At 44.9% G+C, this 71174-nt stretch overlaps 4 protein-coding genes across 6 annotated transcripts; all 4 read right to left on the bottom strand.

Annotated features, from left to right (window-relative positions):
- Nucleotides 1-14943: 14943 nt before the first annotated feature.
- Nucleotides 14944-21358, bottom strand: LOC127295161 (receptor kinase-like protein Xa21). The gene is made up of 2 exons (XM_051325063.2): nucleotides 15743-21358; nucleotides 14944-15623 (listed from the first exon to the last, which is right to left on the bottom strand). The coding sequence occupies exons 1-2, from the start codon at nucleotides 18492-18494 to the stop codon at nucleotides 15229-15231; spliced, it is 3147 nt and encodes a 1048-aa protein (XP_051181023.1). The 5' UTR covers nucleotides 18495-21358; the 3' UTR covers nucleotides 14944-15228.
- Nucleotides 21359-34165: 12807 nt separating this feature from the next.
- LOC127295160 (uncharacterized) lies at nucleotides 34166-41871 on the bottom strand. Of its 3 annotated transcripts, none has more exons than XM_051325060.2 (11): nucleotides 41664-41871; nucleotides 41022-41199; nucleotides 40618-40739; nucleotides 40119-40227; nucleotides 39989-40028; nucleotides 39051-39140; nucleotides 38850-38949; nucleotides 38622-38761; nucleotides 35564-35666; nucleotides 34838-35376; nucleotides 34166-34723 (listed from the first exon to the last, which is right to left on the bottom strand). In XM_051325060.2, exons 2-11 carry the CDS (start codon nucleotides 41161-41163, stop codon nucleotides 34435-34437), a joined length of 1674 nt encoding a protein of 557 aa, XP_051181020.1. In that variant the 5' UTR covers nucleotides 41164-41199; nucleotides 41664-41871; the 3' UTR covers nucleotides 34166-34434. The 3 variants fall into 3 exon arrangements, with proteins under 3 accessions (XP_051181020.1, XP_051181019.1, XP_071675109.1); XM_051325059.2 differs by having other exon boundaries at nucleotides 41022-41203; XM_071819008.1 differs by having other exon boundaries at nucleotides 41022-41209; nucleotides 41663-41871.
- Nucleotides 41872-44092: 2221 nt separating this feature from the next.
- LOC127295157 (uncharacterized) lies at nucleotides 44093-48144 on the bottom strand. Its single transcript, XM_051325057.2, has 6 exons — nucleotides 47835-48144; nucleotides 46744-47280; nucleotides 45826-45965; nucleotides 45578-45698; nucleotides 44783-44923; nucleotides 44093-44478 (listed from the first exon to the last, which is right to left on the bottom strand). The coding sequence occupies exons 1-6, from the start codon at nucleotides 48030-48032 to the stop codon at nucleotides 44392-44394; spliced, it is 1224 nt and encodes a 407-aa protein (XP_051181017.1). The 5' UTR covers nucleotides 48033-48144; the 3' UTR covers nucleotides 44093-44391.
- A 235-nt stretch (nucleotides 48145-48379) lies between these two features.
- Nucleotides 48380-52686, bottom strand: LOC127295159 (prefoldin subunit 2). The gene is made up of 2 exons (XM_051325058.1): nucleotides 52499-52686; nucleotides 48380-49082 (listed from the first exon to the last, which is right to left on the bottom strand). Exon 2 carries the CDS (start codon nucleotides 49031-49033, stop codon nucleotides 48590-48592), a length of 444 nt encoding a protein of 147 aa, XP_051181018.1. The 5' UTR covers nucleotides 49034-49082; nucleotides 52499-52686; the 3' UTR covers nucleotides 48380-48589.
- Nucleotides 52687-71174: the final 18488 nt, after the last annotated feature.

Consider the following 71174-nt stretch of genomic DNA (forward strand, 5'->3'; position numbering starts at 1 on the left):
GGTAATTGGCTGCTGTTCCATGCTTGTGTCTCACTTATGCTCTTCCTTGTGTCTGTGTGACACATTGGCATGTGCTGGTGTATGCTTGTCCTTGCTCAAGCCACTGCTATTGCTTGCAATGATCCATTGGATCATCTGCAAAGCATGGTGCATGGTTTACTTGTTGATATCATTTATCTGTGTTGCCTTCTTTGATTGAGTGGATAAATTATGTGAACTGCTTTGTAGTAATGATCATATAAGTGGATTTAATAGAGCTAAAGGGATGCCAATCATTAATTAGGGACTCTAGCTCCCTTTGATCCCTTCTGGGTAATGATATGCTATTTGGCTTGATGATTTTGTGGTTGAGGTGGCCTCAACAGCAATTCCTTGCTGTTTTTGTAGCTCCCACCTCAGGTGGCTTGCTGTGTATGGACAAATGCTCTCTGGCTGATCATGTTTGATTGCCAGAAGCTTTTTGATGTTGACAATACTTGCAGAAACATATTTCTCTGCATGTCTGATGGTTTTAAATGGGCTAGAGTAATCTGGGTGTATATAGGTTAAAGTCTGGGATGGTTTTCTTCCTATTTCCATTTGGAAATATGCTACCTCTTGTCTGGTTGGCATAACCATGGTCTTAGGCTGTGATTGATCCCTGGTCTTTGCCATTTCCACCAGGTTACTCTTGGTCTATGACTAAGTGATGATCAATACTGGTGTATTCCCCCTTTTGTGTGTCTGTGTATACATGGCTGTGCAAATGATGAACAAAACCATCTGGTTTGTTCATGATCATGATATACCTCACTCCAGCTCCTAGAAAGTGGTGTTGGTGTAGATGTTTTGCTTCTGGATGATCTTTGTGCTTGCCCTGCTCCTCCTAGTGGCTTATGCTTGATCTACTTCATGGTGTGCTGCTCAACAGAAAGCAGTTCTTTTATGGAACTGTTTTTTGGATGATTTTGCTGGCTAAGATTTCTTTCTGTTCTTGTGTTCTTACCCTGTGGAGCTCCTGTCGATGAATAGCTAAGGTTTGGCTGTGAAAAGGTTTTATACTCCCATGTACCTTGCTTCCTTGGTCGACAGCACTACCAGGTCACTTTGGTGACTCTCCCCTGGCATGTGTGTGTTGTTGTGCATGCAATAGGCCTGGTGAGCTGCCTGTGTGTGTGTGGCTTGGAACTTGAGCTTGTGGTGGATCAGCTCGGCAGAGTTTTGGTATTAACCCCAAATTTCCATTTCTTCTCTAACCTGCCAAGTGGCATTGCCACTTGGCATAATCCATGTGTTTTGTCTTTGTTGTTTCTCTATGCAGGGTTTAAGAAGATGATCAAGAAGATCTTCATCACTTGTTGATCAAGATCCAATTCAAAGGCTACCCCTCGGTTCTGACTCAGTATCTTGAAAGGTCCGATGTATCTAGGGCTAAGCTTCCCCTTCACTCCAAATCTCTAGAGACCTTTCATCGGGCTTACCTTAAGATAAACCATGTCTCCAACTTTTGGTTCCCATGTCCTTCTCTTTCGGTCTGCATAACTCTTTTGTCGGCTTTGGGCTATCTTGAGTCTGTCCCTTATCACATCAATTATATGTTGCTTCTCCTTCACATAATCTGGATCAAACTCCTTGCTTGAACCTGCCTCGTACCAACAGATAGGTGACCTACACTTCCTTCCGTACAGAGCTTCAAACGGTGCCATCTTGATGCTGCTTTGGTAGCTGTTGTTGTAAGAAAACTCTGCTAACGGTAAGTGTTCCTCCCATGATCCTCCGAAATCTAGGGCACAAGCCCTAAGCATATCCTCGAGTGTCTGGTTTGTCCTTTCCGTTTGTCCTCCAGTATGAGGATGATAGGCGGTGCTATAGTCTAGTTTGGATCCTAAAGCTTCATGAAGTTGCTTCCAAAAGGCTGAAGTGAACACAGATCCTCGATCTGACACTATTTTCTTGGGAACTCCATGGTTGCTTACTATCTCCTTGATGTAAAGATCTATGAGTTTTTCTCCTTTGTCATATTGGTTTACGGCTAAGAAATGTGCACTCTTCGTCAACCGGTCCACGATTACCCATATCGTGTCCTTCTTTTTATGGGTCATGGGTAGTCCGGTGATGAAATCCATTCCTATCTCTTCCCACTTCCATCTGGGATTGGTAGAGGTTGTAAAGGTCCTGCTGGACTTTGGTGCTCTGCCTTCACCCTTTGACAAGTATGGCACTCCGCCACATATTGTGCAATTTCTCGCTTCATGTTGTTCCACCAGAATAACTCTTTTAGGTCCATGTACATCTTTGTACTTCCTGGATGGATTGAATACGGTGTTTGATGAGCTTATCTAAGTATAACTTCCTTGATCTCAGCGTTATCTGGAACGCAAATCATTTTCTGGAACCATAATGATCCAGACTCTCCTCGGTGGAATTCTGATGGTCTTCCTTCATCGATTCTTCTCATTTCCTCCATGATGAATGGATCATCAAGTTGACCCATGATAATCTCATTTCTTAAGTTCACACTTAATTCATCTGCCACTTGTAGTGCTGATAGTCCTTCATGTGCTTCCTTCTCCCAAAGTTGTATCTGTGCTTGGCTTATTTCTTTCTTCAACTCCGGTGCTATTTCTTGTTCTACTCCTCCAGTACTCTTTCTACTTAATGCATCCGCTACCACGTTAGCCTTTTCTGGAGTGTAATTGATGGTCAGGTCATAATCCTTGATTAACTCGAGCCATCTTTTCTGTCGCATATTCAGTTCCTTCTGAGTGAAGAAGTACTTGAGACTCTTGTGATATGTATAAAGCTCACACTTGGCTCCATAGAGAAAATGTCTCCAAGTTTTTAGTGCAAATACGACTGCTGCTAGCTCTAGGTCATGTGTTGGATAGTTCACTTCATGAGGTCTGAGTTGCCTTGATCCATACGATATCACTTTCCGATCCTGCATGAGTACGCAACCTAATCCATGCTTGGATGCGTCACAATACACGGTGTAATCCTTGCCAACTTCCGGAACTACTAACACCGGTGCTGCGGTGAGTTTCTCCTTCAGAGTCTGAAAACTCTTCTCACACTCATCAGACCACACGAATGGTGTGTTCTTCCTTAACAGCTTAGTCATTGGTCCTGCTATCTTTGAGAATCCTTCGATGAATCTTCTATAGCATCCTGCCATTCCTAAGAATCCTCGGATTTCCTTGACATTCTTTGGTGCTTCCCATTCTAAAACTGCTGCTACCTTGCTTGGGTTTACTGCTATCCCATCCTTGCTGATAACATGACCAAGGAATTCTACTTGATCTAGCCAAAATTCACACTTACTAAATTTGGCATAGAGCTGATGTTCTCTTAGTGTTTGCAACACTATCCTAAGATGCTCTGCATGTTCAGCTTTGTCCTTCGAGTATATCAAGATATCATCGATGAACACGATGACAAACTTGTCAAGACATGGCATGAAGATCTTATTCATGAGATTCATGAATATAGCTGGGGCATTGGTTAACCCAAAAGGTACTACTAAGTACTCATGATGTCCATACCTTGAAACAAAGGCAGTTTTAGGAACATCTTCCTTTTTGATCTTTATTTGATGGTAACCTGATCTCAGATCAATCTTGGAAAAGACTCCTGCTCCTCTAACTTGATCAAATAGATCTTGTATTCTGGGAAGTGGATACTTGTTCTTAATAGTAACATTGTTCAAATTCCTGTAGTCTCCGCACATCCTTCGGCCTCCATCCCTTTTGTCCACGAATATTACTGGTGATCCCCATGGTGAAATACTCTCCTGAATGAATCCTTTCTGTTCTAGGTCATCTAATTGTTCCTTGAGTTCTTTCAACTCCTTAGGCCCCATCTTGTATGGTGCCTTAGCAATCGGAGCTGTTCCCGGAATTAGGTCGATAGTAAACTCTATCTCCCTATCTGGTGGCATTCCAGGTAATTCCTTAGGAAAAACATCCTGGAATTCATTAACTACGGGTATGTCCTCAAGTTTTACTTCCTTCATGCTATTCAACTGTAAATCTACTTCTATCTGAGTATGTTTGTCTCCTTGGTAAATCATCCTGCCTCCATCTGGGCTTTTCAAAGACACTGTCTTGTTTGCACAATCTATCAAGGCTCCATTTGCCTCTAACTAGTTCATACCAAGAATGACATCTATGTCCTTCATAGGTAGAACGAACAAGTCTGCGTCAAACGCACATTTATTGATCATAATGACTTGTCCCTGTTTAATGTGGGTTACTACTATCGTTCCCCCCGCAGATAGTATGGTGATAGGTGTATCTAACTTAGTGCAGCTAATCCCATTTTTGATGATGAATTGCTGAGAAATGAATGATGTAGTTGCACCAGTATCAAAAAGTACTTTGCCAGGGTGAGTGAGTATCTAAAGCGTACCTATCACTGCTTGATCGGAGTTTACCTCCTCCTCCAGGCTGGTGCAGTTCAATTTTCCGAAGGGCTTCTTATTCTTCCAGTTCCCTCCAGAATTTCCACTTTGGTTTCCTCCTCCTGACTGTCCTCCTCCGTTGTTTCTCTTGGTACAATCCTTCAACATGTGCCCCTCCTGACGACACCCAAAACATATGATTCTGGGCTTACGACAATCTTTCGAGAAATGTCCTTTGAATCCACAACTGCGGCAAACGATCTGGTTTGCGGACTGAAATCCGTGGTTCCTTTTGTTGTTGTTGTTGTTGTTGTTGTTGTTGTTGTTGTACCTCGGATTGAAACTCAAGTTGGTGTTAGGCTTGTTGCTAATGAACTTCTTTGGCTCAAATCTGGCCTTCTTCCTTTTCTCTTCTTGCAGCTGTTTGAAATCATCTTCCAGAGTGATGGCTGCATCCACCAACTGTTGAAACTCAGTAGCTCTCAACATTCTGAGCTGTACCTTAAACTGAGGGTTCAATCTTCTCATGAACCTCTTCTTCTTCTTGTCCTCCGTGTTGACCTCTTCAACAGCATATCGGGACAATCCTGAAAACTCCCTAACATAAGTCAGGATAACCTTATCCTTCTGTTCGAGGATCTCGAACTCTCGATGCTTCAACTCAACTATACTTTCAGGGACATTGGATTCCCTGAACTTCCTCTTGAACTCCTCCCAGGTGAATACCTTCTCAGCTGGGTACACGGCTACGATGTTATCCCACCAAGATGCGGCGGGTCCACACAGTAAGTGTGTAGCATATCTGACCTTCTCCAGGTCATTGCATCCAACGGTGTTGAGCTTTCGCTCTGTATCCATCAGCCAATCATCCGCGTCCATTGGTTCAGGCGCGTAGGCGAATGAGATTGGCTTGGTATTCTGGAAATCCGACAGAGTAACCCCTTGGTTCTCTGGCCTCTCCACCCTATTCTGTTGCAGCAACTCTTGAAAGAATTTATTCTGCTGCTCCATAGTCAGACGTTGTCTTTCCTCCAACATTTGCATGTATTGGAGGAAGTTCTGCTGCGTCATGGGTGGTGGTGGTGGAAACTGATTCCTGGCGGCTTCATCCGCCTCCTCCTTCTGCTTTGCCTCGCGCTCGAGGCGTTGTGCTTCACTCTCGTCGCCTAACGTTCCCGACATCTTCCCCTAGTTCTGTAACACAAAGTGGTACTCATAGTTACTCCATGCGCAAGTTTTCTGAGCTCAACTTTGTGCACAGAACTAGTCACGCAATGGAAATCAAGAAGCAAATCCAAATCATACAAAACATATACCATGTATATACATACTTAAGTGGTTTATTACAATACTCAGTAGTGGTGGTGAGTATGCAAACTCACTTATTGAAGTATAATTACAACTTATACAAATATTACATACTACAATACATGTGGTACAACTGTATTGTAGTCTCGCCTCCCGTGGTGGTCTCTAGTCGTGGCTTCATTCCCGGTACATCCCAGGCTTCCATCCGGTCGAACGAGTAGTCCTCCTGATAGAGTCTGGGACATAAGGTCTCCCATTCGGCTGGTAGTCAGAATCAGAGGATGATCCTAGGGAGAAATCTGTTGTCATGAAATGATTATTTAATGCAGCATAATCCTCCCTTGGGGTGTACTCCCCTGTGGCTCCATCATAAGCATTCCCTCCATCTGTGTCCGACTCTATCATTATTGGATACTCCTCATAGTCACCCCTACTGTACTGATGGTTCTGATACTGGTTTATGGCGTCTTGATCCATCTCGGGATTACATCTTACTGGATCACTATCCGTCCCCATGAATGATCCCCAACGCCAACCTGTGGAGTTCTCAATAGGAGTCTCAGAACGTTGATGGTTTCCGGATTCCTCTCCACCCTCATATCCACCTTGGGAGCTACTTGGAAAGTACCTAGGTGTTATAGGTGTGGTTTGTGGTTCTGGATGGTCTATGCTAATAAAATCACCAGCTGAATAAACTGGTGAGTGAACCTCACCCTCCATCGGCTCCTTTCCCTTCGACTCCTCCTTGGGCTCAGTGAATTCATCCAACATTGTGTCAATTGCCCCCGACAGATGTCGGTTCAACTGAAAGAACAATGTCAGTAGGTTTCGGCAGTTATCCATGTACTTAGCGGCTTCTGCAGGCTTTCGCTTTGCAAACTTAAAGTGGTTCAACATAGGATCATCTTCCTCCTCCATATGTGGAATATGTGCAAATTCGGAACCAATAAGCTCCTTGGTCTTATGTTCCCGAATGTCTGTGATGGCTTTCATTATGGCTATATGATAGGTTGTTCTTATGGTCCTAGCCTCTCCTGCTGGCATCACTTCACTCATTCCTAGGGATTATGGTAGTTGTAGTCCTACCCTACACTTCGCTAATACTGTACCATCGTAGTACATGTATTTCATTACTCGGATTTGGGGATCGCACCCAAATTTGAGTAACATTGCACGGAGAATGTCAGCGAGTCCTCCGTCATAATCGTTCAGAGTTGATTCCTTCACTTTCACGTTACGTACGGAACGTGAACAGGCCATTTTAGGCTGTGGATAAGAAATAATATAATATTAGTAATGATGCATCATAATAGTGATAATAAAGAATTATCGCACTAAAATATATGATTGTTTTATTCTCAAGTGAATAGACACCATATTTTTAGAGAATTCTTTACTAATCCTATTTGACTCCTAACGTTCTGTCCCATTTACTAGGTTCCAACCTAAGGTCAAAGCTTTTGCTCTGATACCAACTGTGGTGACCCTGCATACCACTGCATGTTGTAGTATGCCAGTCGTTGATATAACATTCACGAAGTACCAATCCGCAAATATTACATCCCTCAGAGTAGTACAACAGAACATAGCAGGTCCATAACTCATTCATTTATTATTACAAACCATATGTACATATCATCACGGAGTTCCTCCAAGGTCCAGAGAGGAATACTCCTGGGTTCGAGGTGAACCCAACTTAACTTACAATATAATAGTCTCAGCAGGTCATACATCTTATTCTCCTCGAGCAGCTAAGTACTAAGTGTTCACACTGCTCGGTTACTACTTCTAGTAGGGTACTCTATGCTTGTTCTCCTTCGGAACCGTTCCCGGCTCCGTAGACTATAAGATAGTCTAAACCTTCTACACCTCCGGAGAGGTCTGGCTCTTCATAGCAGATTTCTTCTGCTCCTTCCTGGTTGTCGTTGTCCTCCTCAAGATGATTCAGGCAATCTAAGCAGGGGATTTAAGAGTGGTATGAGTACGAGCGTACTCAACAAGTTCATATTAGGAAAGAGGTGTTTAATGCACTAACTACGATACTAGACCAGAAAGTCTAATACCAATGCATGTTTTAATAACCATTTCTTCAAAAGGTTGCTTTTATTGAGAAGAACTATGTCCGTCAGCCTTCACCGGTTTACTACAACTTCATCGAGTTCCTTTCTGGCAGCGTTCACAGTTCCAAAACCCGGAACAGGGAGTGACATGTCACGATTCATTACACTCTTCAGAGGTGTGTTGCTTTACCCATAAGAGATCTTAACCTTGGTCCCAACCGGGCAGCTTTCCCGTCCACACTTCCTTTGGTGTGAGGCCCGGTATAAGATCTAGCCAATCATACTCCTCCACATAGATCTGGAGCTGGCGTGGCTCCCGCTCGTCCCCGACCCCCTCTCTGTGTCTAGGGTTACGGGATCCGCGGCGATCTCGCTGCTCGCTGGTGTTCCTGGCGCTATGGCGCCGCCGTAGTGGTGCTGGGTGCTGCGGCGCTGGTCGAGGCATGGCTTGGCCTGGCCTGGCGCTGTCGTGCGCCCGGCGTGTGCCGCCGTGGCCGCCATGGCCGCGACTGCTGTCTGCTCGCCCTGGTATGTGCTCCACTCTCTCTCTCTTGTTTGTTCTTCCTCCTCCTCCTCCACTGGATGCCTTGGCGTCCAGGTTGTTGTGCTGCTGCTGCTCCTGTGCCTATGTGCTCTGTGTCGTGCTATCTCTATTGCTGCCATGGTGTGCTAGCTGATGCTGCTCTATGTGCCATGACCTAGCTCTAGTGATGTGCTTGTACTGGTGCTCTCCTCTCTCTGGCGCATGCTTGTGTGTTTGCCATTATTGTTGTTGTAGCTCTCTGTTGCTGCCATGGATACTAGCTGTTGCTGCTCTACTTGCCCTGTCCTATGCCCTGCTGTTGCATGTTCTATGCCCTGGTTTGCTGTCTTTGTTCATTCATGTGGTTGTGCATGCTATTGTCTATCTAGATGCTCACATGTCCAGTCCTAGCCATTGATGTTGCTTAATTCTTGTGCTATGTCATTGCTCTGGATCTCCTGGCTCACTACTGTGAGTAGTTCTTGCGTTTAGCAAGTGCCAGTGCCCCTGGTGTGTTTGTTCATTGTGCTCTGATTCATGGAAATGCTCCATTGAGCATGGTTGTTGGCTAGACAGCTCCATCCCTTGATGGTGTGCTTCTGGATACAATTATATATAACTTATTTGATTATCTGTGATGCAATTGTTCAGGTTTTGTGGCTATTTAATTCATATGGTTAATGTGTTGGTGCTAGGCTTGGCTCTAGCATGCTCTGTCAAGCCCTGATGATCATATGATCATCAGTTGCTTGGTAGTTGGCTGTTATTCCATGCTTGTGTCTCACTGATGCTCTTCCTTGTGTCTGTGTGACACACTGGCATGTGCTGGTGTATGCTTGTGCTTTCTCAAGCCACTGCTATTGCTTGCAATGATCCATTGGATCATCTGCAAAGCCTGGTGCATGGTTTACTTGTTGATATCATTTATCTGTGTTGCCTTATTTGATTTAGTGGATAAATGATGTGAACTGCTTTGCAGTAATGATCATATAAGTGGATTTAATAGAGCTAAAGGGATGCCAATCATTAATTGGGGACCCTAGCTCCCTTTGAACCCTTCTGGGTAATGATATGCTATTTGGCTTGATGATTTTGTGGTTGAGGTGGCCTCAACAGCAATTCCTTGCTGTTTTGGTAGCTCCCACCTCAGGTGGCTTGCTGTGTATGGACAAATGCTCTCTGGCTGATCATGTTTGATTGCCAGAAGCTTTTTGATGTTGACAATACTTGCAGAAACATATTTCTCTGCATGTCTGATGGTTTTAAATGGGCTAGAGTAATCTGAGTGTATATAGGTTAAAGTCTGGGATGGTTTTCTTCCTATTTCCATTTGGAAATATGCTACCTCTTGTCTGGTTGGCATAACCATGGTCTTAGGCTGTGATTTGATCCCTGGTCTTTGCCATTTCCACCAGGTTACTCTTGGTCTATGACCAAGTGATGATCAATACTGGTGTATTCCCCCTTTTGTGTGTCTATGTATACATGGCTGTGCAAATGATGAACAAAACCATCTGGTTTGTTCATGATCATGATATACCTCACTCCAGCTCCTAGAAATTGGTGTTGGTGTAGATGTTTTGCTTCTGGATGATCTTTGTGCTTGCCCTGCTCCTCCTAGTGGCTTATGCTTGATCTACTTCATGGTGTGATGGTCAACAGAAAGCAGTTCTTTATGGAACTGTTTCTGGATGATTTTGCTGGCTAAGATTTCTTTCTGTTCTTGTGTTCTTACCCTGTGGATCTCCTATCGGTGAATAGCTAAGGTTTGGCTGTGAAAAGGTTTTATACTCCCCTGTACCTTGCTTCCTTGGTCGACAGCACTACCAGGTCACTTTGGTGACTCTCCCCTAGCTTGTGTGTGTTGTTGCGCATGCAATAGGCCTGGTGAGCTGCATGTGTATGTGGCTTGGAACTTGAGCTTGTGGTGGATCAGCTCGGTAGGGTTTTGGTATTATCCCCAAATTTCCATTTCTTCTCTAACCTTCCAAGTGGCATTGCCACTTGGCATAATCCATGTGTTTGTCTTTGTTGTTTCTATATGCAGGGTTTAAGAAGATGATCAAGAAGATCTTCATCACTTGTTGATCAAGAACTCTTGAATAATTAGCTAGCTTAGCCATATATCATTATTTGTAATTTTTGCTTTTCTTTTTCATTACTTCAACTTCTGTAATGTGTTGAAATAATTATTGTTCATGTGAATATTGTAAATGACAATGTATCTTGTGTGATAATCAATAAAGCTCAAGGTTTTCTCTAATGAGCTTAAATTATAATTTCTATTGTTCCAATATCTTATTTATTTAATTGTTGATTGAATTATCCATAATTTAATTATGATATTCTTGTTTAATGTTTGAATTTTGAAATTCAAACGCATAATGTTATAATTCAATCATGGAACTTAAATTGAGATGACATATGTTCCCCTCTCTTCTCGAAAACCCTAATTGAGTTAATTGAGGTCCAAGTTTATAGCACTCTCGAAACCCTAACCCTGTAAGGTGTCGAGAGAGAAACTTGTCCCCCTTCGATGCAGTTTTCTTTAAAAGCGCAAAATTTCCCTAGATTTTACGATGCAATGCACATCCCTTTCTAAATTCTACCCCTCGATCGTCTCTAAACCTGGGATATTACAGTCCCCCTCCCAAAGTGCGCTCCCTGATAGCGCCAATTGATTCCTGCAATTGAAGCTTTTGAACGTACACATCGATCCACTCGAAATACCTGCATTTCTTCAGGATCTGAAAACAACAACATGAACCCTAAATCCCAAATTCGAGGGAATAACAAGAAAGTCGAGAGAAAATAGAGCAATTGGAGCGAGATCTAACCTTATCCCCCTCTCTATATGGCAAGCTCTCGCATGCAAGGAACTCACTTCCACGGTTGCCGTTGTCGTCCGTCTTACAGATCGACCGCTTTAGAGGCTCCTGGCGTGGGTAGTCAGGGCATCTTGTCAAAGGCACGGGTCCATACTACGGCCATGAAGAACGGAAGGTCGAAGACAAACTAGACATCACCCGCCTGCCGGAGAAGGCTGCCGCTGGCGGAGAAGAAGAACAATGGGGCGCGGGGAAAGAAAGGGGAAGCAATGGCACGGGCACGGGCGCGGGGCTGGCTCGGGCTCCCATTTTGCAACGGTCACCTAGGTAAGCTATGGGTCCGGCGCGCTAACGTGGACAAGTTGTGGGTCCCATGATGATCTGGATAAGTGGAGACGTGTCCACTGCGGGGCACCAACATCGGCCCCACTTGCCAGCACCAACCAACAGTCAACTAAACGGGATTCCTCCCGTCCGAGCTCCTTGTGAGGGTTTTAGACAAGGGCTTGGGTAAAACTGAGGAAAAACTAAGCGGCTGGGGAAAACTGATCACAACTAAAGACCCGAGGGCACGAAAATAGAAATCCCTATTAACAAAAGATAGTTTGGTCAAGAGAAATTGATAGGTAGAAAAAGTGTTATTTTGTGATAAAGATAAAACAATGCACCACCTTTTTATTGATTTCCCTTTTGCTAGACCGGCAGAAGGGGTTGCTCGTATGGCTTTTAATCTAGCACTATAAAAAATATAATTAGTAATTAGTTAAATGAGATTAATAAGAAAGATAAAGTTAAAATCTGAGTGGGCATCTGTGATTTATTTTGGGCCATATGACATATTCGAAATGATTTTATTTTTAACAAACCAAGAGTTCCTTCAGTTTTATAGGTTGTTCCTTTGGCCACCTACCGGATCCGTATGTGATTCTATCTAGAGATGGTGGAGAAGCGACATGTCATAAATACTAGGGTGTTTGCACGGGATTTGTTCAACCTGTACGGCTGACGCCCTGCTTAAGGCTAGCAATGTGTCGGGTTTAGTCGGGTCAACTTAAACTAGACCCATGCCCATCATCCTTATCGGGCACACCTGTGACCCACGACCCTACCCATGGGTAAGGAATGAGATTCATGCCCAAACCCATCGGGATGAAGAGTGGTGTGTTCCCGTTCATGACTTTGTGACTGCAAGTAGTACTAATATGCACATGTTTGGTGTCTGGATACAAGAGCTTTGTGTGTAAACGATGTATACTATCTACATGTATAATGTATGTGTATCATAGCCCACGTACCATACAAAATAATTCAATTGTTTTAATTAGTAATATTAATCGGGTGACCCATCGGGCAACCCGTGGGTATAGAATGATACTCATGCCCGACCCACGACTAATCGGGTTGCCCATGGGTCGTTTCCATGGGCGAACATCGAGACTCATACCCTACCCATTCGGATCGGGTGCCCATGGACAGACGTACCCATGGGTCGAAATGCCGGCTTGAGCCCCTGCCTAACTGAATTACAAGCTAATGCATAGACCACAAAAAGCTGTGGAGGAGCTTCAACATGCAACTCCGCGGGTGGTGATGGATATTTTCCAAGTGGTCATGATGACCCAAATCGGTAATGGTGACTCGGCTCTCTTTTGGCTTGATGGGTTGATGCACGGCCAGCATATAGGGGAGTTCACGCCAAATCTCCTTGCTGCTGTCCCAAAGCGCAAGGTGAAATCGAGGACCGTCAAGGAGGGCTCGCCAAAGCATGGCTGAAGGACTGCAGGCCGAACCTCGCTGCAGAGGCACCGCAAAAGTTCTTTCTTGTGTGGGAGCGGTGAAAGAGCATTTCCCGCCCTAAATGGGTTTTGGGTGTTCGGTGTCGACACAAGAAAGGATGTGTATTAATGTTTCCAGAAATATTTATTGAATCACACAAGACGGTATTGGACGCTTCGAAGAAGGATAGTGGCGGTAGTCGTCCAGTAGTTTTTTATAGCTTGTAAGGTAGTAGTGATCTCAAAGGAGGGCAATGTGGGCCATCCTATTCCACTCCATCACTCCCCCACTTGTTTGGTGCGCAGTTTTTCTGAACAAAACTGGAGGCCGAAACTTCTGTAGGGCAGCTGAGTTCTTGCCTTTCTCCTTGCCTGCTTGGCTGGCCGAAAGTTGGTCGCTACTTCCAGCGACCGTTAGTACCCACCTACTTCTGGTACAAGTCTCGAAAATTTTAGACGCACAAGGGGTACCAGTATCCGTTTTGATGGTTTCGAACGTTGGGCTGGAAGTTGGCTACTAGTACCGACAATACCGCCCTACTTTTGCCCACTTCCTTTCGCAACATGACCGTTGGGGCTTGGTTATGCATAATGGCCAGATTTGAAAGAGCCCATATAAATAGGGTCTTCTTCCCCAAGAAGAGCTACCTCTTGACTCTCTCTCTCTTTTCACCATTGATACACTAAGCTTAATTTCCGTAGATCTCTCTACCTAGCACTAGAATCTATTGACTATCTATTGACTCTTGAGGATCCGGTGGAAAAAACATAAATCTACACTCTCACCAAAAGAATTTGTATTCCTCCCGTGTTTCTTTGTGGACCTTTGTGAAGTCGTCCCGAAGCTCGAGCTTTGGTTGTAAATCTTCGTGGGTGTTGTTGGGAGCCTCTTATTAAGTTGTGGATGCATGCCTCGGCCTTTGTGTAAAGGTTTCGGTTGCCAGTTTGAAGGCCACCGCTCAGTGGAACGTGAGCTTACCTTCGTGGTTTGCTCACCGGAGAATATGGTGAGACATTTGTGGCGTTGATTGGCCTTTGTGACGCCACACCCTTCCAACGTAGACGTATTTCTACTCAAAAGGAAGAAACTACATGAATCAACCAATGTGTCTCCATGTGCTTCACCTTCTGCTATCCTTTACCGTTCCTTTATTACTTGTATCATTATCTAGTTTACTTGCTCATATCTTGTCATATAGGATTGTCCACCTAGTTGCATATCTAGAAAACTTATGTTTTTGTCAAGTCTAAATTTAAAAAGAACTAAAAATGTGATTAGAACATATTCACCACCCCTCTAGACGCCCATATGATCCTTTCAAGGGGGCTTTCGAGATACACCATGACCCAACAAGGAAAGATGATTTGATATGGAGGTGGGAGAAGGATGGGAGCTTCTCTTCACGCTCGACGTACAAGACGGCCTTCTTCGCCACAAACACTAAGGCGGACGACATGGACCAGGTATGAAGATCCCGTGCCCCACATAGTTGCCTATTTTTGCCTGGCTGACATCCAGAAACAGATGTTGGACATCTAATCAACTGCAAAAGAGGGGGCTTGCACACCCAGCGGTTTGTCCTTTCTACGACTAGCAACTTGAGACCTTGCAGCACCTCATGCTATGGTGTGTCGTGGCCCGCAAGGTTTGGCCATGAACATTGTCGCACTATGGAAAGCCAGTGGGCCCCCCCCCCCCCCCCCCCCACCGAGGCGGACACACCGCTGATCCACTAGTGGGTGAGCCATATGGCGCCGAGGAAGGAGAGGCACGATCTTTGGACCGTGATCACTCTCGTGTTTTGGTGCCTTTGGAAGCACCGAAACAATGTGGTGTTCAATGCGGAAAGGCCAGACGCACGGACAGTCACCCAGATGATCCGATCCAAATTTGAGGTATGGAAGAGGGCGAACCTCTTCCGTGGGGAAGTATTCACTTTCCAACCTTTGATTCTCTTTGGTTGCTCGAAGGAGAATAGGCTTAGGGCCGAGAGCTTTCGCCTCATGTTGACAACAATCTAAGCCGCTAGCCAGCGTTGAATACTTGTCACTTGGCGCCCCTTCTATGATATGTGATGCACCTTCCAGGGTCTATTCTATATAAAAAAATAGCCTGAAATTTGTGCTACAGCTCAGAAAATCAATCAAAGTTTGTACACGGAATAGTTGCAAAATACTGATGCATTACAAACAAAGATGCGGTGACATGCAAAGTACAATTGTGAGCATACATCGAGCCATGGTCAAAAATGAACTGCTGGAAATGACACCATAGGAATCAGATCAGAAAGAAGTTCAAGGATATCTGTGAGCAACAAATCATCCAATACATAAATCATTCCAGCATGACATCACTCTATGGATATTTTCCATCTTTCACATGCTGGATGCTCTCGAGAGACTCTTTCATTGCATGCAGTTCCTTGATGATATCTCCGGTGGGTGTCCTACTTGATGGCAATTCCTTAGAGCAAGACATTCCAAGTCTAAGTAGTGAAGCAAGCCAATCAATCTTTCTTCTATAGAGAGAATCATTTGCCATCTGAAGTCCATTGTCAAGCTCCAGCGAAAGCTGTGTGTCCACAATGTCTATCACTCTGTCATCTAGACCCAGCTCAACATATTCCCGGAGGGTTAATCCTTGTCTGAATCCAGTATCAGTGGGCTTTTTCCCAGTTACTGTTTCCAAAACTAGAATTCCATAACTGTAAATATCTCCATTTGTTGATACCACATTGCCAGCACCATACTCTGTTGCAGTAAACATTTGTTAATCGTATTAATACTTCTTAGAACACACAAAAGTCTATATTTACAAAGATAGAATAAAATAAGGAAAATCGTAGAACAATAAAGGATATTATGCTCACCTGGGGCAGCATAACCAATTGTCCCTCTAAGTCCCATTGAGCTCGTCGATTGCTGAAGAGATGTGCTTCCCTCGTCAAAAATCCTTGCAAGTCCAAAGTCTCCAACATGGGCTACCATATCAACACCCAAGAGCACATTGCTTGACTTAACATCACAATGCACAATGGGTGCGGGGCCTTGCCAATGAAGATAGTCCAACGCGCAAGCCACATCCAGTAATATGGTCACTCTTCCAAGGAGATCCAAGTGCCTCTGTTCAGGTTGGTCATCTTTGTCAGGATGTAGCCAACCTTCTAGGCTACCATTCGGCATAAAGTCATACACTATTGCTTTGAAATCATTCCCTCTAGTATCAATGCTTGAACAAACTGTAATAATCTTGACAAGATTCCGATGCCGCATATTTCGCAGGGCTTCGCATTCGGCAGTAAAACTCTTGAGCGCCATGGGAGTTTGTAGTTTCAGTACCTTCACAGCAACAAGACTTGCACTTTCACCTGGTTGATCTAATTCTCCTTTGTATACTGATCCAAATGATCCAGAGCCCAACAAGTTGCTTGTTGAGAAACCATCTGTGGCCTTTACCAACTCTGAGTAAGAGATCAATGGGTGGCCTTTCACGGATGTTGTTATAGGGATATTTATTTTACTTCTCTTGCGCCAATTAACAAGCTTGTAGAGTAATGCAAGAACAAGCAGTGTTGCAATAAGAGGAATAATCACGGGTACCACCGGAAATTTGTGCTTCCTCTTTCCTGATTGCAAAGAACAACGAGGCAAATGTAGGCCAGGTATGCCACCGCAAACCAATTCATTGCCTTGGATTGATACTGCTGTAGCATTTGTGAAAACTCCAATGTTTGGCACTTCCCCAACAAAGCTATTGAATGAAAGGTTGAGATAAGAGAGAGTAGTAAGATCCCCTAAGAACTTTGGTATCTGGCCCGATAAATTGTTGCTTGAGACATCAAGAGTTTCTAGACCTTTCAGACGACTCAAGGCTGATGGGATGCTGCCATTTAGGATGTTATTTTGGAGAAAGAGATACCGGAGAAGTTGGCATTCACCAAGGGCGGCAGGTATCTCACCTGAGAATTTGTTTGACTGTCCACGGAATGCTACAAGATTTTTCAGATTTCCTATTTGTTGTGTTATGGATCCCTCCAACATATTATGGGATAGATCTAAATTTTTTGAGAGAGTGGGGATGTCGTATAATCCGCTGGGAATCGTACCTATAAGGTTATTATTACCAAGTCCTAGTTCCAACAGCTTTGTTAGATTCCCAAGCGAGCTTGGTAACCTACCGCTGAATTTATTCATCCCGAGGTTCAAATATATCAGCTCGGTAAGATTTCCTATGACCGATGGAATTGACCCACTAATTTTATTTTCAGATGCACTGAGCCTGCCCAAGCTTTTTAGATGACTCAAGGAAGAAGGAAGAGGTCCAGTGAAAGAGTTTTTAGAAAGGAAGAGATTTTGCAAGCTATTGAGATTACCTATGTCTTTAGGGATGCTTCCTGATATTTTGTTTCCTTCAAAGACGAGAACCTTTAAGGAAGTAGAAAGATTGGAAACTGAATCAGGGAGAACACCCTCAAACATATTGAGACCCAATCCCAAACTTTTTAATTGGGAGCAATTCGTTAATGCAGTCATGAATTCCCAATCTTTGGGCTCTTTAGCTTGAAGCAAATTTCCCGAGAGCTGCAGCCAAGTGAGATTTTTTAATCTTCCAACCTCTGGAGGCACACCACCACTGAAAAGGTTATCCAAGAGCTGAAGTACTGACATGTCAGAAGCATTAGCTATCGAAGGTGGAATGTGGCCATGAAACTGGTTAGAGTCCATGAATATCCTCTGCATATGGGGAAGATTACTGAATGCATTTGGAGGTATTGTACCGCTTAGCATATTTTTCTGGACAGAAAACACTCTTAAAGAGGAATTGTTCCAAATAGAAATGGGGATCACTCCACTTAAATTATTGAAGCTTAAGTTGAGCCAACTTAATCTGGATAAGAACCCCAAAGACGACGGGATAGTTCCTGACAGAGTGTTGCCATCAAGAGCAAGACCCGAGAGGCTGGAGAGATTTCCCAAACTAGGTGGTATCTCACCAGATAATCTGTTCTGGCTCAAAGCCAGGTTTTCAATCACATGAAAATCTGCCAGCGATTGAGGGATCTGTCCTGACAAACGATTTTCTGAGATGGCTAAAATCTTGAGATTTCTTAAAGACCCTATGTTGACAGGAATCTCACCTTGGAGTTGGTTAAAGCTAAGGAAAAGAATTGTGAGATTCGTGCACTCTACCAGAGCAACAGGAATGCTTCCTTGGAGATGATTTGTGCTCAAGTTCAGCACCTGAAGCCTGAGAAGACGACCGATCTCCGGAGGTATCTTCCCAGCAAGCTGGTTATTGCCAAGGTTCAGCTCCTTGAGAAAAGATAAGTTTCCCATAAACGGCGAGATGCGCCCAGACAGATTGGCAGAGCCCAAGCGCAGAGCGACGACTCTCTCAGGGTGCCGCCGGCCACCGCAGATGACTCCTGGCCAGCGGCAGTAGTGGCTGGACGTGTTCCATGAGGCCAGCAAGTCCTCAGATGTGCTTGCCGACAGCATGGACTTGACGGAGAGGAGCGCGAACTCATCCGACGCTATCTCGTTGCTGCTCCGTGGGGTTACCAGAGCATGTGAACAGAAGAAGAAAAAGAAGTAGCAGAGAAATGCTAGTGCTTTCTCCATTGGGGAATGGCTGCAAGAATGTGCATGTATCTATATATGCTGAATACTTGTCATTTTCTTGCAAGGAGTTCAGTAAGTTGGGAATGTGTAAACAGGGAAATGTTATGGCATTAGGATATGTATTAGAGACTTAATAGTTGATATGGTCAGAGATCTGGATAAAATTAATTTGACCGGCTTAAAATTATATTCATAAAAAACTTTTTTGCAAGATTAGCTTCCAAGACTACGAAAAAAAAAACTTTACATTCTTTGGACAATGTTGAACAAATAGATCTGGACAAATAAAGCCTGGATGTATGTATGTATTTTAGCGAGTCCTCCTCTCTCCAACTACTTTATGTTAGATAAGCAGGGTCTTGATTATTCTACTAGTGGGACATGTCACACTCAGCAAATCGGTTGTTGTCTCTCATCTTGTCGGCCTTTGGCAGAGACTACCAACCACTTCTAATATGCAAGAGTTAATATTAGTTATGACTTCAAAATAGTGTAAGGTTATACTAATTCAAGAAAAGTAATACGATAATATTCTACAAAAGTACAAAACCAGGAAAACTGAGTTCAGTAACACTATGTAGACCTGGCCACAATTCTTCAAAAACAATACAGGAACCAAAAAAACTCGAATAAAACTAAATGATTATGAAATGAGTTTTTCTGTTGAAAAGCAAGTTTTGTCAGCATTTCAAATTTAAGAAAGTACAGTGTTTCTGGACGATTTCAAGATGAATCCTAATTTAATGGATTCTTGATTATAATAGATATGATATGGAACCAAGTTCTCATTTGTCCGGACTTAGGATATTAAGTATATGCAGAATCTTGCTTGGTCCAGACCTAATATTCCGGCACCTGTGAGTCATGACAAAGTCAGTAACCATCACCCCATCAGTCTCTACTCCCTAGTCATCTTGCCGGCCTTCACAGGATTATGTTCACCGAATAGCCCCAGTTATTTATGCTTTACATGTATGGCAAGGCAGATACTTCAATCCAATATATGCGCAGTAGATACAGTCAACCACTGACAAAAGATGTCATATTCGGTTGCGCGATCAGTATGGTTTTGATTACTCGAAAACTTTATGACTTCTTATTTCTGATGAGGTCACTGTCATGCAAGGTTGCGACTAATTCTGTACCTTCACATTCCCACGAATGGAAATTGATCGTATGTCAGCTTATAAGATAATCATACTATCAATCACAAGGAACCACTTGGACAACTCGGTGCTACGCAGCCTGCTAAAAGGTTTTCACAAGTGAACCGAGCAACCCAACCTTGATTTTAATACTAAGGACGGGAAGAATTTTACACGATCTGGATTCAAACACCTAGCCCCCAAATGCCAGATGGCACTCAGATAAGAGTATCTCCACCGGCGCGCCCCATTGCGCCCCGATAGTGTTTTAGGGGCCGGCGTGATTTTTGGGCTAGCACCGGTGCACCTCAAAAGGCGCCGTCTAGTTTTAGAGCCCAATAGAAGCGCCGGCAACCCCGTGCCGGCCCCTTCGTAGAGGGCGCAGATCGTACGCGTCGGCGCCTCGTGGCACGTCAGAAACCGCGTGTGGGCTCCGCCTGGCAGCCACACCGCTTTCCCCACCTCCCACCCACGCCCGAGCCGACTCCCACCCCTCTAGATCGCCACCATCATCGTCGTCGTCGCCCTCTGCTTGCAATAGACACCGCCGCATGTCCAGGAACTGCCGTCCATCGACACGGCCGCCACCCCTTGACCAGCGGCCGCTGTTTCGCCCCATCTCCAGCTTCGAAGATGGACGCTTATTTTGCAACATGCCAGGAACAGCTCGCAAGGATGTTGAGCGTGCTTTTGGGGGTGCTTCAACAACGTTTCGCCGTTGTCAGGTACCCTTCTCTCACTTGGTCTGAGTCTCAGATGTGGAAGGTGATGAACGCATGTGTGATCTTGCACAACATGAACATTGAGAGCGAGCGCGATGAACCTGTGCATGATGATCAAACCATTTGATTATCAAAAGCCTCTTGCTGAGGTAGAGCATGTTCCTCAAGAATTTGGCGTTTTCCTTCACATGCATCATGAAATCCGAGATACATGTGTTCATGCTCAACTTCAAGCAGATCTAGGTGCGCATTTATGGGTGAGGAGAGGAGCCGCCAACAATGCATGATTTAATTTCTATTTATTTGATTTTATGAATTATTAAATTTTCATTTGTTTGATGGTATGAATAATTTAATTTCTATTTGTGTGATTGTATGAATATTTAAATATAGTATGAATAAAATGTGATTGATATGTTATTTCAAAATACTGTAAAAAGAAAAAATATTTTGAGGTTGTCGTATGGAGGTGCCGGTGGAGATGCTCTAACATGATCGACATGGCTGCAAGAGGTACTAACGGTATAATTTGCATTTTATAACTGAACAGGGTATACATCATTCACAAGAAGAAAATTGAAACCCCAAATTTTCGGAACGAGATCCTCTGACGTTCTACGAATAACTGCAGAGGGACGTTGTTGCATTTGATCCGTCTCTTCCCCAAAGCCCAATTTGACTAAGCGAAGACCGCAATAAGCCTGGTCTAGCTCTGAATAGATCATCCCTCCAAAAAAAAAGCACTGAATAGATCAACCTCAAAAAAAAAAAAACTCTGAATAGATCTCCTGCCCGAATTCACCTTGAGTCCTCGTCGCAGTGAGGGCATCTCTAACGCGCCGACGTATATCGGATTTGTCGCGAGCGTTTGTTTGCGTCGTCCCGTGAACATATTTTAACCGCGCGTCTGTTTGCGTCTGGGCTCCCAGCGGGCCAACCTATTTTTTTGATTTGCAACATATTTAAAAAGCATAATCTACTACATAGAAACTATATAAAGTAGTTGTACAAACCTAGACTACTTGCTGCCCGACGGACCGGCCCCGTCGTTGCGTCCCTCCCTCGTCTGTCGTGCAGCCGCTAGGGCTCGGTGCGCCGCCACGTCCTCTAGCAGGCACAGCCGCAGCCTCTCGCTCGCGGTGTCCTCGGTCTTCTTGAGTGTCTCGAAGGAGTCGACTAACGTCGTCTGCTCTGCCGCCTTCTCCTCCGGGGTAGGCGCATCAGGGTCATCAGAAGACCATGAGATGTCGGAGTCGTCATCCTCTGCGGCTGCGGCGGCCGCCACCCTGCGGTGTTCCATCTCGGCATCGAACATGCCGAGCTCCGCGGACATGGTTGCCTACCTCTGTGCACGAAGTAATGGCGACGCCACGGGTGTCGCGGCCATCGCCTGCCTCCGGCCTATATAAACAGAGGCGCGCACATCTCATCTGCTCGCACACTAAACCCTAGCCACCGCACAACCTCCACCGTAACACCGCTGCCGCTCAACCTAAACCTTTGCCACCATGAGCAGCGCCAGCCGCGGCTAGGCTGCCGCGTCTCCACCTCCACCAGCCTCGAGGTCCGACGAGCAGTTTGACGACGACGACAACACCGACGACCTCCTCGACCCGGTCAGGGACGCCAAGTCCTGGCTGATGCGGAGAAGGAAGCAGAGGAGGAGCGGGCGGCCCACACGGCGTTCGACTCCGAGATGGAACGCCGCAGGGTGGCCGCCGCCGCAGCCGCAGAGGACGATGACTCCGACATCTCATGGTCTTCTGATGACCCTGATGCGCCTACCTCGGAGGAGAAGGCGGCAGAGCAGGGAGCGTTAGTCGACTCCTTCGAGACACTCAAGAAGGCCGAGGACGCCGCGAACGAGAGGCAGCAACTGTGCATGCTAGAGGACACGGCGACGCACCGAGCCCTAGCGGCTGCACGACAGGCGAGGGAGGGACGCAACGACGGGATCGGTCCGTCGGGCAGCAAGTAGTCTAGGTTTGTACAACTACTTTGTATAGTTAATCAAAAAAATGGTCGTCCCGCTGGAAGCACACCCAGACGCAAACAAACACGCGGTTAAAATATGTCTTTGAGACGACGCAAACAGACGCTCGCGGCCGTCCGATATACATCGTGTATGTTGGATGTCCTCACTGGGACGGCGACTCAAGGTGAATTCGGGCACGATATCTATTCAGAGCTAGACCACGCTTAATTCGGTCTTCGCTTAGTTAAATTGGGCTTTGGGCTTGCCCCGTCGTTCTGTTTCAAGGGATTCGATAGACGCCGTCTGATGGGGAAGGGACGGATCAAATGGAACAACGTCCCTCTGCAGTTATTCGTAGAACGTCAGAGGATCTCGTTCCAAATTTTCTAGGGGCGCAGTATGTTTTACAGCAGTGGTCTCCAGAGCACACAAGGGTGCACCATTAGATTCACAAATCGTGGAATCATAGTGGAGAGAAGTTAAAGGTGAGATAGCAAGGTAGACTGCGGTACTGCGGTAGAAGACAATGACCAAGAATTCAAGTGATTACCATGGATCCAATCTTCTTAAATCTTGCTCTTCTTTACCAAGAACCCGCAGATCCAGCGGCTAAACTACTCCTTCCCCCAGGCCCCCCATGAACACGGCGGAAGGAGCGTACACTACTGCCTCCCCTGCGCTCCTCCGCTCCCGCGGCCGCACGGCCACCGGCACGCCTTCTTGAGTTTCATGGGTCGAACGGAGGAAGAGTGGATGGGTCCCGCGACGTAAGATAAGTCACCACCGGAAGTATCATATATTAATATCATCCATGTATATGATATTATCCCTACAATGCATAGTAATCTTGTGATAGTATCATAGACTAGTTATATTTATTGATTTGTGGAATCTCAATATAAATATGTGTATACTAAGATTTATTTAGAATTATTTTTTCTAGTCTACGTGCTATGATACACTACCTAGGATACTACTATTATCTCTTTCATCATTAATTCATCAGTAATTGATGTGACACATCAGCTTTTTGCATGCATGTAGTGTATGATAATAGCTATGATATCTTTATTGTGAGTAGTCTAATTGGAAGGCGGTACGGCTTGTCAGGTTAGGGCGCGATCCATTGTGTTCATATATATTTTGGCTCAGTGGTACGTACAAAAAATTCTATGATAAAAAGTCCATTCATATTTAGTTGTAATTTACATGTTTGAAAAAAAATTAAATTTGTTGATGTTATGGAACCTAGGTTATAATGTCACGCCTGCTGCTGGGCCCTCGCGACGGCCTAAGAACAAGGACGAGGATTCCCTCTCTAAGAGACAGGAGGTCTCCGCGAGGGGAAGTCACCTCGCAACTGTTTCCAGGAGTTTCCCTTCGCGAGAGAAATCACAAGAAGATGCCATATGAGATCCCTTCGCGGGCCAGTCGCGTAGGGATGAAGCTAAGGAGTGGTGACGCCAGCCGTGACGTACTGAGAAGATAAGAGAAGATACAAGTTTGTCTACATAAAGTGGAGTGGTCGTTGCCTCCTTTCCCTAAAGGATCGGGGTGGATGGTGCAAGTACAGCAGGGATGTCGACACCCCCCTCAACCACTTCCGGTGGACCTAGACAGTTGGTGTGACCATGGATCAAGTCCAAGGGCTTAGTTAGGGACAAGTTCCCTCTTCCTTGAGCTGCTATGTGGTTACCCCTCTACCAAGTTTCCTTGGGAAAGAGGGCTAGCGTCATTATAAAAGGAGGGGCAGTTTCCCAGTGGAGGGGGATCTCTCTTCCTTCGGCTCTTGATTCTCTAGAGATACCACTTAGATGATGCCGTCTTCTACCTAGAGCATACCGCATCTAGATCTAAGGAAGAACTCCTCCACCACCTTGTAACACCGTACTCATCCTGGAGCAATATCAATACCACACCAAGGCAGGACGTAGGGGTTTTACCTCACCACGAGGGCCCTAAACCTGGGTAACTTCATATTCCTCTCTGTCGTGTTGCTTGTGTGCTGCTCCGGCGTCACCATGGCCATGTTGAGCTTGGAGCGTTGCTCCTACCCCCCTATGGTCTGATAACCTCAAGGGTCTCGCCGAGGTACCTGTGTTTCTTCTGAAACTGAAACCCCGAAAGTTGGCGCGCCTTGTAGGGGGCTAAAGCGTGCTTCCGGTTCTTGATCGACATGGCTGATGCTAGGATCTAGAACGTGAGGCGCTGCAACGCCGGCAGATCTCAGGCCATGGCCCTAACCGGGCGCCAGCCTTCTCTCGGCGCCTCTGACGCCAGCAAGCCTACCGCGTCAAGGCAAGGGGGCTGTTGGGAGCCCCTTGGGCTGGTCGCAACCCTCCACTCGGTCGCGGGTTGGCTTCGGGCCTGGCGTCCCAGCACTAGCCAGGGCACCCGGCGAACGTGGCACGTCGACCTCGCCTCCATCACCATCTCTTGCCCAACAAAGTTTTCTGCCACCCGCGCCCACAAATGGAAGGTCCGCGTGTGGTGGCACTCTGCCTCAGACTCCCACGACATCAAGAGAATACTCTCGTCGCCATCGAACTCACGCAAAGGCGTTGGGAGCTCGCCCTCAATGAGGTCAACAGGGCAGGATCCGGTGTCTTCGTACCAGGACGACGGGTTTACAACACCGCATTTTCATTCCTCGGAAAGGAGATGCGCTACCTGGCCTGGCCCTGCGGTTTCCACCCCAGGCTGCCTCCGCTCTACGACGGCACTACCAAACATGTGGGCTTCTTACAACTCTACGCCATGGTCATCCTCGCCGCAGGAGGAGATCACCGTGTCATGGTGCATTGGCTCCCCGTGGCCCTCGAAGGTGCGGCCCTGGCATGGGTATCCAAATCCACCCTGCCCGCCGCATATGTTCCTTCATGGGGAAACCTCTGCGGATGTTTCTTCGCCCGCTTCGTGGTGGGCCCCGGGCACCCCGCCTCCAAGGACGATCTCGCGGATGTGGTGCAAAGGCCCGGCAAAACTCTTCACGGCTTTGCGAGGCGTTTCCACTTGATTCGCATGAGGAACCCCAAGGTTATCAGCAAGGAAACCGTCTCTGCATTTTCCCCGGGGGCGACCCACCCCGGGGTCAAGAGGGCGCTGGCCTCCCACCGGTGCGTCAGCTCCATCAAGATCTTCCGGATCATCGACGAGCTCGCCACGACGAAAAAAGTAATATCTCCGCTCACGCGACAAGGGACCCCCGCATGGGACGGCGGGGTGGTCGCGAGAGGATCCCCTGCTTTGAGAGCCATGCTTGAAGCGTTGGGGGGGATTCGTGCAGGCCCTCTCCAGCTCGATCCGCTGGCTCCCCATCGTCGATAGATCCTTCGCCAGGCTCCGCGAGCCCCCCTCCGAATGGAAGTCTCGCACTTGTGCCCATATGGAAGGGCCTCGAGAGGGCCTCCGCGATTGCTCCAACGCAAGAGGCTCGTGGGCTCCCTTGTCGGGCGCACCCTGAAGCCCGGGCATACTTGTATCCTTTCTCCAAGAGGATTCCCACTGCATACTGGGCGTAGACTCGCAGTTTGGCGTATGAGTATCGTTTGTTTTGCATGTGTGTGTACATTTTGCTTCAGCTATCTCGACACGGCGCCTTTGTTAAACAGGGAATGATCTCTCTCCAAGAACTTGTGCACTCAATAAGGGCCATATCGGGGTTTCCCTCCCGATGGGAGTTTCCGGCAAGAGAAAAAGTTCTGTCACCTTTTTCTCCTGGTGAGGAAGACCCTAATCAGCAAGGACAACACCTAAGGTGACGTCGTAGGAAACACCATGGGAAAACGTCTCTGAGGGGACGCCGTAGGCATAAGCGAGGACTACACCTAAGGTAAACCTCCTCGAGGTGATGCCGTCGGCATTCCCTCTCGAGAGTGGTCACCTCAGAGGAAGTCCCCAATCGGGAAAACCTCCATGAGGTGACGCCATAGGCAATGCCATCAGCAAACCTCTCTGAGGGGACGCCGGAGGCATCAGCGAGGACCACGCCATGGGCAAACCTTTCTGAGGGGACGCCGGAGGCATCAGTGAGGACCACACCATGGGAAAACCTCTCTGAGGATGCCGGAGGCATCATCTAGAACTATGCCATGGGCAAACCTCTCTGAGGGGACGTCAGAGGCATCAACAAAAGTTGGTCTATGGGTAAACCCCCTTTGGACGATTCCATCGGCATCGACCGAGCCAACATTACTAATACCCTCCTTCTACGAGGAAGCCCACTCTTAGGGACTAATTCCCTCCTTCTATGAGGAAGCCCTCTCTCAGGGACTAATTCCCTCCTTCTACGAGGAAGCCCCTCTCTCAGGGACTAATTCCCTCCTTCCACGAGGAAGCCCTATCTCATGGACTAATCCCCTCCTTCTACGAGGAAGCCCTCTCTCAGGGATTAATCCCCTCCTTCTACGAGGAAGACCTCTCTCAAGGACTAATTCCCTCCTTCCACGAGGATGGCCTCTCTCAGGGACTAATTCCCTCCTTCCACGAGGAAGCCCTCTCTCCTTCTACGAGGACTCATGGACTAATTCCCTCCTTCTACGAGGAAGCCCTCTCTCATGGACTAATTCCCTCCTTCTACGAGGAAGCCCTCTCTCCGGGACTAATTCCCTCCTTCCATGAGGAAGCCCACTCTGAGGGACCAATTAATTCCCTCCTTCTACGAGAAGGACCTCTTTCAGGGACTAATTCCTTCCATGAGGAAGCCCACTCTCAGGACTAATATCTTCTTCTCGAGGAGGACCCACAATGGAGGACAAGACATCTCACCTGGACACCCCTCGACAGCCAACCTTCAATGCTCAATTTGTCCGGCCTCGTTACCTTATCAATTCCATACCCCGTATACCTCCTATCAAGAACGACAATTTAGGCATGGAAGGTATGAGCGCGAGAGGAAAACATAAAATAAAACATGATAATGGTCACAACGAGTTCAAACAACCTAGATAGGACACAACCCAAAAGAACTACTGAAGAGATCTGAACCAGTGGAATGAGACGCCACACAAAAGGATCTTCACCAGGGCGGGGGAGGAAGAAGCGTCGTCATCACTCCTCCGAGCCGCGGCCTCTGGCCTCCGGCCTCCTCACTTCTTCGGAGACACCACCACGGGGTGGTGAAAGATGCGGCACTGGTTATCATCAAAGACCTTGATAACGAACTTGTCAGTGACCTCGCAGTGGCGGAAGATCAGGAGGACGCCAAGTTGGAGTTTGTAGAAGCGGGCAAACCTGGCCCGGTCCCCCGCCAGGAAGGTGCTCCCGCTGGAGCCCTGGATGATGTCCACCCTCCACGTATCGTGACCTTCGCTCCCCTCCCAGAAGAAGACGTGCTCCCCCTCCCCGCCCCACTAGTAGGTAAAGTCTCATTCGTGGTGCACCAAAAAAGCTATTCTGTGGCGCATGGGCCGTGCACCACAGAATCTACGCCACAAAAATGTGAATTATGTGGCGCACGGGCCCATGCGCCACAGAAAGTGACATTTCTGTGGCGCACCAGGTAGACATGCGCCACAGAAACCAGCGGTGGTGCTCCACCGAATTTGTTTTTGAATTTCAAAAAAAAAATGGCGGCCAGATCTAGATCTAGATCTGAGGCTGCCGAATTTTCGCCGGATTTTTTCTAAAATTTGTTGGAGGTCGCCGAAGGTGGGTGGAGGAGGAGGAGGCCGGATGGAGGTGGTGGGTGGGTGGAGGAGGAGGAGGAGGAGGCCGGCCGAAGGTGGGTGGAGGAGGAGGAGGTGGAGGAGGAGGCCGGCCGTAGGTGGGTGGAGGAGGAGGCCGACCGGAGGTGGTGGGTGGGTGCAGGAGGAGGAGGATGAGGTCACCAGAGGAGGTCGCCGGGTGGAGGAGAGGAGGGAGGAGGAGAAGTGGAGGTGAATGGAAAGTGGAAGTGGAGGAGAAGGTGAGGAGGAAAAGTGGAGGGGAGGAGGAGGAGGCGCCACCGAAATTCAAATTTCAGCACTAGAATTCTGTGGCGCATATGCACTTGGTGCGGCACAGTTTTTTGTCAAATTTTTAAGTTTTGCAGGAAAAATCTTGACTTGCCATAACTTTGTACCCGTTTTGATATATTGTGCGTTTTTTTCGAGTTCGTATGCAACCAACAATCTTGTTTTACCGATACACAACGCAATTTTGCAAAAAAAGTCAAAATTTATGTTTGTTAATTCTCATTAAAACTAGATGACATAATACATGGGCACCTCGAAGGATTTTATTTTTTGAAATTCCTATCTATTTCTTATGTATTTTACAGAGCTAAAAAAGGTGATCCACGGGTAGGGGCGGGGGGGGGGGGGGAGGGGTGGAGTTGCGTGGAGAGCAAAAAACTCAGAAAACTTCTGTGGTGGATGGAGCTCCATGCGCCACAGAAATGCTTCTTTCTATGGAGCATTTGGCCCAATGCGCCACATAATGTCTTATTTCTGTAGTGCGCCACAGAATGTCTTATTTCCGTGGCGCACCAAGCAAGGTGCGCCACAGAAAGGCTAAATTCGATGGCGCACGTGATTTTGTGCGCCACAGAAATAACAAAACCAATTATTGGGCCTGGCCGGGGGTGGGGCCCACCATGTTTTTGTGGCGCATGTGTGTGTGTTGGGCCACAAAAATACATTATTTTAGTGGCGCACTTGGTTTAGTGCGCCATAAAATTAATTTATGTGACGCATGCAAAAGAGGTGTGATGTCTACGCACGCTTCTATTCTAGTAGACAGTGTTGGGCCTCCAAGTGCAGAGGTTTGTAGAATAACAACAAGTTTCCCTTAAGTTGATCACCCAAGGTTTATCGAACTCAGGGAGGTAGAGGTCAAAGATATCCCTCTAAAGCATCCCTGCAATTACGATACAAGAAGTCTCTTGTGTCCCCAACATACCCAATACACTTGTTAGGTGTATAGGTGCACTAGTTTGGTGAAGAGATAATGAAATACAAGTAATATGGATGATTATGAGTAGTAATTGCAATCTGAAATAAAAATGGCAGCAAGCAAACATGCGGCTGGGGAGCGACGTCCCCCAAACGCGGCACGAACAAAACACGTCCCCCAAACGCTCAATTCGGCACCGTTTGGGGGACGGTTTGGGGGGCACGACTGGAGATGCTCTTAGGTCACAGATCCCTTGTTGCTCAGTCTCTATGGGGAGCCACCCAACTTGCTCGGTAGCTAAATGCTCGCGGGAGACTGCCACGGCGCGTTTGAGGAGTTGTTGGTCAGACTGCTCTAGGATGCGGGCGGCATTCCACTGGTCATGCGCGAGCCGACAAGACTCGAGTATCGCTGCCTACTGCGGATCGACCACATGCTTCTGCTCCTCCTCGGCCGCTGATGACCCACAAATATAGGGTATCGCAACAGTCTTCGAGGGAAGTGAAAAAACAAATTTATTGATTCGACACAAGGGGAGGTAAAGAATACTGATAAGCCTTAACAGCAGAGTTGCCAATTCAGCTGCACGTGGAAAGCACTAGTAACAGGGGTGATGTGACAGCAGCAGTAATATGAGAGCAATGGCAATAGTAATACAACAGTAGTAGCACAGAGCAGATGGCACGAGAAAATATTCCAGTGCATAGTTGACTGTAGAGCAATGATGATGGCAGAAAGACTGGGGTTCCCAGCTATCTACACTAGTGGTAACTCTCCAAATAACATGTGTTGGGTAAACATATTACAGTTGGGCAATTGATAATTGTGAGGACATGACAATGCATGCTATGATAAGATAAAGGTTACACTAGTATTTAATTGGGCATTACAACATAATACATTGACCGTAATCCAACTGTGTCTATGACTAATAATCCACCTTCAGGTTATCATCCGAACCCCTTCCAGTATTAAGTTGCAAGCAACAGGCTATCGCATTAAGCAATATGTGTAAAGTAAATAATAGAATTATCCTTAGACAAAACATTGTTGTTTTCGCCCTAGTAGCAACAGCACCTCTACAATCTTAGAAGTTATGGTCACTCTTCCAGAAAACTAGAGGCACGAACTCACTATCGAGCATAAATACTCCCTCTTGGAGATACAAACAACTACTTGATCAAGGTAACTACAAGTACCGGAGAGCATGCAAGATCTTAAATAACAGTAGTATGATAATATAATGAACAATCTGATCACAATTCCACAATTTATCAGATCCCAACAAACACAACACTGATTACATCATATGGATCACAACCATGTAAGGCAGCTCATGAGATCATTGTATTGAAGTACGTGGGAGAGAGAGTACCAACTAGTTACAGCCAAGAACCCGTAGTCCAGGGGGGACTACTCACGAACCATCATGGAGTCGGAGTGGAGGCGGTGGAGTCGAAGGAGATGGCTGCGGGGGTCAATCCCTGTCCCGACAGGGTGCCAGAACAGGAACTTCTGACCCCTGAAACTTGTCTGGAAGATGGCGGCGACGATGGAACTTTTCGTGGACGGAGGCTGGATGTTTCAGGTTTTTTGCGTCGAAGGCAAATAGACGGAATGGTGAGGTTGGTGGGCGCCAGGTGGTCCCACACCACCCCTAGGCGTGGGCCAAGGCTAGGCTGCGCCAGGGTTGGTCTAGCCGGCTCCTGCCCCCTTCGTCTCTTCTCCGGACTCCGTCTTCGTTTCGGTAAAATAGCAACTTCGGCTTTTGTTTCGTCCAATTCCGAGAATATGTCATGTACAACTTTTCTGAAATACAAACCAACAGAAAACAGGGAACTAGCACGGTGGCATCTTGTCAATAGGTTAGGTCCGGAAAATGCATAAAAGTGTCACGAAGTGTAAACAAAACATATAGAAATTATTGTAAAACAAGCATGAAGCATCAAAAATTATAGATATGTTTGCAACGTATCAGCCGCTTCGAGCTCAGCGTCAACCTCATACTGCACGTTCAAGAGGATGGACTCCGCTATGTCTTCTTCGCTGAGGCATGCGTTGAAGATGTCTGACAGGCTCCAGCTGCACTCCAGCTCCGGAGGCGGAGGCAGAGGGTGCAGGCGTCGTGCGCCCATTGCGCCCATTGCGCCCCAATATAGAGTAGATGGTGGCCTTGTAGCGAGGCATGCTGGCTACACAGCGGCGATGATTGGTGGGTGAAGAGTTTGGTGGTGATGAGCACCGCGGAGGTCGCGCTTTAAAAAGGCCAAGGGTATTAGATACCGACACGGAGCTCGAGCCGTCGACATTGCTAGTGGCACCGACGGCCATGGTTGCAGCCGCTCGTCACTACCGTCGGGTCACGTACAACGATGTCGTCGGTCAGTTTTCTGCCTTGCGGTCGCTTCCAAAACGGGCCCATGGCACACGCGTTGGGTCCGCGTCGCATCCGGCGCGGATGCTTTGGTTCCCCAAATTTGGTGGCCCGATGGATCGCGTTGGACGGGTTAGTCGGGTTAGTCTGTTTTGGCCGCTCTGCCGGATCATGCGCGACCGGTCGGCCTGTCCAGTTCGCATAGGTCATGACCTGATGGGTCGGCCCGCTGGAGATGGCCTAAGCTATTGACAGTTGGACAGTGCTAGCCGTCGGTCACCCGATCGAAAATCTAAAAATCGGTTGCTATTTTCATCATTAGATCAAGATTGTACGTTCTGCAATTAATACCTCACTCACATCGCCCCACTGTAGGATGAGAGCCCACCACCATGTGCTATCATTAGGTGTTACAACAAAATTAATTCAACAAACAAACAGGGGTATTTACAATAATAATTAGTGACAATTTCAACGAAAGCAAAAAAATTCAGCACTATTAGTTTTCCGTGCCAAAAATATCTTTACAATAAATTTGCAACAAAACCTACATTTTTATTTGGGTGCTCACAATAATTTCCCATTTCAGAATTTTTTTTTACAACAAATCAAAAATATATTTACAGCATTAATTAACAACAAAAACAGTAACAAATTTGGGTGTGTACAACAATAGCTAGCAACAATTTAAAAAAATAGATTCCACAACAAAAATATGAAAAAATATTTACAACATTAATCAACAACACAAACAACAACTAATTTGGGTGTTTACAACAATGGCTAGCAACAATTTTAACTAAAAAATAACAGTTTAAATGGTCAAAATGTGACAATGTATTTACAAGATTAATTAATAACAAAAACAACAACTAATTTAGTTCTTTACAGCAATAGCCAGCAACAATTTTAACAAAAAAAGCCAGAAATATATTTACAACAAATCACAAATATATTTACAATAATAATTAACAGTAAAAACAACAAAAAAATTACCTTACCCGCGCACACGTCCTTGGCCATCTCCCCTAGTACCTCCGGCATCGACATCACCACAATGGTACCTAGTGGTCAGGACGCTGCGGTACCCAAGCAGTACGAGGCGCAGGGCTTGTCGGGGGAGGGACATGGCGCCAAGGATTGACTCGCCGGAAGGAACAGTAGGCGCTCGCTGGGGGAGCACTCGCTGGCAGAGGCGCTCGCCGAAGGATGCGTTGGGGCGGCGGCCGAGGGAGGACCAGGGGCGTCGCGCTCTCCAGCAGAGGCGCTCGCAGGAGGATGCGCTGGGGAGGCGGCCGGGGGAGGACCATGGGCGGCGCGCTCGCCAGCAGAGGCGCTCGCCGGAGGATGCTCTGGGCGGCAGCCGGGGGACAATCTAGGGCAGCGTGTTCGCCGGAGGATGCACTGAGGCGGCGGCCAGGGGAGGATCTAGGGCGGCGCACTCGCCGGGCAACACGCTCGCGGGAGGAGGGGCGGTGACGCGCTCACTGGGAAGGAGCTGGGGCGGCGACGAACACACATGCACCGGGCATTCAACATCGATGCCGCTGTGCTCGCGTGGCTGAACGGTTAACAGTGGAGAACTCGCGGCATGCATATAGCCGGCAGAGGAAAGCTCGCGTCCGGGCGGCCAGTGGAGGAAACCCCGCGCCCGGCAAAGGAAAGCCCAGGTCCGGGCGGCCGATGGGAAGGAGCTGCTGTCGTCCACACTCCAGAGGAGGAGAGAGAGGAATTAGATGAGGAATTAGTGGAGGAGACGATGCGATGGAGGGGATGTGCACGTGGGTGGGCCTGGTGGTCGTTGTCAGACGCGTGTTGGGAGCGACCGATCTTTTGCAATCGATCGGGCGACTGATCACAAGCATTTCCCTTGACAGTTTGCTTCAAGTCGTTGGTCACTGCTCCGCACTATGTTAGTAATATGTTGCGCAAATTTGTAAACTTTAATATAAAAAATATATAGATATCAATACGAAGCTTAACTATACCAAATGCATATAATATAAAAATATATATTTCATGATAATTTAAATATATTAATTTTTCATTGTATATGTTTATATTTTTATCAATATACATGGTTATACTTCAAAAAGTTTGATTTTAACCAAACTTGTATATGCAACATATTTTTGGCACGAGAGAGTAATGCCCAAGCACCACATGCCATTTTCGAATAGAAATGGCTACCGTATCTTTTTCATGTAATTTTTTAGAATTGAAGATTAATTTTTTTTTTTGGTAGTATATGTTAACAATCACAAAAGAAAAATATAGGAAACAATAAATAAAAATGAAAGTTATGTTAACATTGAGGAGACATTTCGAAGGAGCGCTCTGTCATTTCCATACAAATTTATAAAAGCTCTTCTAATAATACACACATATCAATATATCATATTGATTTGTTGTCAAAACATAAAGCCGGTTGCATGCATGAAGGTAATTTTGCCCTGTCAAGCGTCAACAGCTAACTTGGTCTTGGTACTTGGGATGCAATGTTGGCAAGTCCAGTACACTACTCTCGTGGCCTTGTAAATATCACCCATATTATGTAAATGCATTGAGATGCAACTTTGGCGTTTTCCCAGGAGAAGATCCAACAAAAAGTTCCATTGCCAGCAACCTCCACCAAATGTACTTAGCAAGAATTGTCTCAAAATTAAAGCCTTGCGGGGATAAGTTACATGATATTACAACAAGACTACTATACATTTACCAAAGACATGATCTACTCTCTGTCACTATCACAGGCTGCTTCCGGGATTTTCATTCTATCCCCAAGTTTTCAACCAACCACCAGTTTTGTGTAGCCTGTCTATTTTCTTCTGTATATTCAAAAAAATGAGGGTTAACTACGGTGGGATCTGGTCATCCTATGGTGTGGTGTTAAGCACCAAAGCCACCTATTGATCCTCCTTACTCTCTTGGGCTCATTGTCACTGTGGAAAGCGTTCGGACGGAGGCCATCGATATTCAGGCTCTCTTCTTCATGCACCTTTGTTGTGCTCCTCAATGCCGTGGATTTTGTTGTTATCATAGTAGAAGTGGTCATGTCTTTAGAAGAATCACTGTCGAAAGCACCTTCCTCCCTGCCGCGGACATCCTCATGGTGCAAGGAATAAGCTTGCCGGATCTCTCTGCATCAAGGAAGATGCAATGCAAGTTAAGTTGTAATGTATGTTTAATGCCTTCACGAATACTAGTCAAACGCAAATATAGAACACAGTGTGTCCACATCTCTTAATGCATACCTTGAATCTCGGGGTGGCGTGGTAAGAGGACGTCCATTCAGGAGATTGACTGTATCCGAAATGTTAGTATGTGAATTTCTAGAACCGATGATGCCACTGCCTTCTTCCGAAGTTGCATCATAACTGAGGAACTTCTTGAGCGCACTGATATTTCCAGATCTTTTGCCTTGGAGAACTGCAATAGCAGTGTCCAGTATGCCCAGAGCCTCCTCTACCTCAGGACTAATAAAAGGTTTATTTTTGTCTTGTTGCGCTTGCTCGGCCAGTTGGTTAGAAGAGCCGGTTGCAAGATGATCCACCTTGAAGGATGTGTTCTGTTCACTCTCCTCTTCAACAATCTCACTGCTTGGGGAGAGATTAGTAACTGCTAGAGGATCCGTTGCAGTGGGATTCTCAGGTAGCACTTCATTAGCATTTTTCTCAATTGGCATCACATTCGCCTTGTTAGAAGAATACTGGTACTCACGCATTCTTGCATAAAGTGGTGCTCGTAGAGCTTGCTTGTAGTCTTCATCACAAGCGGCTACAGTACTAACAGCCTGCAGTTAAGCCAATAAGAATTGCTTAACAAGGTATTGTTTTCCAGAATATCATGCTTCAATGTAAAGTATCACACAAGATTTCTCACAGAAATCCATGTTGTCAGCATAGTTGAAATGTATGAATTTGTTGTCCATATTCTTCCTAATATGATAATATCACATGTACATAAAGTAAGTCACTAACCTTCTGATACAGCTTATGCCCGCTACCAATAAGCTGCCTTGACATAAAGTTGATCAACCATGGGGGAACAAAGTCTAGCTTAATGTCCATATTCGCTACTGCCCTGAAAGAGTTATTAGGTTTTAAAAAAGAGCACAAGTATATTTAGTAAGGCTGATAAATGTTGGGGTTGAATCTCTCAGCCCCTATCTTCCTTCTACCTCTACCAATCTCACTTCTGTATCTCTCAAGAACACACGCACATACATTAGCCAAGGAAGAAGAATAAGCTTTGCCCACAAACACTTCCTTGGCACCACCGTGGCTACATCCTTCCTCTTTTCTCATTACTGAACATAGTACTTACATAGACTTATATAGGCAGGGCCAGGACGCACGCTGCCCACTACACCACCTAGCAAGGCCATGAACTCATGCCACTCCTTGACCCACTACTCCACTAACATGCACTAACTAATCCCTAGCTACATGCATCGCGCGCCATCTACTCAACGGCCACATGACCTGGCCAGACTAACAAAACGACTTCGTACTGGCCGGTTCACTAGCTCAACACTTGATCATACAGTACCGTATCCCGTCACGCTCCAGCCTCCGTCGCATCATGCCGCTTCTCGCGGGGTCGCCGTATCACACGGCACCATGGGCATCTCACCCTGCTCACCGCGTCGCACGGCAGCCTGGCACCTCGCCTCTTTCGCGCACACAGCCGAAGTATCATTGGCATACGTATACTTTCCTAAACTACATGCAATGCTCGAATACAAACATGTAGATACATGATCATGACAAGATTAATTCTAACATTCACCTCCCTAATCTTGTCATGTCAACTTGCAGATCACCCACAACTTCTTGCCATGGACGAGGCCCTTGCATCGCCAAACTCCACACCATCTTGCTTCAGCATCACGCTGCAAATGTTGTTGGCTTCACACCAACTCTTCATAATGGCGATGGCATCGCACCACCGTCGACCCTCCTCGAGATGACGGCATCGCACCGTCGTCGCCGCACAACGGCATCACACCATCGCCGCCGGTGACACACGGCAGCGTCGCGCCGCCGCCACCGTCTCGTGGAGGCATCACACCTCGGCTCCTTCTCGCAGCATAGCACCGCGCTGGGCTGCTAGCGGCATCACACCGCCAGCGACCTTCACCTCCTAGCGGCATCACGCCGCGACCAGCTGCTAGCGGCATCGCACCGCCAACAGCCTCCTTCTTGCGCCCTCGGCCTCCACCTCGCATGAAGCCCGCCGAGCCGCCGCCACCGCCTCGGATCTTGAGGCTCTGATACCAATTGTTGGGGTTGAATCTCTCAGCCCCTATCTTCCTTCTACCTCTACCAATCTCACTTCTGTATCTCTCAAGAACACACGCACATACATTAGCCAAGGAAGAAGAATAAGCTTTGCCCACAAACACTTCCTTGGCACCACCGTGGCTACATCCTTCCTCTTTTCTCATTACTGAACATAGTACTTACATAGACTTATATAGGCAGGGCCAGGACGCACGCTGCCCACTACACCACCTAGCAAGGCCATGAACTCATGCCACTCCTTGACCCACTACTCCACTAACATGCACTAACTAATCCCTAGCTACATGCATCGCGCGCCATCTACTCAACGGCCACATGACCTGGCCAGACTAACAAAACGACTTCGTACTGGCCGGTTCACTAGCTCAACACTTGATCATACAGTACCGTATCCCGTCAGGCTCCAGCCTCCGTCGCATCATGCCGCTTCTCGCGGGGTCGCCGTATCACACGGCACCATGGGCATCTCACCCTGCTCACCGCGTCGCACGGCAGCCTGGCACCTCGCCTCTTTCGCGCACACAGCCGAAGTATCATTGGCATACGTATACTTTCCTAAACTACATGCAATGCTCGAATACAAACATGTAGATACATGATCATGACAAGATTAATTCTAACAATAAATCGTTGAATACTGGTACAATAAAGATTTGATAGGAATAATACAGTAGTAGTGTTAGGGTGTAATAAGAGTCCAATTCTTAGTTTTGTCCAGTTGTAACCCTCAGCAATATACAAATAAAGGGTGTGGGAGCCTAATACTTATTCCAAGCACTAATGTAAATCCAGCAGAGAGCTAACTCGCCCCAAACGCACGCCAGCTCTCTGCCTTGCCACCCGTCCACTGCATGTCTCTTCCCCAAGGGCTTGGTTGGGATAGAGGAGGAAGCCTAGGATGGGGTGTGTTGGCAGAGGTGGAGGAAGGAGGATCTAATTCTGGTAGATATGGGTAGGTGGTGGTATTGGCCATTGGTGTCCAAGTGAGGGTATTGCAACATGTCAAAGATTAAAGATGTCCATGATTTTTTTCCCTTTGATGATGGTATCCTCTAGAGTTGGCGGTAGGCTCTGCAAATGTTCATTTCCTAGCTAGGGCATTGCAAGCTGTAACAAGATACCCTTAACTATTAGATCATGCCCATCTTGCCGGTCGACTATTGATGAGTTAGTATTGTGGTCTAACAAGAGCCTGAGTTCATAGTACGTATCAAAGTTTGATTAAAATAATTAACAACAGAAATAAGGGTGTGGGGATCCAAAGGTACCATACAATTTATCTAAAGTTTCTAGACTGCATAAAGCTGAGACATTATTGACCAACAGTTTGTTAACGGAAGCAGAATTGAAGACAACGAGTGCGCACTTACTCTTCGGTGTTCACACTAATATAAGAACATAAAAGGTATTTATTTTATGGATAAGTTGTGTTTTTATGTATGAAAGGGTGGATTATAAAAATTATACATCCATCTGTATTACAGAGATAAAGACATAAAGTGAAGAAAAAATTCAGTGCTCCCTTGGTTTGTGTGGCAAAATCATCCAGAACAACACTCTTTTGAAAGAGACACTATATTGATTGAATTTTTTGAAAAAAAGAGTAGGCACAATTTTGAAGGCTTGGGTAGGGGTCTGAGGTGAAATGTGATGCCCTATATCAATTACTGATTGTCCAATTGCAAAATAGCATCATACGCGTCGAAGTGCAAAATAGTATCAGACACGTAACCTGAAAAAACTTTTTTCCTTCGTAATCCTCTGTAAAACAAAGCCTCCAACTACATCCATCCGAATCGTGTCACCAGCTTCAGGAATTCCATCCGTAGTAAATCCATGTGTCTGCATATTTATATTATCCAAATCGGATATCTGCAAGCAAGTAAATAAGCAGTAAGTAAACAAAACTAGGACACAGACTATTAAAGCTGTAGGAAGAAGTTCACAACAACCTACGTACAGTTTTCATAATTACAATGACAAGATCTTCTTTAAGATACTCAAACTGAAAGTAGTGCAGAAGAGCTTCTCTCTCTGAAACTGGCCATGGGACCTTCACCCTTTCTTCCAAATAGTGAATAAACAAATTAGCTAAACCGAACGGAAAGTCAAATTTAAACTGTAAGAAAGGATTCTTCAGAGAAATTAGTCTTCAGCCAACCTGATCAAAGAAATTTCTTCACCAATCCGAACCTTTTTTAAGCAACCTGATTGGGCAATTTTAAAAGTTGGCAGATTGTATTGAGGAAACCTGGAGAAAAATAATCTCATAAGTTCATGAGAGAATTCATTTGAGAAAGTCATTGTTTTGTTTGGTCCGGGTAGACTTATATGATCAAGTATACTGCAGACAACATGTTTACTTTGTAAAACATAGAGCATCAAGTAGTTGCATGGAAAAAAATACGCACATACCAATAGTAGAAGCTAATAAACCATAGAATTAGCACTGTTAAACTTTACCCGTAGTGGGTAAATCGAATCATTATATACTGGGTGAAAAAAAAAATTATAAAATGCTTTATCAGATTACTTCAGTGTGCAGTGTTTAGGTGCAACTGTACAACATCAGGTGGTTCATGAGAAGTGGGTATACGCAAGCCATGTGGCCGCTACAAGTAAAAAAGGGCACCTGTGGTGGACTTAAATTGGGCAATATTGTGATTCCTACAGGAAATCAAGGAGTAGGATACTATCATTACTAATAACATATATAGTTTGCCGACAGTGAAAAATCAAAGAAGTGTATTCAAGAACCCAAGAAATGACAATCTATTTATCAACTTCCTAAATGGCATACATAATCAATAAATAGAACTCTATTCCCAATGTTACATGGTATCTAAGTGAGATAAATGCATTTATATTGACCGCTGTTGTAACAACCACACGGTAAAAGCTAAGCCAAACAAATCATAATTCAATGTCCAGTGTTCACAAATATTTAAAAATAGCATGTAATAATTCAATGTCCAGTGTTCACAAATATTTAAAAATAGCATGTATAGTTTTCAAGAGTGCAGTAAAGAAGAACATGTTGTCTTCAATGAACAAAAAACTGTACTGGTCTTATTTTCTTTTAGAAAACAATGCACTCACCATTTTCTGTATAGACCTGATTCCCATGACACACATGTACCTATGCAAAGTAAAATAAAAATAAAATAGCATGCTTTAGTGGCTATCTGAAACTAAAGTGTTACTCATTGGTGGGATTATAATTCCTTACAAACATCGATAGGACCATCAGCAAAGCCTTCGGCAAGAAGGGTATGAAATGGGGTCCCATCTGGGCCCTCGCGATACATGACTCTTAATTGGTCCGTATCCTGCTTCACCTACAGAATAAAGATGACTACATTTCAATGAAACAATTCCTAGAATTTATGTGGAAGCCTCGGAGAAGAATTCTCCCCAAATGAGGGAAGAAGGTAAAAGAATAATTAAGTTTGAATTAGCACAATACTCTTCTGAGAGGTAGAAACTACAAATAAAACTAACATATTGCATGCTCGAAACAAACGATAGATATATAACATAACTAAACGATGAACTGATTACGCTGAAACAAAACACTAAAATAGACTCATTACTGCATATTATAATCAAATAATATTATAAAATCTGTTTAAATGCATCGTGGTATCGCGTATTCTAAACTAAAAAAATACATACTGTCCAGCAGCTTTCTTCTAGAAATGCATTAACCAGTTCAGTTAAATGCATACCTTCCACTCCTTGTGTTGTGGCCCATGAATCTCTGAAGGCCGTTTATTTCCTGAAGTATCTAGCATTTCAAGAAAATTGGAAACTTCTTTGGCCCGTGCTTCAGCAATAACGTCGATATCGCCTAAGGAGACAGAACCATAAATGAAAAACACAGAAAGAGACATATACACATGTAGTAGCAAATACGGATGGCAGGTACGGTTCATGAAGCAGTTTAATTAGCATCACGAATAACAAATACGGATGCGCATGTCAATATCACTAGGGGGTATTTATTTAGAAATAAGAACATTACACCGCACGTCTTTCTTTTAAAATTGCATACAACCTAGAGAAAAACTCATTAGATTAATGTCTACTGGTACGTTAATAAGGTGGGTGCCCAAAGATGCAGCACACAAACCTTGGTTGGAGCCAGGCAGAGACGACTCTAAAATCTGCTTCTTTACCAGAGATCTCAAAGAGCCCTCGTCGGCGATATCAGGGCACGACAGGGTCTTGTCCATGCGGTCGCGCAGCTCCAGAATCCCCTTCCTCTTCTCCATGGGTGCTGCGTGCTGCCACGAAGCTCGACGAGTCACCTACCTTCGCCCAAACACCACAAAAGATCAGAGCTTCAAAACCCGAAATCGCGAGACCGATCAAATATAGAATCCGCACGAGCCCAAAGATCCCCACGGAAAAAACTCTAAAGGCGCCAAATAAGGAAGAGGTGAAGGATTAAAGGAGAAGAAATAGTTTGATTCGTGCGATTCTGAGGTGGAAAGGAAAGGATTCCATCTCCATTAAAGCAGAAAGAAAGGGCAGCTTGGCTGCGAAAGGCCTGGGGTTTATCCCAAAGGAATATACGAAATACAAATCATTAATCGCTTTTAGCTCACTACTACTATGAACTTTGCCCCATGGAGCGCCAAATAGGAAAACGGAACATAATCCCACTGTTTCAGATGCAGAACAGATCGCCCAGTGAAGGGAGAATATTCGCCGAAGATAGCACGTGGATATTGGACTGAAATAAATCCGTCGAGCCTTAGTGGACGCTTACCGTGTGCGGAGATCCCGGGGCTGGGGAGCTGGAGCTTGGAGGTGATCGACGAGGAGGATGGAGGGGAGGGACGAGACAAGAGGAGGAGGACGAAGAATGGCTCAGCAGCAGCTTAGTTGTTGCCTCGTTGGTGCTGGATGGGCGGCCCACCTGCACGAGTTAAGAGGGTACCCTTTTTTTTCCACTTTCGCCAGCCAACGATGAACCATTTTCCCCACACAGATGTACGCGGCGATGTGTACCCCATATATAGGCTTTGGACTTTTGAGTTCTCATACTACCTAAATAAATACATTTGCGGGACAGAACGTAGATAAAAAAGCTTTTCACCAAGAAGTGTCTGTTTTCGCAATTCAGATAGAAAAGGCAAACCAGAGGACTATCTCAAGCAAGAACACTTGCCATGTGGATTGTGGGTGTAGGCAATTTGTTTATACTGACTTTTCTATTTCTCATGCAGCTGGTAAATAAGCATCTCCACATGTCAATTGTAACAACCAATTTGATCCTCACAACTAGATTCATGCAACTACAAAACGATAATAACAACTTAATTGTATCGGGAGAAAAAACAATTTGTAAGTTCTTATAGGTCGACGTTTTAACAAAATTGCATATTTCTACCCAAAATTTCAAAATTCGTGTTTTAACAACGTTGACAGCTCGACGTTGCCCCGTGTAAGATGTTGGATCAGATGTGTGTTGGACTAGAGCCATGGATCCCTCATGGTGGAATTTTTTTGAAAACCACCAACTTAATCTGTGGATTTAATCTTTAAATTTAACTAATATGGGCCCCCTCCAATGTAGTTTACATGCAATTGACACCCCTTGTTGAAGTTTCCTGGCTTCCTCCCTGGTTGCTAGATGGTGAAGGAAAGAGATGGAGCTAGTGGTGTTGCATTTACCATGTCGATTAAAAAAAGGTTAGACTAAGAGGTTCCTTTTTTCACAATTCAGATAGAAAAGGCATACAAGAGGACTATCTCAAGCAAGAACACGTGGCATGTGGATTGTGGGTATACGCAATTTGTTTATACTGACTTTTCTCTTTCTCATGCAACGGGTAAACAAGTATCTCTACAGGTCAATTGTAACAACTGATTGATCCTCACAACTAAATTCATGCAGCTACAAAACGATAATAACATCTTAATCGTATGGTGACAGCCAGAGAAGAACAATTTCCAAGACAACATAACTATTATCATAGATCAAAATACGTATATGTGTACCCAAAATCGCAAAGGTTGTCTTTTGGCAACATCGATGGCTCGACGATGTCCCTCTACAAAATGTTAGATCACATGTGTGTTGGTCTCCTCTTTTTGAAGCGGCTGCTGGATGGTGGAGGCAAGAAATGGAGCGGTGTTGCATGTACCATGCCAACAACGACGGGTCTCTGCGGTGTATCATGATTTAATAAAGATATTTGAAGGTTTTAAATTGGATAATCCGATTTTTTAGTCAAATGTCAAGGCCAATCTCACAATGTTAGTGGTTATTGAGTTACCAAATTCGTTTGGTGAGCATGTTTAGCTAAGTTTTGCAAGAACTCTACCAATGAGAGGTATATCCCACTATTTTGGTTTTCGGTCCAAATCTGTCCTATTTCCAATTTGAACTCAGTAGCATTCAAATCCGAAACCAGTTAAAATCCGCTCCGATCCGAATTGAAGAAAAAAAATATGGTAAAAAATACTATGGTATAAGTAAAATTTGATCCGATCTGCTCACACCCTTAGTTGAATCAGATGAGGCGCGCGCGTGCTGAGTGATGATGCTAGGTTCGGTTGGATGGTTTCAGGTAAGGGTAGCTTTCGCGTAATCCCATCATCGGTCATCCCCGGATAGCGGTGCCCGTTGGTAGTGGTTTCGGTTGGCTGGAGGCTGGTTGTGCTGCGCTGCCGTGGTCGCGGCTCGCGGGCGGTGCGGTGGTCTCCAGTATTAAGTGTGACCGAGCGGAGGATGGATGACTGGGCTGGCTGCCGTTGCTGCTATCATGATCTGCGCTATGGCATGGTTCCCTGTCAACGTTCGATGCACGACTAACTTTTATTTTAGGAAAAAGACTGGGTCAGTCTGATCTTTCTACGGCTTCGCTTCAAACTTTTTCTACAGTTTGTCTTAAACTCCAAGCGATTGGAGTTTTCACCAAAGATTAATTTTGCTGCTGATTGATGACCAACCAGATTATTTTTCCAGTAAAATCAGGGCTAGGAAAGCGAAACGTTCTAGTACATTTTCCCGTTTGAAACGTCATCTTACAGTCTTGACAGGTCCTACTTTAGAGGCATGTTTTATACCCCATCCGTTCCACAAAAAAAAAGATATCTCAACTTTGCCTAAATTCACATGTATCTATACACTAGAACATGTCTATATACGCATTAACACATTTATATAGACAAAGTTTAGAACGGAGGGAATAATAAAAATCTTCAGCATACAAAAAAAAAGCATTATCTCGACAACTTCACATATTCTGATTTCAAGGCCAGCTGATACCAAAACACCTTGACCCTCTATAATCAACAAAAACGAACATGCAGGCATGCCTACATAACAGAGCCGATCGAGCCATGATGGAATTTATTCGACCGATTGTTGTAGCAATGTGCGGAAAATAAACAACTCAGGATGCGAGGTTTTAATGCGACGGTAGACCTGAATCATTTAACAGTGATTTTCACTCTCCAGCAAGACGAAACAATTCCTCTCCCAGCAGTTACTTCTCTGGTGGCGATGTCAGCTGCCTTAGGTTGAACTTGGCAAGCTCTTTGTATCTCTCCACCACACCAATCATGCATATAGTCTGCTCACAATTCAAACAAATGGTTTATCAGAACCTCAGCTGAGACCATCTATCTAGTATCTACTAAAGCTACTATAAAAAGTGATCTCATGTGTGTTCTTTGTAAGGTCGGCAATCATTTGTATTTAGTATGGGTTTGGAAATAGAGAAAGTGCTTTCACGAAACATAACACTAGGGATTTCAGCAGCAACTAATATGGATTTTAATGACAATTGTAGTACTATAAGGTTTTGTTGACAAAGCACTTCCACAAAACATAACAATAGGCATTCGAAAGAAATCCAACTGTATTAAAGCATTTACCTTGGCAATCTGGACAATAATAGTCTTGTCAGGGTTGCTGAGGTCAACTTTGTGAGCTTGAGGTATAGATTTTGCTACTGCATTTATAACTTTCATTCTATCGATTCCCGTGTTTGACCTTGCTTCGTATAGCACAGCAAACTGCAAACAATGAAACAAGTGAGTAAGGAACCATGTAGAATTTTGGACAGGAAAACAACAAAGCAAACAACTCCTATTTGGGCAATTTGCATTGTTCTATAGAAACAATGCATGCCCTAATAAATGATGTCGGTTACTGAAACTGCCTGCAATCGCTTGCTCATAAAATGTGGCATATTTGTGCTAAACTTTGTGTGGTCCTACTTCCTGCACTTCCTTTCGGATGATGAAAGCAAATAAACTTCTTTGGGTCACTTATATGACGGATGAATGGCATTTAGATACTGATTATGTAAACATCGCATTTGGTCTGTACTCCCTCCAGTCCAAAATATAAGGCATATATAAAGCCTTGACCTAAGTTAAAAGTTTACAAAGTTTGGCATGGTTAATAAAAAAAATGTCAACATCCACCGCATCCAATAAATACACATGAAACATGATGCTGATATTTTTCAATGAACATGGTCAAAATTAGAAAACTCTGACTTAGGACTAAAATAATTAGGACTTAGAACAATGTAATTTGATTATATTTATCTATAAGCAACAACACCCTATATGCCTACTCATGCAAGACAAAATATACTGTAGTCCTACTGCTTTGCCCTATGTTCTTATACCACACCACATAGCAAGCAAGGAGCAGGTTACCTTATGCCCTGAAGGAGATTCTTTGGGGAAGTACTTTTCAACAAGTGGACTAATGGCTCTTGTTATTTCCTCTTCTGAAGCATAACATACCACCTCAGCAGGGCAAACCCTCAAAAGAAACCTAGAGTACAATCAAGATGTAAGTCTATAAGCAAGAAAACAACTGCACACAACATAAGAAATTATGTCTTGAAATATGAGACTTAGTGAACAAGGAATGATAGATTCCAATAACATCAAATATGAACCTGGACATATGTTTACGAGTTGAGGCAGCCGAAGACATCAAGTTTTGTACAATCTCAACTGGACCAGGGTCTCCGTCTCTTTTGTGCATTTGAATGAAGATGCAACCATTGCAACCTGAATCGACGCTTGCAAAAAGCCTCTGTTTCAAGTATAGTGGTTTTCCATAGTGAGGCAAAGAAAAAATATAATGGGACTAGTATTTTCTGCATTTTCTGATACTAATGAATTGTTTCTTTAAGGAGCAATCATGTGCTGCGCAAGATTCTGATTGTCAATTTATCAGAAAACAGTTGCTAAAATGAGAGGTGTCATATATAATTCAGTCGTCAAATAAGTTTTTCTTGTCAAAATTAATTGCTAGGTGTACTTAAGAAGTTATACATAACTGCACAGGGATGTGGTAACAAGAGTAAAACAAGTAGCAAAGAATAAAAAGTTCAATACTACGGTATGTCAGTATCAATGAATAAATAGTAAAATACTGAAACTAATTACTACTGAACTGAAATACTGAAATATTTCTATCCACAGCAAGACGATCTCCAAATTTAGGGCAAGTGCAAGAAAACAGTGTATTTTAGATCTTAAGCACAAAAACATTTCAATGTCCAGCATACATATGGTATGGGGAAAGGGATGTGGAGAAGCAAGGATTTTATGAGCATCCCCACCTCGGTTCCAAAATATAAGGTGTATTTTGACTGTCGAGAACTGCCTAGGAGCTATGAATAAGAATTGCATGTTTCCATACAAAAATATTATAAGATATTTATGGTGTAAACTGTACCCAGAATATATGTTAAGCACGTCTGACCAAATTTAGTCCTTTTGCATAAGTTTATATGGACTACTATCTAACAGAACAGACCACCTTCTACATATTTTAAACTGTAACTTAGCTCAAAAAGCAAACAAACCTTTTTCCTGTCCCCCAGTTGTTTCAGGTCCTGATCAATTAAATCATCAATAGGTATGTCCTTGGACGCTTTTGGTAACCCAATGGACTCTTTTGGTTTATCAGTGGACTCTTTTGGTTTATCACTGGTCTCTGCTGATTTCTCAGTGGACTCTTTTGGTATGTCACTAGTCTCTGCTGGTTTATCAATGGACTCTTTTGGTTCTTCAATGGCCTCAGTTGGTTTATCAGCGGGCTCAACCGGGGCATCTTCTACACGTTGCTTCTTTGGTGCTGATCCATCAGCATTTTTCACCTGTTCTTCATCGTCCTTGCTGGTAATTTCTGAGTTACCAAGTACCTCTTGTTGCTTCTCAGATGACTTGGCTTCACCTTTTTCTGCATCATTTCCATTGTTGGTCTCCTTCACTGAATGATCTGCATCCTCGTCATCAGAGGAATCAGAATCGTCAAACTTTATCTTTTTGTTCAACGGTTTGTCAGGTATGATCTTGGACTTGTCAGCAAACCCTTTGCCGTCGACCAGGTCTTCGTAAAACTGCACATCCAACAACCGAGAATTGCATATCAGCGGCAATTCCTAGCCAAAGCATATTTTGGCAAGAAATCAACCAGGCAGCTTAGCAAAGTATGATCGTTTCCCTTGACACATGGCACAAATAAACATACAGCCCTTCCCAGAACAGAAAGGAAAACATAGTTGCATAACTTATGGTTAGTGTGTTGCTATATGAACGAATCACCACCATCTTCTGGAAAAAGTATACCAAGACTGTACATACTAGACAGGAAGATTCAAAGTTTCAAATACAACTACATTACAAGCCACAATTCAGCAAGCTGCAGTTGTGTTTTTCATTTCAATCAGTCTTCGCATCAATCAACAAGAAGTAAACTGTCCCACCACAGTAAACAAGTAACTACACTAAACACGACATAGCATTATCAGCGATCTGAAGTGGAACGAATCCCTCTAGCAGCTTCTAATTAGAAGTGACTTGCGGAATTAAGAACCCACACGAAGTAGCACACGTGCTACTCCAACATGGCAATACGACGAACACCTAATGAAGTGTGAACACGGCGTCTTACGGTGTCCAGCAGGGAGATTGCCTCGCGGGTGGCCTGTTGCTCGCGGCCGCCGTCGCAGGTGATGAAGAAGCCCTGCACGCCGGGGCGCAGCGGGTACGCGCCCTTCCTCACCGGCTTGCCGTGGGGGAGGAACTTGCGCTTCCTCCCCTTGGTGTCGCCGCCGGCGTTGGTGTTGGGCTTTCCAGCGGCGGAGGCCATACTGATCTGGTGGCTGCCTCGGGGTTTCTCTAGGGTTTCTTCTTCTCGTCTCCCTGGCTGCTGCGTATGAGCGTCGGGATGGGATTCGGGAGTGCCGCTCAGCCGGACACGCCAAGATCGTACGGTTATTATTAGTTCACCTTCCTATCAGCGCCCGTGCATATATAGATCCAACTTTGATCGGGAAAATTCACACTGTTTTCTCTCATAACGAATTTTGGTATATGGACAATGCAAAACATTTCAGGGTAGCAAAATTTCTACGGAATTCATCTTGAACCGCACCATGTCGTGAGTAAACAGAAATTCTGAAGAGCGACAAAAGAAGGACCATGAAAGATACATAGTAAGTCATTCTGGTTCGCAAAATCTGCAGTTACCAGCAAAGCTCTGATCTAGCATAATCTCAGTTTTACACACGAGGATTCAACAGTACTACAGCGTAGCATGATAATCACACCCAGAAACACAGTGTGACTATATCGGTTGACATACGGCAAAGAGCAATCTGATTTTGACAGAGAACCATGCAAGTCTCCCTGTTCTGACATTATGCTCTACTGTCCCCCTGCAGGGCCAACAAGAACACCCTGTGCAGAGGCTTCCTTCATGGTGACATCTTCCTCAGCATTGCCGTCGCCCTTCCGGATCCTGATCTTGTACTTGAGCTCAAACTCGGTGATCTCCTTCTTTTTCTTCTCCAGCGCCTCCTTCATGCGAGAGACCACCTCCTCAAGGCCCTCCTTGTTGCGGTGCACGGCAGGCAGCACTTCCTTGATGGTCCTCTCCACCAGGACTCCACCAATCATTCTGTAGCAGCGCCTTGTGGGGTCCAGAGGCTCGATTGCGCCAATCACGAGAGAATGCTCGCTCACTTCCATCTCCAGCTCCGTGATCTTGGTGTAGAGTTGGTTCATTTCAGTGCGCATGTTGGCATAAGTATTAGCGACTACTTGCTCATTTATGGGTTCTTTGCCGTCGCCACCTGCCCTGCTTGCCATTTTCCTTGTGACTGAACTAACCGCAGAAAGATGTCAGAACGAAAGAAACCTGCAAAGATAAAATAAAGATTCTTATCAGAATCAATAAAAGGGAAAAAAATCATTACCGTATCAAAAGCATACAGATAACTAACAAAGTGAAAATGTCTTGGGAGATAAAAGCGAAGCAAACTGATATTAGTCCTAACACATAGATGTCAATTATCACTATGACTCAACACTCAACAAAAATACACTGCTGTAGCAAAACATTCACAAAGAGCATTAAGAGGCAAACATATCACTGGAGCATAGCAACAGCAAGCAATCTTGTGACCAATAGTTGGCAAGCATATTAAAGCAGAAGACCCTATGGAGTATTTCTCAGACCTTGTCAGTCACGAGAGAAAGTTGATGTTTGCACGGGAAATATATAGATTACCCAATCATAAACTTTATAGATTCTATACACCACGCTGACGTGACTAAGGTTGAGAGATCGCTAAAGAAACTATCAACCTGACTCAACTGAGAGGCAACAACTAGGTATTTTGGGCTACTTCTGCTGTTCTGTTCGGCCCAATTAATTATGAGTAAACCTGTTATAGCAGCATCTTCTAAGGTTATATTCTAGGTCGTCATGATGAAATGGCAACCCTGTTTAGAACGAGACATATTGACACCTTTGCGGTTCAGGACTCAAGGATAATAAGATGAAATATTCAGAACATGGATGAGCAATGTTAAGAAATTCATACAGGTTTCTGAGCTAGTGAATGCAAACATGAATTCACCATTTGCTCCAGTGAGCAATTCAAATCCAAGCTACGCTGGCAACTGTAACATGAAAACCTTAACTTGGTCTAAACACAAAAGTCTTGCTCCGGCAGATAACATGCTAGTATGCTACCACAGCCCATGAAAAAGAAAATTTATGTGATACTTTGAATTTATGGGCCTGACCAGTCCTGTTTGCATTAGCAAGTCCGCCACTAATTAACCATCCAAGAAAACCATAGCCTGGAATGGACAGTCACAATTCTATTCCACTAGTAATTTCAGGGAACAATATAGACTTCACTGGAACTTATATAATTATATCGAACAAAAACAAAGTATCAACCCATAGATGACTGTTTGGGAAGAAAGCTAATGAGCCCAAGTTTGGCACACATAAGCATCGTTAAGCAAGTCTATAATTAGCCGTGGAAGCCCCATACACCCCTCCTGTGACCCACAACATACCAGCAAACTGACCCCTCTCACCTAAATCATGCTCTAAAATTCAAATCTTAATTACCTTATAATCATATATGTGCGGCTAAACCTAATTCAAACAACCTCACACAAATAGGGTGGCAAAAAAGACAAGACTATCTAGTGAGTAGGTGCGCTTGGTTTGAGGGCAAAGGGTGGGTGGGTTGGGATATCATTTTATTTTGGTTGGATGGGTGGGATGAGCCAAGAAAAATTGTTTGGTTGGATGAATAAGGGCGACTTCTTTTGGGCTCTTGCTTATGCATAAGCTGGCTTATGCGAAACGGTGGGAAGAAACTGTGGTGGGAAGAAGCTCCTAGAAACTGGTTCCTCCTATTCTTTTGGGCTTCTGAAAATTTGGCTTATTCATGTGTTGAGTTGTAAAATGTCTATAACGCCCCTAAATAATTTATGTGCCCCAAATGGGTTAGAAATGGATCAAGAAAATTACATAAAAATTTCCATTAAGCCGAGCTCATTATTATGTACCAAATTTTATACCAAAACCTCCCACATAGCATATATCAAAAAAGAACATGCCCAATTCATATCACAAAAATTACCTTAGTATTCACAACAATAGAAATTTAAACTACTTATATGTCTATAAACCTGGACGGATTCAAGCTATTTGCCAATATTTCGAGCTAATTGGGAAAAAATTGAGCTAATTACAAAGAAGGAGAGCTACTGTTCACGCAAACGAGGAAGGAATCGAGCTGTGGACTGGAAGTCTGGAACGGCAACCGCGGTCGCCGAGATGGACGTCTCCTGCGGGGTAGAGCTTGGCCGCCGGCGTGGAGCGCTTGGTCGTAGGCCACGGTCTCCTGATGCGGGTGGGCGGCGGCTGCGAGTGGGCGGCGGCTGCGGGTGGGCGGCGCCTGCGGGTGAGCGAAGCCTGCGGGTGAGCGGCGGAAGAGGAGTGGCGCCTGCAGGGAAGCGACGGAGGCGCGGTTGTGGCGTGGGGTAGCGGCGGCGGCGGTGAGTAGCTGTGGCGGCGGTGGAAGGGAACCCTTGCGTTGTCCTGGAACAGATCGATTCGGTCCGCTTTTTTTTTTCTTTTGACTTGGCCGAACCGTTTTTTACTGGAGTGGCATTCTGTTGTAATTAGAACTAAAATGGGTGGCAAATTCCTATACCGTTTCGGGTTTCTATCCAGAAGCTCGGGAAACTGCCTCCCATCAGTTTCTGAATTTACACACGATTGGAGCTTCTCGGTGAAAATAAGCAAGCCACCAGCTGGAGACTTCTTTTAGGCTTTAGCTGTCCACAACTTAGAAGCCAGCCTAGAAGCTAAAAAGAAGTGCCCCTTAGAAGCCAGCCTAGAAGCTAAAAAGAAGTGCCCCTAAGTAGTCGTTAGGCTTATCCAATTTCGTGTTTGGTTGGAGGGGCGAAGGTGAATAGGTTGTTTTGATGACCTCTGCGCTTCACATGGTTATATTACCCCTTTGTACATAAATTTTAGTGACAAATACTACTACTACTACAAATCACCACCTTCTCCAATCTACCACTCGGAAAGCTAGAAATACATACAACGATAATATTTACAGTAGTATGTAACAGAACTAGAATGCAATCTGCAATGAAATCACGTTTAATTAAATGAATGCATACAGTACAAAGGGTCAGGTAGTTGGCTCAGAATAGCTCATATGGGCAATCTGGTAGGTATAGGTAATAGGTTGATTACAAAAAAGGCTACTTCATTCTTCCGGTTGATATACACATACACCAGAAGTAAATTATACAAGTAGCAGCATAAATTTCATCCAGCGTGAGACATGGCATTTTCTTGACACGTTAAAGGAGTAGTTATAGCAACTGATAAATTGAAGTATTTTGTTGAACATGGTAAAAAAAAAGTATTTTGTTGAACTGAAGTCTCGTCATTATCCACTTGAGTGCTTGGCAATAGAGGAATAGGACAAGCGCGCCGCTAGGGCAGAGAGATGGCAGCGCGCGAGGAAGCGTGAGGAGAACCAGCTCGCCTCCAGGCTCCAGCGCAGAGAGGAAAGAGGGGAGACGACGCGCAAGGGAGAGGGAGTAGAGTAGCTCGCCGCCAGCGCAGAGACGAGAGAGGAGATCGGGGACGTCATTGTTTCGCCGCCCGCTCTCACGAAATCGCCCACATCTACTTCCTCCGACGTTCTCCGATCAAGAATCAGCAGGCCAGCACATAACAATTCCAATACTATTTCGAATAAGCGGAAAGAGGATGGAGAGTACCTGCTGCGTGCGCCGCCTGATTCACTGCAGCCGTGCTGCTGCCTTCCGCCGCCTAGCAAAGACGTGTCGCCACCCGCCGGCCACCGCCTCTCCTGGCTCGCGTTTGGGACGCCGGAGTTAGGGTCGGCTCCTGGTCCTGATCCAGGCGCAGTCTGCGAGTCAAGCAAGGCGAGTTGACCTGGCGGGCTGGGCCGAAAGGACTGAGGAGCCGATCACATCGCCTCATGAGTTCCAGGGCTGCAGAAACGGATGCACGCCAAATGAGCTCCTCACCCTTGGCCCAACTGTTTCTCCAAAAAACAAGCCTTGGCCCAACTCCATCTTTATCCAGGTTTATCAACCAGAGGGTTCAAAAGGACATTTAGACCAACTCAAAAGCTAAAGCCGTAAAAAATTGAACTAGATCTAGTAACAAGAGGCTAATAAAACAAGTCAAGAAATAAAAGCTAGATGGAAAGACGTGGATCTATCCCGAAGTTTTAAGTTGTTGGCAAACAATTCTACGTTTTCGTTGGAGAAGCAAGGTACCGTTCGGAACTTGCTCAATCTCTCATGGTGAATCTTGAGGCAAGTCTCAAATCTTCATAAACTTTTCTCGAGGAGGATTCCACAAATCAAAAGCTCTAAAACAACGCCTAACCGGATAAGAGATGTCAAATATTTAGGACAAACAAGTAGGTTAGAAGATATTGTTTATTTATGTTCAACTAGCTGTCAACACCCGGATTTTTAAGTCCAGATGCCTGTTATGCCATACATCGCAATCCCAGGAATATTGTTGTTGCGAGACATAACAGTTGAATATCATAAGTCATCATTCATTACATACCATAGTCGTCTTACAAATAGAGATCACATGATCCATATTACACAAATAGTTGATCTATTGATCAACATACACCAAGTTCATAGTTTCATAGCGGAAGCGTAAATAGAAGGGACTCTCTAGTCCACAGGCCAACGTCTGACGTCAGAAGATTCCCTAGTTGTCGTGGGCATCCTGGTTGTCGTCATCTTGATAGTTCTGCTCCTCTTCATAGTCTGGCCATTTGAATAGCCAGGGACACAGCCGTGAGTACTTTAAAGTACTCGCAAACTAATACTAATGTAAGTGCTAACAATTCTAGTAAGGGGTGCTAAGCTCTAGTTTATTTTGCATAAAGCCAATTTTAGTTCACAAACATTTTTGTAAACAACTCTTTATGTGCTAACTAACTCAAGTGGGAACATTAGTGTCATTCCCACAACTCTGTTGTGATTCAAAGTCAAGGTCACCTTTCAAGTTCAAATCCACAAGTCACCTTTCACCATTCATAATTTTCGAAAAAGGTTCTGATGACGGAACAGTATGGCATTTCCAACTGTCCATAACCGAGGACGCGGCTATTCGAATAGGTTTAACTCTGCAGAGGTTGTACACTTGTGCCATAACAATTGCAATAGCTCGTCAGGGGTAACTGGTCCTGATTTATCGTACGCAGTACGCGAACTACCAATCATAACCTTTCATTTACATACCCTAGTATAGGCACCTCTCCCCATGAGCTTGGCCTCCCAGTGAAGACAGACAGTCGGCACAGGAACCGCACAGGCTTGGGCCGGACATTCACCTCATTTCGCATCATATCATATCGTTTCTATGGTGGTAGAGGCAGCTTTCGGCATAACCCCGATGACGCTTGTTTAGAGGGAACCCATACTAAGACACACAAACTTCCGGTTAAGCCCTACCCAGATTCCGGTATTGTGGGGGTACTTGTAAAATTGGAATGGTATCGCATCCGAACCCAACCATCAGTGTTTTTGTAAAATTCACCAAGTCATTCACCAGTCATATTCACCTTCAAAATCTCTCAATAGAATGACTCATCATTCCAAGGTTTTCAAAGTCATTTCAATTCCCAAGTTTCCAAATGGAGTAGTCACTTTCAAATTAGCACTAGCATCTATGTATGAGGGGTGCTAAGTATTTTGCTTTGCTTCTAGGCTAACTTTGATACTCTTGTACTAATCCAATACTAACCAAGTGAATCATGAATCAAAAAGTACTTTGATAAAACAAAAGTAAATAAAGCTTGTAAAGTAAAAACTGGGAAATAGGATCATAAGCATAAAGTAAATAGGGTAATGCCTTGCTCATAGTGAGCTTTGCACGTTGCAAGAGTATTATCTTGCAACCAAAATGGTTTGCATCCATCCAGCTTGCACTGGTAATAGCTTGCTAGCTTTACTACGCTAGTAAACTTCTTTACTTTGACCAAAGTTAACTATAAAAGCAACTTAGTGAGAAAACAAGTAAAAACTGGTAAGGTATAAACCTGGGATAGGCTTATGTAAGAAAAGGTAAGATTCATGGTGCCTTGCCCCAAAGGGGCTTTGCACTTTGCAAGAATATTAGTTTGCATTGGTATTGGCTTGCAAGAGTATAGCTTGCCTTGGTTGAAGTGAGGGTCCAAGTTCTCTTCTCCTTTCTCTTTGTAGAAGTCCTCCTCTTCCTGATGGTCTCCGGTACTAGCGTCTAAAATACGAATACGGGGTACACAATCATCATACCAGCTTACATACTAAACTAAGCACACACAAGTTTTACACAACTTAAACTAGCATCACACAATACTATTAAGTGGGTGGATGTGTTCCTCTTATTTAAGAAAAATAATTTCCTCTCATACTAACTTAGGTGTTACTTTTAATTACTTAGAGAAATAATTTCCCCTCATTATCTTATTAAGCTTTAATTTCTCTCATGACAATATATGCCTTAGGTTGACCAAAGTCAACCTCTTCATACTTATCATTTAAGAAAATGATTTAAATGAGGTTCCATACCTCATACAATTTAATCCTAACATGGTAGTGATTTAATGTCACCAAATAACTCAATATGAGGTTATATAGACCATGGTCCATACCTCATGTTGAACTACTTGAGACCAAGATTTAAATGAGAGGAAAACCTCTCATATGATTTAACACATAGTTGTAACTAGGTTAACAACTACCACTGAGGTGATTTAACATTATCAACAATTCATTGGCTATTCCAACATTACTTGTACTCACACCAACTATTCTATTCACACAAATACTCTAATTAGGGTGCATTGGTTGGGTTGCTTGAGGAAGATAATTGCCTCTCCTTACATATGTAAAAGATAATTTCCATATGGTTCTGGAGAAATACTTTTCTCTCATTGAAATCTTCTCAAGATTTAATTTCTCAAACAATCATACATGAAATCATGTTGACTCAAGTCAACCATTCATCATCATCATTTGAGAAATAGATTTAAATGAGGTAGAGTACCTCATACCATTTAATAACACTACATATGATTTAAATCTCTAAGTAATTCATATAAGTGAGTTTGGCCAGGGGTCCAAACATCACATGAATTCATTTGAGACAAGATTTACATGAAGTATAAGACTTCATAAGAGTTACTTAATAGTTTTGGACAATATCAACTAGTTAAACTAGCCATATTATCCACTACTTAAACTAGGGCATGATCATGCAAAGTGACCACACCATTTTCTTGCATAAACAATTAGTGTAAGTCAAATGTGAGCTATTGGAGTTGGAATTGACTCAATATCTATTTTGGTTGATTTTTAAGAATTATTCTAAGGCAGAAAAGTCCCTGTCTTGTTTATTTTGCTACATTAATTCTACAAATAATTTTGAGATGGGACCAGTGGCATTTGATAGGTAATTTCACTAGCTTTCCAACGGTATAAAATTCATCAATTTTGGTTCAGTAGATTTGAAAATATTGAATTTCAAAGTGGGGTTCAGTATTGGAAAATTTTGAATTGAATTAATTGACTTTAGCTAGATGGGCTAGGCGGGAAAATAATCTGGGCCGAAAGATTTAAAATGCCAGGGAGGAAGAGTTGGGCCGGCCCAGCAGTGCGTCCAGCGCAGCGGGCCAGCTGACAGGGGGACCCACGCGTCAGCGACGGAGGCTTACCGAAACGGTATGGAGGATCGTGGGACGTAGGATCAGAAGAAGATCGTGCGGCCGAGGCTCGTCGTCTCCGTCGAGGGGAGGGGCTTGCTGCCGCGGCGGAGGTAGGGGGTCGGCGGCGAGCTGGGACTCCGGCGAGGATCAGTGACGGTGCAGGGCGGCGTTGTCGAGGACGAGGAAGCAGATGGCGTAGGCGGCGGCTCGAATGGTGGCCTGAATCGACGGCAGCGATCTCAGGTCCGCCGCGGGCTCCGGCGTTCGATTGGGCGGCTCCGGTGGCTAATCAACGAGGAGAAGAGGTCGAGGAGGATCAGTGAGAAGAGGGGAGTTGAGTGGTGTGAGAAATGGAGGAGGAGGAGCTCTCCTTTTATAGGGGCGAGTTGGCCGTGAGAGGTGCGGCAAGGGTGACAGCGACACGGCGTCTCCGGCGAGGGAAGTGGGTCGGCGTCTTCAGCACGAGCTAGGCGAGGTCCAGGCGGTGCTAGAGAGCTAGGGTACGAGGTGGGGGACGGTCTGGTGGCGACGCATTGCGTCCAGGTCTGCGGCGGCGTTTGCGGGAAAACGGCGACGGTGTCGACGGCGACAGGCGGCGCGAGGACACGGGACCGTGTCAGGCCGGTTCTGGTTATGGCGGCGATGCTCAGGGTGCAGAGAGGGGGGCCAGGGGAGGTGTGCTGCGGCGAGGCGACTCGTGGTCAGGGCATGTCCACGGGCGCGCGCACGACGCCCTCGGCATGGCCCTGGGCGCTCTGGGCACGACGTGTGCCACCAGTGGGGTCCTCTTCTCCGGCGATGGTGGCTATGGTTGGATGCAGGGGAGCAAAGGGGGTCCAGGGGACATGATGGCAGGGAGTGGTGGTGAGAGGAGAGGAGGGGATGGTGTCCATGGTGACCATGGCCGGCATGGCCATGGCATGCATGCTTGGGCAGCTCCTCCTAGGGTTGCTGTGCATGGAGAGGGTGAGAGGGGACAAGAGATCAAAGTGGAGTGATTTGGGGCAGGGTAGGGTTAGCTAGGACACTATTTCAAATAGTGTCAAATAGTTCCCTATTTGCATTTCACAAATTTTGTCCAAATTTGATTAAGTTCCACAGGTTGACCAATTTGAAAAGGGTGTGTTTGGTTTGGTTCTAAATGACCAGAGGCAAAGAGAGGTGGTGGTGGAATTTAGAAAAGCAAAATATTGCAAAGTTCACTAAGTGGGAGATTGTTCCACTTAATTAAAAGTTGCAACTTTGCATGAGCATAGCAAATGATCAAAAATGAATTTGGCCAGGGGGTCTTTACAAAAATTGTTCACCTTGATGTTGACTTTGAAATGGTGCAAAGAGTTAGCAAGAGTTAGTTTGAGAAAATTGAATGGCAAGGGCTCAAAGTAGTGATCAGACTAAAATTGGCAGATTTGACCAATATCACATGTGATCCCCAATTGAGTTTGAATTTGATTTGAATTGGGTTTCTTTGATTCTAAAAGTTGTAATAAGTGTTTAGTATCCTATTACAACTAATGGTGAAAGCCAAAATGGTCTAGGGTCAAGATTTATAAAAATGGCATACACCATATGTGAGGGTTTTGTGATTTTCTCACTTTTATTCTTTTATTCCTCTTTGCTTCAATTTGACAAGAGTGAGGTTTATTTGGTGTTAGATTGAGTTAGTTGAAAGGTTCCAACCATTTTGAGGCAATGGAGGTGGCTAGGTCAAGATTGGGTAATTTGGCTCTATGTGTATGTGAGTGACAATGGAGTTATCTCACTATTTGATTTCTCTCCATTTGAGTTGACTTTTCTTGACTCTAATGTGACTCTTATTAGTTTAGACACATTTTGAAACCATTGAAACCATTCCAAAAGGTCTTGCTCAAAGATTTGTAAAATTGTCCATAATGCATGAGAGGTGACATGTCAATTTTTCTTATTCTTGTAAGGTGCTCCCCTTGCTTTACTTGAGCAAGGTTGAGGGTCAATTTAGGGTTAGATTAGGTTCAGAGATGGTTTCACACCATTTGGTTAGGGTAGAAGTGCATAGGACAAGAATTGGTGAAAATGACTATGTGTCACATATGCCTCTATGCATATGTGGCATTTGCTATTTACTTTGGCTAGGCTTGACCCAATTGATGTTGTTGAGAGTTGAAATGGTATATAGGAGGGATCCAACCATTCAATTTCAAGTCTTAGGGTCAAGATCCTCAATTTCACAAATTTGATATTTTGCTCTCATATGCCTCTATGGCATTATTACTTTCTTTTTACAATCTTTTGTTTCACTTTGGATTGGGTTGGAGAAGTTCTAGATAAGGTTTAAGAAGGTTTTCCAATCCTCTAAATAAAGTAGAAAGGCCTAGGGTAAAGTTTTACAAAATAGCCATAGGCATATATGCCTCTTTCTTAAATAAGATTTTTCCTTTTTATTTTATTTCTCAAAGATTGATGACAAGAGGGATGTGGTTTAGGGTTTAATAAGTTTTGCAATGGTTCACCACCATTTAGCACAATAAGAAAAGGTAGGGTTCAAGATTTACATATTAAGGCTATAGGCCCACATATGGCTTTTCCTTTATTTTAGGTTTCTCAAAATAGATCCAAATGACATTTGAGAAGGTTAGGGTTTAGGGTTTTATCACATAAGCATACTACACTCATCAGGGCAAAAGCACAAGTAATATGTATGAGCACTAAGCATAGCACTCTATTTAAGAAAAGTTTTTGTTGGTTCTCATTTTTGGAAAAAGAGAATTCATTTTCTCTTTATTTTGAAATTTGTGGTGTTACAAACCCTTCCCCCTTAAACAAATCTCGTCCCGAGATTTTAAGAAGAGTTAGGTTCCTAAGAGAGATTGGGTGATAGGATTTAGCAGGAAACATACTTGGCAGGTTCTGAGGTGCTTCTTGCGCTTTGGTGGCCGTCATGTTGTAGTAGCGACCGTTGCGGTTGTTCGGGTAGTTTGGAGCATACTGTCTTCTAGTTGCGATACGGCGCTGCTGCTGTGCAGGTGCAGCGGGGTTGGCGGCAAGCTTGGCAAGCTTCTTGGGGCATTCATTGGAGTAATGACCCACAGTTCGACATTCATAGCAGGTTACCGTTGACTTGTCTTTTTGTGCAATGGGTACAACATTGCTTCCAGTCCTTGGGGCATTGTTGGCGGCTTTCATCGGGCACTTGTTAGAGTAATGACCAGTAACACCACATTCATAGCAAGTCACATTGGACTTGCCTCTGGGGGCATGGTTGGGTATTGGGATGAGCTGCTCCAGTGATGCTATCTTCACGCGGAGGCGAGCAATGAGGTAGTCCTTCTTGGCGTGTTGATGGCGAAGTGCCTTGCGCTCCATTGCAAGGATGTTGATGGTGTCAGTCATCTTGGCGTGCTCAATGTGCACCTGGTTGGCCTGGGCACGGGAGTTGTTGCGGGTAGGAGGGGCCATCTGAACAATGAGGTAGATGATAAGATAAGAGGGAAATTTCTATGGTTTGTTTGAGTTAAAGTTCAAAAGTTCAAAACTTGAAAACTTGAGTAGTGTTGAGGGGGTAAAAACCAGCAACACTTTTTCATTCATACCAAACATCACACATTACAAATCTAACACACCGTTGGTTTGAAGAACCATTCATTCGCTCTACGATACAAGGGGATCCTGATACAACTCACACCTACTTAAGTGCGGGGGTGATACTACTCTTCCGGGTGGATTCTTCTTCTTCACGGGTGAGGTGCTTGGCGAGAGGCGAGGGCGTTGTCCAAATCCCTGCAGGTTTTGTACTGCCTGAAGTCCTGATGTGCTACATCGGGGTTCAGCTCCGGGGTTGGGGGCATGGTCATCGGTCTTCCCATGGAGTCATGTCTTGGGTAGTAGATGAAGCGAGTGTTCTTGATCTTGTCCTCATTTTGTCCACACAGACGGGAAATGGCTTCTTGCATAGCTTTGACAAGTCCTTCCTTCCAAGTGTTTCCCATTACAGAAATCCAGATGGTTTCCCATACCGGGGCATCAAGCTTCCTTCGTAGATCAGTAGAAACGTCCCACCGAGGTGGTTCTCCTAACTGAGCTTTGAGGGGTATTCCGAAGAATTCGGGATACGGATGTCCTAGATATTCCACTAGTTGCTTCAACTCCTTTTCGAACTTTAGGTCGCCTTCGGGACCAAGCTGATAGGACTCCCATTGGTACTTCATCTGTGAGCAATTAGGATAAGTAAGTTAAAGAAGTAGTCAAGTGTGCAACATTTTAGGTAGGCTTGTAAAGAAAGTAAGGTATAGATTTCTCATTTTTGCAAAAGATCTCAAGGATAAGAGTAAGAACAAGTTTTCACAAATATTCACTTCATTGGTTTTTGAAACTAAGTTTTTCAGACGTCCATTCTAACTAGGGTCTCCTAAGGTCAAAACAATGGCTCTGATACCAACTTGTCAACACCCGGATTTTTAAGTCCAGATGCCTGTTATGCCATACATCGCAAGAGAGTGGATTTGGTGTTCAGATGGGTACGTGCGCACCCCCTAGCTGCCGTTCGATTAACGTTGAGATTCGTTTACTGGCTCACGGCAACCGCACGGCGTAAGTACCTCTATCTCTCTGAGAAAACGCTACTAAAAGCTGCCCCACCACGTGCATCTCTTATTCCGCTCGTCCCCATCGTCTAGCATAATTGCGGCAATAATTGCACCAGCATCCGGGCGTCCAAGCCAGCCAGCAATAATTCCCCAAATCATCTTCCTCCCCAGACGCGGCAGACGGCATGGGCGCTGCAGCTCCGTCGACCACGCAGTGGACGGGAGCGGGTGGAGCTCCCTCGATGAGTGCCCAGCAGTGGTCACCCTTCACGCCAGACCGATGGCGGCGGCTTCCCCCGGCGCGTTCCCGGCGGCGGAACCCCAGGGCATCCCCGCCAGCGCGCGGCGATGGCGTCTTCTACCGCGGCTGCACCCCCTTCACCCCGAGCCCCATGGCGTCCCCGCGCGGCTTCACCCTGAGCCCCAGGTCGTCCCCGCGCGCCGCCGCCTCCGGCTCCGGCTCCACGGCCTCCTCCTCGTCCGGCTCCCGCGGCTACGACGATGAAGCGGCGGCCGCGGCGGCGACGGAGCACCGCCTGCGCATGGCCCGCTTCGCGGCTGCAGTACCAGGACGCGGTCAACCGCTACCACCTCTGCGTCTCCCAGCTCGCCCACGCCGCGCGCGAGGCCGACGCGCTCCGCCTCCAGAACGCCAGCCTCCGTGGCGCCAACAACGACCTCGCTGGCCGCGTCGTCATGCTCGGCGGCAATCGGGGCCCCGCCATCGCCCTGGCTGGGCAGCTCCGACGCCTCCACCTCGGGCCGATGCAGCCCATGCCGGGGGCTCCGACAATGCTGCCTATGCCGTGTCCCGCATCCCCGGGTCCTCCGATGCTGCTGCCGATGGCGCGACCCGGCTTCCCGGTTCCTCTGATGCTGCCTATTCCTCGTCCCGCCTCCCATGGTCCTCCAATGCTGCCCATGGCGCGTCCCGCCTCCCCGCCTGCAACACGGTGACACAGGGCGCTAGGAAAGAGCAGCACCACCAGAGCGAGGCTAGCGGGGATCTCTGGCTGGTCGTCGTCGAGATCCGGGTGGAGGAGAAGTACTGCGGAGAAGTACAAGCTTTATCTGGTGGAAGAGGAAAGGAGATAAGAAGTGAATCGCTTAATTAAGGCCATACGCTCCCATTCCCACCTCGTCACAGATTTACAGGCTAACGGCAGAATAAACGGTGTTAGACATGTGTCGCATAGCAAGCGCGTGCTCACCTACCCATGTGAACACCAGCGTTCATCCGTACATCGCAATCCCAGGAATATTGTTGTTGCGAGACATAACAGTTGAATATCATAAGTCATCATTCATTACATACCATAGTCGTCTTACAAATAGAGATCACATGATCCATATTACACAAATAGTTGATCTATTGATCAACATACACCAAGTTCATAGTTTCATAGCGGAAGCGTAAATAGAAGGGACTCTCTAGTCCACAGGCCAACGTCTGACGTCAGAAGATTCCCTAGTTGTCGTGGGCATCCTGGTTGTCGTCATCTTGATAGTTCTGCTCCTCTTCATAGTCTGGCCATTTGAATAGCCAGGGACACAGCCGTGAGTACTTTAAAGTACTCGCAAACTAATACTAATGTAAGTGCTAACAATTCTAGTAAGGGGTGCTAAGCTCTAGTTTATTTTGCATAAAGCCAATTTTAGTTCACAAACATTTTTGTAAACAACTCTTTATGTGCTAACTAACTCAAGTGGGAATATTAGTGTCATTCCCACAACTCTGTTGTGATTCAAAGTCAAGGTCACCTTTCAAGTTCAAATCCACAAGTCACCTTTCACCATTCATAGTTTTCGAAAAAGGTTCTGATGACGGAACAGTATGGCATTTCCAACTGTCCATAACCGAGGACGCGGCTATTCGAATAGGTTTAACTCTGCAGAGGTTGTACACTTGTGCCACAACAATTGCAATAGCTCGTCAGGGGTAATCGGCCTGATTTATCGTACGCGATGCGCGAACTACCAATCATAACCTTTCATTTACATACCCTAGTATAGGCACCTCTCCCCATGAGCTTGGCCTCCCGGTGAAGACAGACGGTCGGCACAGGAAGCGCACAGGGCTTGGGCCGGACATTCACCTCATTTCGCATCATATCATATCGTTTCTATGGTGGTAGAGGCAGCTTTCGGCATAACCCCGATGACGCTTGTTTAGAGGGAACCCATACTAAGACACACAAACTTCCGGTTAAGCCCTACCCAGATTCCGGTATTGTGGGGGTACTTGTAAAATTGGAATGGTATCGCATCCGAACCCAACCATCAGTGTTTTTGTAAAATTCACCAAGTCATTCACCAGTCATATTCACCTTCAAAATCTCTCAATAGAATGACTCATCATTCCAAGGTTTTCAAAGTCATTTCAATTCCCAAGTTCCCAAATGGAGTAGTCACTTTCAAATTAGCACTAGCATCTATGTATGAGGGGTGCTAAGTATTTTGCTTTGCTTCTAGGCTAACTTTGATACTCTTGTACTAATCCAATACTAACCAAGTGAATCATGAATCAAAAAGTACTTTGATAAAACAAAAGTAAATAAAGCTTGTAAAGTAAAAACTGGGAAATAGGATCATAAGCATAAAGTAAATAGGGTAATGCCTTGCTCATAGTGAGCTTTGCACGTTGCAAGAGTATTATCTTGCAACCAAAATGGTTTGCATCCATCCAGCTTGCACTGGTAATAGCTTGCTAGCTTTACTACGCTAGTAAACTTCTTTACTTTGACCAAAGTTAACTATAAAAGCAACTTAGTGAGAAAACAAGTAAAAACTGGTAAGGTATAAACCTGGGATAGGCTTATGTAAGAAAAGGTAAGATTCATGGTGCCTTGCCCCAAAGGGGCTTTGCACTTTGCAAGAATATTAGTTTGCATTGGTATTGGCTTGCAAGAGTATAGCTTGCCTTGGTTGAAGTGAGGGTCCAAGTTCTCTTCTCCTTTCTCTTTGTAGAAGTCCTCCTCTTCCTGATGGTCTCCGGTACTAGCGTCTAAAATACGAATACGGGGTACACAATCATCATACCAGCTTACATACTAAACTAAGCACACACAAGTTTTACACAACTTAAACTAGCATCACACAATACTATTAAGTGGGTGGATGTGTTCCTCTTATTTAAGAAAAATAATTTCCTCTCATACTAACTTAGGTGTTACTTTTAATTACTTAGAGAAATAATTTCCCCTCATTATCTTATTAAGCTTTAATTTCTCTCATGACAATATATGCCTTAGGTTGACCAAAGTCAACCTCTTCATACTTATCATTTAAGAAAATGATTTAAATGAGGTTCCATACCTCATACAATTTAATCCTAACATGGTAGTGATTTAATGTCACCAAATAACTCAATATGAGGTTATATAGACCATGGTCCATACCTCATGTTGAACTACTTGAGACCAAGATTTAAATGAGAGGAAAACCTCTCATATGATTTAACACATAGTTGTAACTAGGTTAACAACTACCATTGAGGTGATTTAACATTATCAACAATTCATTGGCTATTCCAACATTACTTGTACTCACACCAACTATTATATTCACACAAATACTCTAATTAGGGTGCATTGGTTGGGTTGCTTGAGGAAGATAATTGCCTCTCCTTACATATGTAAAAGATAATTTCCATATGGTTCTGGAGAAATACTTTTCTCTCATTGAAATCTTCTCAAGATTTAATTTCTCAAACAATCATACATGAAATCATGTTGACTCAAGTCAACCATTCATCATCATCATTTGAGAATTAGATTTAAATGAGGTAGAGTACCTCATACCATTTAATAACACTACATATGATTTAAATCTCTAAGTAATTCATATAAGTGAGTTTGGCCAGGGGTCCAAACATCACATGAATTCATTTGAGACAAGATTTACATGAAGTATAAGACTTCATAAGAGTTACTTAATAGTTTTGGACAATATCAACTAGTTAAACTAGCCATATTATCCACTACTTAAACTAGGGCATGATCATGCAAAGTGACCACAACATTTTCTTGCATAAACAATTAGTGTAAGTCAAATGTGAGCTATTGGAGTTGGAATTGACTCAATATCTATTTTGGTTGATTTTTAAGAATTATTCTAAGGCAGAAAAGTCCCTGTCTTGTTTATTTTGCTACATTAATTCTACAAATAATTTTGAGATGGGACCAATGGCATTTGATAGGTAATTTCACTAGCTTTCCAACGGTATAAAATTCATCAATTTTGGTTCAGTAGATTTGAAAATATTGAATTTCAAAGTGGGGTTCAGTATTGGAAAAATTTGAATTGAATTAATTGACTTTAGCTAGATGGGCTAGGCGGGAAAATAATCTGGGCCGAAAGATTTAAAATGCCAGGGAGGAAGAGTTGGGCCGGCCCAGCAGTGTGTCCAGCGCAGCGGGCCAGCTGACAGGGGGACCCACGCGTCAGCGACGGAGGCTTACCGAAACGGTATGGAGGATCGTGGGACGTAGGATCAGAAGAAGATCGTGCGGCCGAGGCTCGTCGTCTCCGTCGAGGGGAGGGGCTTGCTGCCGCGGCGGAGGTAGGGGGTCGGCGGCGAGCTGGGACTCCGGCGAGGATCAGCGACGGTGCAGGGCGGCGTTGTCGAGGACGAGGAAGCAGATGGCGCAGGCGGCGGCTCGAATGGTGGCCTGAATCGACGGCGGCGATCTCAGGTCCGCCGCGGGCTCCGGCGTTCGATTGGGCGGCTCCGGTGGCTAATCAACGAGGAGAAGAGGTCGAGGAGGATCAGTGAGAAGAGGGGAGTTGAGTGGTGTGAGAAATGGAGGAGGAGGAGCTCTCCTTTTATAGGGGCGAGTTGGCCGTGAGAGGTGCGGCAAGGGTGACAGCGACACGGCGTCTCCGGCGAGGGAAGTGGGTCGGCATCTTCAGCACGAGCTAGGCGAGGTCCAGGCGGTGCTAGAGAGCTAGGGTACGAGGTGGGGGACGGTCTGGTGGCGACGCATTGCGTCCAGGTCTGCGGCGGCGTTTGCGGGAAAACGGCGACGGTGTCGACGGCGACAGGCGGCGCAAGGACACGGGACCGTGTCAGGCGGGTTCTGGTTATGGCGGCGATGCTCAGGGTGCAGAGAGGGGGGCCAGGGGAGGTGTGCTGCGGCGAGGCGACTCGTGGCCAGGGCATGTCCACGGGCGCGCGCACGACGCCCTCGGCATGGCCCTGGGCGCTCTGGGCACGACGTGTGCCACCAGTGGGGTCCTCTTCTCCGGCGATGGTGGCTATGGTTGGATGCAGGGGAGCAAAGGGGGTCCAGGGGACATGATGGCAGGGAGTGGTGGTGAGAGGAGAGGAGGGGATGGTGTCCATGGTGACCATGGCCGGCATGGCCATGGCATGCATGCTTGGGCAGCTCCTCCTAGGGTTGCTGTGCATGGAGAGGGTGAGAGGGTACAAGAGATCAAAGTGGAGTGATTTGGGGCTGGGTAGGGTTAGCTAGGACACTATTTCAAATAGTGTCAAATAGTTCCCTATTTGCATTTCACAAATTTTGTCCAAATTTGATTAAGTTCCACAGGTTGACCAATTTGAAAAGGGTGTGTTTGGTTTGGTTCTAAATGACCAGAGGCAAAGAGAGGTGGTGGTGGAATTTAGAAAAGCAAAATATTGCAAAGTTCACTAAGTGGGAGATTGTTCCACTTAATTAAAAGTTGCAACTTTACATGAGCATAGCAAATGATCAAAAATGAATTTGGCCAGGGGGTCTTTACAAAAATTGTTCACCTTGATGTTGACTTTGAAATGGTGCAAAGAGTTAGCAAGAGTTGGTTTGAGAAAATTGAATGGCAAGGGCTCAAAGTAGTGATCAGACTAAAATTGGCAGATTTGACCAATATCACATGTGATCCCCAATTGAGTTTGAATTTGATTTGAATTGGGTTTCTTTGATTCTAAAAGTTGTAATAAGTGTTTAGTATCCTATTACAACTAATGGTGAAAGCCAAAATGGTCTAGGGTCAAGATTTATAAAAATGGCATACACCATATGTGAGGGTTTTGTGATTTTCTCACTTTTATTCTTTTATTCCTCTTTGCTTCAATTTGACAAGAGTGAGGTTTATTTGGTGTTAGATTGAGTTAGTTGAAAGGTTCCAACCATTTTGAGGCAATGGAGGTGGCTAGGTCAAGATTGGGTAATTTGGCTCTATGTGTATGTGAGTGACAATGGAGTTATCTCACTATTTGATTTCTCTCCATTTGAGTTGACTTTTCTTGACTCTAATGTGACTCTTATTAGTTTAGACACATTTTCAAACCATTGAAACCATTCCAAAAGGTCTTGCTCAAAGATTTGTAAAATTGGCCATAATGCATGAGAGGTGACATGTCAATTTTTCTTATTCTTGTAAGGTGCTCCCCTTGCTTTACTTGAGCAAGGTTGAGGGTCAATTTAGGGTTAGATTAGGTTCAGAGATGGTTTCACACCATTTGGTTAGGGTAGAAGTGCATAGGACAAGAATTGGTGAAAATGGCTATGTGTCACATATGCCTCTATGCATATGTGGCATTTGATATTTACTTTGGCTAGGCTTGACCCAATTGATGTTGTTGAGAGTTGAAATGGTATATAGGAGGGATCCAACCATTCAATTTCAAGTCTTAGGGTCAAGATCCTCAATTTCACAAATTTGATATTTTGCTCTCATATGCCTCTATGGCATTATTACTTTCTTTTTACAATCTTTTGTTTCACTTTGGATTGGGTTGGAGAAGTTCTAGATAAGGTTTAAGAAGGTTTTCCAATCCTCTAAATAAAGTAGAAAGGCCTAGGGTAAAGTTTTACAAAATAGCCATAGGCATATATGCCTCTTTCTTAAATAAGATTTTTCCTTTTTATTTTATTTCTCAAAGATTGATGACAAGAGGGATGTGGTTTAGGGTTTAATAAGTTTTGCAATGGTTCACCACCATTTAGCACAATAAGAAAAGGTAGGGTTCAAGATTTACATATTAAGGCTATAGGCCCACATATGGCTTTTCCTTTATTTTAGGTTTCTCAAAATAGATCCAAATGACATTTGAGAAGGTTAGGGTTTAGGGTTTTATCACATAAGCATACTACACTCATCAGGGCAAAAGCACAAGTAATATGTATGAGCACTAAGCATAGCACTCTATTTAAGAAAAGTTTTTGTTGGTTCTCATTTTTGGAAAAATAGAATTCATTTTCTCTTTATTTTGAAATTTGGGGTGTTACACTAGCCCAACTTCATTTTCTTCTCTTAAGATATGCTCAACAACTAGAACGACTTTCACAATTGAAGGGGGGACTGAATCTCATAAATGAAGGCACGTACCATTTTGAAGCTCTACAAGGGCCCACGGTGAAAACACCCAAGTCCCAGCCCTCGTAAGAGACGCCAAAACCGGTAGCACACATGTCCAAACTGATTATACTGGCAATTGTCTTTTTTTGTTTCCCTGGTTCGAAAGTGTTATAGAAGGTACGATCTTCACCTTTGTATTCGGTTGTACCTGCTAACTACCCTATTATGTCAATGTTAACTTGTTTAGGTTAAACAACCCCATCAATGAATACACAATCCCATCTCTTGGGTAGGATCTAGAGGTCAGTTTGTGTTGAATATATTAGCAAATTTACGCATGATTTAATCAAAGAAAACAGTAGATAAAACATGACTAAAAAGTTTGAGATTAAACTAGTCATGCAAATCACCATAGAGTAAAGGATCAACAAGTCTAAACTGATTGATAAGAGCAATATGTTTCCTGATAACGAGCCTGAACATGTTGCTAGGACAAGGAAGAGCATGATGATCTCATAAAAGGAAGATAAGAACACATACGGTGCAGAAGAGGAACCAGCGTTGACGTTGTCGCTGTTGAGAGCCATGTCGCTGAAGAGGTTGCTGATGTCGGGGAAAAAGTCGTCGTTGGGGAAGTAGTCGTCGACCTCCGTGTCGATGTCGAAGCCAGCAGTCGCGCTAGAGCGCTCCCCAAAAACCTTATCGCCTCTCTCTCGTACAGGATCACAAGAGATGAGGTTCCGGAGGCCTGCTGTCCCGTCCAGCGGTGCACGCCGGTAGACGGGATGGAGAAGTCTTGAGGGGCGGCGCAAAGCTCTGGAACCGAGTGGTAGGCGCATATGGTGTTGTGTCTCGTAGTGTGTCTCTGGAGAGGAGCGACCTCTTTTATAGGCACAGAGAGAGGAGCCGAACAAGCCATGCGAGGAGATGAAACAAAGGGTCAGGGAGGTGAACCGAACAAGCAGCTGCCGAAGCTGAACAGCCTTCGTATTCAAAACCCACTAAAAAACGTTTCAGATTCTTGCGTCTGTTCATATACTCGTTCATGAGTGGCAAAAAGAAAGAGAGAGAGGCTCTCGACTCGAGGCATTCCCGCAACCCGCGGCGCGACGTGTCGTGACGAGGCGAGCGAGCGGCAGCGGCGCCGGAGGAGGAGCGCGCGTGTGGTCAGCTCCTATTTCCTCCTATTATTTCTCTCTTACAAATGGTATGAAGAGCTCTCCTTATAAGCTGCTCCAACTCTTCTTCAACTAGCAATGTCGGACTAAACTTTTGTCCCACCCCCTGCCATGCATGAATGGGCCAAGTGGGCCTATAGGATTTATTAGAAATTTATGGAATATTTATTGTGTTGATTCAATATGGGCAAAATTCCAACAATCCCCCACCAGATCCTAAAGGCACATAAAGTTTGCCTTTGGTTCTAAAACATTGTTGTATATACCGGTACTATAGCGAAGACTGTTAAGTTGAACTTTCACCAGAACTCTATGCTACACTAGACTGCTACTTGAACAGTGGACTAAGCCTTGAACTGCAAGTTTTCTGCTAATCTAGCTTCACAAAGAGCCTTGACCGGTACTAGGCCGTCGCAGGGCTTCCCCGCGGGTGGAGCTTATGCGTCATACTCCATGGCCTTCCATGAGTTTATTAGAAAGCACCCAACTCTCATAGGTTGCGATCGTTTTAACAACCAAACTCATATAGGTGTGTTCTTCAACGGATGTTCTGCAGGACAACATATGTGCTTAAATAAATCACTTAGAACACATTAAGATAAATCAGCCTACCGTGCAGATTAGGAAAATATTGCATCTTTTACGAAGTGGTATCATACAAGGAGTAAGGATACTTTCCTCTCAGTTGACATACAGCTTGTCTCCCAGTTCTAATTCACGGGATCTCCGAACACATAGAATGGGTTACCACTGTGGACAACTTAAACGGTGGGTCTCATACCCATCTCCTTTGATGCATTATCTATCACGTTACGTGATAGACCCTTTGTGAAGGGGTCTGCCAAATTTCTAGACGTATGGATATAATCCAATGCAATAACTCCGGAGTTTCTCATTTTTCTGACAGATTTTAATCTCCTCTTCACATGCCTTGATGAGTTTATATTATCCTTAGAACTGTTAACCTTGATGATCACAGTTTGATTATCATAGTTCATTGGGATAGCGGGTATTGGTTTCTCAACCACGGGTAAGTTCATCAAGAGTTCACGAAGCCACTCTGCTTCAACAGTGGTTGTGTCTAATATTGTGAGTTTTGCTTCCATTATTGGCCTCGTTAAGATGGTCTGCTTGCAAGACTTCCAAGAAACAGTGCCACCACCAAGTGTAAATACATATCCACTAGTGAACTTAATCTCATCAGCATCAGATATCCAGTTTGAGTCACTATAACCCTCTAGTACCCTCGGATACTCAGTATAGTGAATGCCATAACTCGCAGTGCCTTTTAGATAGTGCATCACTCTTTCAAGAGCATGCCAGTGATCATCGCCAGGATTTGAGACAAATCTGCTAAGTTTGCTCACAGCAAAGGCGATGTCAGGCCTCGTAGCGCTAGCCAAATACATAAGCGAGCCAATAATCTAAGAATATCTCAGTTGATCTCTAGCAGTCGTTTTATTCTTTCTAAGCAGCACACTAAGATCATAAGGCGTTGGACAAGACTTGCAATCGCTATACCCAAAATGACTCAAGGTCTTTTCCACATAGTGAGATTGAAGCAGTGTAATCCCACCATTGTCATCCTTCAACAACTTGATGTTTAAGATTACATCAGCTAGCCCAAGATTCTTCATCTCAAAACAGCGAGATAAGAAATCTTTGGTCT

This window comes from Lolium perenne, chromosome 4, assembly GCF_019359855.2.
Source record: "Lolium perenne isolate Kyuss_39 chromosome 4, Kyuss_2.0, whole genome shotgun sequence".
In the NCBI taxonomy this organism is placed as follows: Eukaryota; Viridiplantae; Streptophyta; class Magnoliopsida; order Poales; family Poaceae; genus Lolium; species Lolium perenne.

Excerpts from the sequence above, each read along its gene's own strand:
- LOC127295161 (XM_051325063.2), bottom strand. The coding sequence starts at position 18,494 with ATGGAGAAAGCACTAGCATTTCTCTGCTACTTCTTTTTCTTCTTCTGT. Across the intron at positions 15,624-15,742 it reads AATTGGTTATGCTGCCCCAG|AGTATGGTGCTGGCAATGTG; the intron begins GTGAGCATAATA and ends TTACTGCAACAG.
- LOC127295160 (XM_051325060.2), bottom strand. The coding sequence starts at position 41,163 with ATGGAGAAGAGGAAGGGGATTCTGGAGCTGCGCGACCGCATGGACAAG. Across the intron at positions 40,029-40,118 it reads TGATGGTCCTATCGATGTTT|GTACATGTGTGTCATGGGAA; the intron begins GTAAGGAATTAT and ends TACTTTGCATAG. Across the intron at positions 34,724-34,837 it reads ACGCCACCCCGAGATTCAAG|AGAGATCCGGCAAGCTTATT; the intron begins GTATGCATTAAG and ends TCCTTGATGCAG.
- LOC127295157 (XM_051325057.2), bottom strand. The coding sequence starts at position 48,032 with ATGGCCTCCGCCGCTGGAAAGCCCAACACCAACGCCGGCGGCGACACC. Across the intron at positions 45,966-46,743 it reads AACTGGGGGACAGGAAAAAG|AGGCTTTTTGCAAGCGTCGA; the intron begins GTTTGTTTGCTT and ends TACTTGAAACAG. Across the intron at positions 44,479-44,782 it reads TTATTGTCCAGATTGCCAAG|ACTATATGCATGATTGGTGT; the intron begins GTAAATGCTTTA and ends AATTGTGAGCAG.
- LOC127295159 (XM_051325058.1), bottom strand. The coding sequence starts at position 49,033 with ATGGCAAGCAGGGCAGGTGGCGACGGCAAAGAACCCATAAATGAGCAA.